Genomic DNA, 72089 nt, shown 5'->3' with positions numbered 1-72089 from the left:
AGGGACATTCTTAGAGTTATATATATGTTTTTGTAAGTTTATACTTATTTGGAGTATTTCTTGCATATTTGGGCCATGGTTTTGGGTTGATAGACCCTAATGATATTAAGAGTGGATTTTCTCTACTTTTCCCAAAGCTTTTGAGAGTATAAGCTATGTTTTAAAGTGTGGGTGTTGTTTTGGAAAAATCTTTTCAAAAATGGAACAAAAACCTAGTTTTGGTGAAGACCCTAGAATTTGAAGATTTTGGAAAAAAGTTAAGATATTGTGAAGTTCATGCTTGATAAATTGTCATGTGAATAAATGATGGAGAAATTTTTATAGTTGTATCAAATGAGGAGTTTCATGGAGGAATGATGTAGCACTCACATCCTTTAATCCATTGGAGAGTGTATTTAATTCCCTTATTTTAATTTTTGGGAGTCTTTGTAGTTGTTGAATGTTGGTTTTGGAGGAGTATGATCCGATTTAAACTCGTTGGGTTTGTTTGTTTGCGCTTGTTATTGTCAAAAAGTTCCTTGGGAACTTAGAAATTCTATTCTGGAGTCGACACCAGCCTTCCTAAGGGTCGACCCTTACCTGTTGGTGAAGTTTCTGAGAGTGTTGCTGGAATTTAGGGTCGAGACCAGCCTTGGTGGTGTCGACACATGCCTCTTATTGTTGTCCATAAGGGTCGACACCTGTCTGGGAAGGATCGACCCTTGTATATTGCAGAATCTGGGTATTAGTTGTTGGAATTTAGGGTTGGCCCTTCCTGTCCAAGGGTCAACACCTTACTGGCTGCCAACATTGTCTTTTCTTGCTAAAGGGTTGACACCACCACACCAGGGGTCGACCCTTGCATGTTTATTTTCAGATTTGTGGGTCCGAATAGGACCTACCTTTAGGGGGGAGGGTTTGGTCCTATTATTTTATTGACCTTAGGGCTATTTTTCTACTACTATAAATAGACCCTAACCACTTCTCTCTCATTATTTTTCCTCTCCTTTCTCCTCAAGGCCGTGAGTTCTTTTCTCTCTCTCTAAAACTCAAACTTTTTCACCTAGAGTGATCTTTTCATCTTGGTCCTTTGAGAAAGATTGTAGATCTCGTCAAGGGCTTCCTTTTAGTCAGATTAGTTTGTGGTTTCATCGCCATTGTTTTTTGGGTCGTCATCTCTTGGCTTCAAGAGGTAGGGGTTTCTAGTTCTCTTTCAATACTCTCATTTATAGATAGATTTGTGGTATTTTCTTTATATAAATACAAAAGTTTATATTTTTATGCATATTGTGATTCTTCATCAGATTGGGGGTTAGGGTTTGAAGAGTTGGGGTTTACTTGTTGGGTTATGGTTTGGGTCATGAGTTTGGGTGTAAAAGTAATAGAAGGGTTGGAATAAAATCTGTTTTTGTGAAAAGCTTTAACTTCTCTTAAAAACCCTAGTTTGGCTGATGAAGATGGTTAATGGTTTTGCTTCAATTGATAGTAGAATCATGAAATTAAGGAGTTAAATTACACATGTACAAGTTTAATTGAAATTTTAAAGAGTTTGCAAATTTATGTAAAAGCTGTGATTGAACCCTCAATGTTGATGTTTTAATTTATGTTATAATATGAAACCAAACTTGGGGGAAGAGAAATTACTAATGGTATGAATGATATGAGCTTTGTGCTGAAACGGTTGTGTTGAATTTTATTGTGTGTTATGTGAATTGTATTGGGTTATGTTGTGTTGAGTTGGTTGAGTTGTGTTGTGTGGAGTTGTGTTGGGTTGAGTTGAGTTGTGTTGGGTTGTGTTGTGGTTGGTACCCGTGTGGGGATGGTTTTAAAAATTGAAAAATGATTTTTCGGTGCCCATGACAGTCCGTATAATAGCCGGTAAATGTGGGGGTGGTTTGAATTCAAGGTGCCCAATTGCCATGTCTAGGCTTATCACTGGACGAATGTGGAAAAAATGTTTTTGGGTGTCCACACAGTTCTGCCGTATAATAGCCGGCAAAAGTGGAAAAACGGATGGTTTTCAAAAATGTTTTGGGCGCCCACGTCCTGCCGTATAATAGCCAACAAATGTGGGGATGGTTTTAAAAAGTTGAACAATGGTTTTTGGAAAAATGTGATTTTTGAAAGAAAATGGCTTTTTTGAGAAAATGGTTTTTGGGTGTTCACTTCCTGCCATATTATAGCTGGCAAAAGGTGGAAAGTGTTATGGATTGGGTGACAACTGTCCCACCATATCAAGTCGGTAAAATGTAGAATGTGTTGAGAAATGTGTTGAGTCGATGATAATAAGTGTGAATTGAGATGAACTTATGAAATTACAATTGATATGTAATTTGGCATGGAAAGGGAATGCATACAGAAATTATTTGAAGAAATTGAATTAAAAAGGGTTTATTATCCTTGTGATATATTGAATTATGATTGATAACGTACATGTGGATATGATGTAGCTGTGATATATTGAATTATAGTTGCTAATGCAAATGTGGATGTGATGTAGTTGTTAGATGTGTAGTAGTTGAGTGTAGGATAACAATAATTGAATATAAAAGATATTTGGATTTCTACATTGAGGAGTTACAGCAAATATGAATAGATTGGTGGGAATAGCATGTATGTGGGATGTTTTGGAGTATTAAGGGAACTTGAATTTGAGGTTATGAAGTTATAATAAATGTAACTAGTAAAATGGGAGAATGGGAATAAAAAGAGGAATGCTAATGGGAATTTAATAAGGAATATTTTGGAATAGGTTAATAAATATAAAATGATGTGGTTCCTTAAACATATTTTTTTTCCAAAAAAGATTTATGGCTTTCTGATAAAAAGGATAGTCTTGATGGTCGAAAGTTTTTCCAAATGTTCAAATAAATTTCGAAAAAAAGATACTCTACGTATGATATTTTGAAATTACAAAACGTCACCTACTATATGGTATCACCCTGCATGCATGATCATTTCTATTTGTAGGATGGTTATTGTTTTAGAACTATGAGATTCCTACTGGGCAATTGTGCTCACCCCTTGTTTTTCACTTTTTTTTACAAGAAGAGAATACGGATTGATTGGTTGAAGGGTTAGGAAGTTCATGTATCTCTTGTGTGTAATCTCATTGTACTTTGATGTTTGTAATTATTTAATTGTAACTCCGTAGCGGGAGCTTGGCATGTATTATTAATATTGTTGTATTCATCACGAGACAGACATGTACTATTATGTTTCTATTACTCAAGGGTAATAGATAATTGTTAAAAAAGAAAGAAAAAAAAGAAAAAAAAAAGGACCTAAATTTCAGGCTCTTGGTAATGTTTCCGAGTAATTAAAATTCGGAGCGTGACAAATGAGAATTGTTAATTTTGAAATTTTGTGGATAGCTTATTGTTGGTTTGTCTTGCAAAGACCAAGTTTAGAAAATGATGATTAATATGTGGAAAATACATGTATGTTAATTTTGTTATATTATCTCTTGGAAATATATTATGATGTTATATTGATAAGAGATGTGGGAATTCGATCACAATGGAGGATTGTGTGGTAGGATTGAAAATGAAACTATATTAATGCATTGTTACATTTTGCATTACCATTCCATTTAATCATTGTTACAATTAATTTTGAATCTTGCATTAAAAATTATTGCTTTGAGTAAGGAATTATTTTTTGAAACAAGATTGTTTGAATTATTTTGGGGTAAATACGTTGGTAAGTCCAGATAGAGGGTGTAGTTGGTATTGGTTAAGTTGGCCTGAGTGTTTATGGTGAAAGATCGAAGACACGCGCGAAGGAGGTACCACATGTGACGACCGGGTTCCTTCCCTTTCTCTTTCTTTCTTCTCTATTTGCCTTCGTTGGGTTTGAAGCGTCCGGAAATGGTTCCTCAGGTTAAAATTCTAGTTCTTGTTTTTGTCGGTGTTGAATTTCGCTTGTTCCGGAGGATGCGTGGGTGAGTCGGGAGTGCCGGGAGCGAAGCGGAATTTTTAGGTGGCTGGGCTTGGGCCGTACATGCGGGGCCCTAGGCCGCACGTACGGGGATGGGCTACACGAGCGGTGGAGGCTTATACCCAAAAAATCTGATTCTACCTAGAGCGCACGAGCGGAGAAAATGGGCCGCACGAGCGGTCAAGGTGGCCGTACGAGCGGCCAACTGGGTAGTCCGTGCCCTGTTTTGTTAAAACGTATTGGTCCAAATATATATCATCTCTAACTTATTTTTCTCTCATTCTAAACCTAATTTCTCTCCTCCTTCTCTCTAGAAAACACCTCAATCACCCAAGACTCTTTGATTTTTGTGATCCTTGGGTCAAGATCTTCATCTTCTCCCTCTAAATCTTGAAGATCCATGGTTAGGGCTCACTTGGTGTGTTAGAATCAAAGCTCTCTCATCCATCTAAGCTAGGGTTTCTCTTTCTCCATCTTCTCAAAGGCTTTGAGGTAGGGATTTCTTGAGTCATATATACAAGTTTTGCTACATTGTTGTTGATTGAAAAATGCTCTAGATGTTTTGTGTTGATTTTATTGGTTTTGATTCAAAATGTAGAGAGAGTTTGAATGGGGGTTTATATCTCAATCTTCTATCATTTCTTGAGGGTTTCCCTCTACTAAACTCAAAGAAAATTTCTAGATGGAGTTTCTTTTTGAAAAATGATGAAAGTTTATTTCCTATGAAAACCCTAGAAATTGGGGCTTTTGAAAAATAATGAATGTGCCTTTGAAATTACATATTTTCTTGTATCAAGAGCACGTATGAGACTAAGTCTCACCAAATGTTTGACAAGATAGCAACTTCAAGTTATATATATATATGTGTTGGAGACTAAGTCATCTTTTAAAATCCATTGATAATTGTATGTTTGTGTAAAGTGGTAAGATGGCAAGTTGTTGAGTGCCATAAGTGATGTGAAAATGCTTAATCGTAGTGTAATGGAAAAGTGAAATGAATGATGGTATGTTAGCCATATTGAAAATTTGGTCATGATGAATTAATGTTGAGGAATTGTTGTGGTGTGTCGAAGACACATGGTTATTGTGTGAAATGAGAAAGTGTAATTATGCGTTAGAGACGTATGGGTATCTTACGGAAGAACATGTAAGGAGGAAATGAAAATGTGATGTTGAATATGGTTGTAGACATGTTTCTTTTGTTGAATATAAAAGAATGCTATGAGTTAGTAGTTGTTGCATCATATTCTCAATTGTTTTAAAGTAATTATTGCATATCATGACATGAGTTGGAAAAGCATACATTTTGAGAAAGATCATTGTAATGAGAACTAATGGAAATGTTTATGGGGTAAATACGGTGGTAAGTCCAGATAGGGGGTGTAGTTGAACTTGTTAAGTTGGCCTGTGTCCTTGGTGAAAGACCAGAAAGCCGCGTGGGTAGGTGTCAAGCCTTCCGGTTAATACCGGTAAAAATGACAGTTTGGTAGTGCTCGTAGAAACTACTTGCAGACACCAGCCTAGGGATTACCAGTGTCGTATTTACCGCCCCTGTTGATTTAAATATTGGAAGTTGTAATTGATGAGATTGCTAAATATTATCGAGAATATGGTGAATTTAAAATTGTGCATTGAATATTATTGAGAACATGATGATTTTGAAATAGTGCATCAAAATAAGATTTTCCTTCATTATTGACACATGCATGGCATTACATATGCATTTTTAACGTTGATGGAATTGGCATAACTGTATATACTTTGTGAGGAATCTCTACTGGGCTTTATGCTCACCCCTATGGAATTGGTGCAGGTAAAGATGTGGTGACCCCACCAAGCTAAGGGCGTGGAAATGTTTGAAGAGTAGTAGCTTAACTCTTATTTTGTTGTGATATTTTGTGTAAGCCAATGGCTAATGTGTTTGGGTCCGAGAGACCAATACGTGTAACTGGGCTATTGCCTTGGAACTTGTAAGCCCCTTGAGGGCCTTATTCGTTGTGATTTAATGATTTCTTTTACATGCGATAGATTCATGTACTAGTGAGTAAATAAATGTATATTGGCATGTGAGAATACTTCGGTAAACATTGGAACCATGCAAATGAATTTGATCAATATCTCATTTTGGGAGTAGGTTGATGTAATAGTTATGTGAGTTTATTTTCGAGGCGTGACACCACATGCCTTCCGGTTAGCAACCGGTAAAGTGGCGATTGGTAGTGCTTGATATGCCTACTTGCAGACATCAATCTAGGGATTACCTGAGTCGTATTTACCACCTCTTGAACTACATTGAAGTTATTGAATTGTTGTGTTTTCAAATTGCATCGTGCACAAAATTTTCAAAAGATAGAGATATGTTTTTGAGCATGACATGGCATGTGCATTCATCTCAGGAAATTATGTAAAATGTATATACTTTGTTAAGATCTTCCTACTGGGCTTTGTACTCACCCTATGAGATTTTGTGCAGGAAAAGATGTGGTGATTCCGCCAAGTTAAAGGCGTGGAATGTATATTTTGAGGGCACAAGGCTATTTTCTTTTGCTGTAATTATTGTTGACAAGCCAAGAGCTTTACATGTATGGGTTTTGATGACCATTTTTGTGTAACCGGACATAAGCCATGGAATTTGTAACCCTTCAGGGATTAAATTGTACTTGACTATTGTGTCACATGTTATAGATTCATATTCTAGGAATTTTGAATGTATAATCGCATGTGTAATACTTTTGTAAATCTTAAAGAGTTTAATGAATACAAATGTTAGAGATTTGTTGATGATGTCAATGATGAGGCTTTATATTCTTTATATATTATGCAATGGAAGCTATTAATTGGGAAACAAGATCATGTTGTTAGAAGATGATGAGTTTATTTTTTGTTAATTTCGTTGGGGCGTTACAGAATTTGAAAATTACTTTTTGACCAAAGGCTTGGGTTGTAATACCATGATTATTAGTAGTGAATGCATATAATAAATAAATAAATGGGACACCTAAAATGACTTTATCAGTCACATTTTGTACTAGAACAAATGATGTTTTAAAACAAACATTGTTTTGACAAATATGAACTTTAGGTAATTTATATTTAATACGCATTTGATTGGCATTAGTTGAGCTTAATTGTTAATTTGTTTTATAATAGTATTTAGTGGGGATTAAACCTTCTTGAATATAATTAAGATCAACGCCTGTATCAATTAAGGCTATGACTTCCATTTCATAATCATTTATTACTAGTTTTATTTTTGAATGCCATTTTTGAATATTTATTTTATTAATTATGTTTAATCGGTTATTTTCTTGATTATTTTCTTCACTGTTAGATTTATTGGAACGATTATAAAAAAATTACATGATTTGGAGTATTACTAGATTCATCGGAAGATGTATCAGTTTTACTTTCACAATCATTCAGATTTTTATTGATTTTTAATATAGCAATTTTGTCTTCTAAAGATTTATCTTTAATTTTTAATTCTTTAATAGTCATTTTAATTTGATTAATTTCATTTTGTACATCGTGTATAGTTACTTCTTTATGTTTATCTTTTCTAAATATTTCTAAAGTAATCGTTATAGTGGTTTATTTGTAGAAGGTTTGGTATTCTCTCAATCAATTAATATATTAAACCAAAAAACTAAACAATTACTATTTCTCAAAGAAGAAGTCAAATATAAAAGAATTGAATCTCAATCAACTAATTCCATTCTTATTAAAAAAATTAAAAATTAAAAAAACATTTAGAGAAAATTGTTTGTTCTACTCTTTCTAGTACTTTTTGGCATGAGAAAAAACATGTAGTCACTGTTTCTTATGTCGAAGACTTTAATGAAAAACATATTCCTACTAAATCCAGACCAATTCAAATGAACGCTGAATTAATGTTAAAAAGAAATTTATGATTTACTCAAAAATAAAATCATTAGTAAAAGTAAATGCCCCTGGTCATGACCAGCTTTCTATGTCAGTAAAAATGCTGAACTTAAACGTGGCGTTCCACGATTAGTAATTAATTATAAACCATTAAATAAAGTTCTAGAACGAATTAGGTATCTAATCCCTAATAAAAAAAGATTTGATTAAAAGATTTAATCAAGCAGTCATCTTTAGTAAATTTGATCTCAAAAGTGGATTCTGGCAAATCTAACTTAACCCTAGTGATCGTTACAAAATTGCTTTCACTACACCCTTTGGTCATTATGAATGGAATGCGATGCCCTTTGGATACTTTATTTTATTTTTGGCTTTATTAATTTTGTGGATACATGAGAATTTAATGTGATATTTAATTATATATATTTAATTTGAATATTTTTATATTTTTATATTATATATATATAAAAGGTGTTATATATATATTGATCTTATATTTATATATGTTATATTTATATAATATATCTATTAGGTTATAAGTATTAGAGCCTCACTAAGATTAAAAAAAAAAAAAAAAAAGTTGAGAGCAATAGCAAGCTGAGAGAGAGAGAGAGAGAGATTAATCAAAATAGAGAGAGGGACGGTGGGGAGAGAAAGAGGAGAGGAAAGGAAGAAAGGGTTAGGGTTTTGTTTCAGTGGGTCTATTAATTTTCTAAACATTTCTTTGATCTTCAAAAAATAATTGTGAGTGCAAAACCCACTTTTCTTGATTTATATTTATTTTGTTGTTATTATTTATTTATTTGATGTTGGTTTGATATTGTATTTACATGAAGATGATAGATTGATTTTAATTATTTTGATTAGTTGTGTATGCAAGGTTTAGGGTTTTTATATGTATTTATTTTATCGTTGTAATCACACTCATGGATATATAAAATTAAAATAAACTTAGAATCTATAAATAAATTCTGAATGCTCCACAATGACTCCATGGATTGTTGTTTTATTTGAGTGTTGGTGAGAAAGAATGTATAAAAAAAGGGTGAGGATTATGAGATTTATTTGAATGCCTTAGGCTTGGCATTGTTATGTTTGTTCTCATGAGTAGATGAGGGATTGTGTATATATATATTGTTTCCTCGTTCTTAGGAGTAAACAGGTGCTTTGATTTATGCGTGTACGTATATGCTAACCATCAGGGGAGTGTGGATCAAACTCAGGACGATATCTCCATGCAAGTTTGTTTTCAGAGTAGTGTTAGGTATACGGGAGGCAAATGGGATATATGTGCAGGCTGGAAGTGAAGGGCCGAAGTGGTGGAGTTAAGGTACAAAGAATTAAATATGAACTTATTAGTGTAGTTTGAATTGTATTGATTTGTATATTTTTGAAAATAGTAAACGACCTCAATAAATTATTAAATTTGGGCAGAGGTATGTATATGTAATTCTAGACAACTTTTGTGTTTTAATCGGATGATTTTGGTTACAATAGTTTTTATTCATTTTAGTAATGTAGATTTTAGATGCTGTTTTAACCTACGAAACGAGTTCATTTTTATTAATTTCTCATAAACTGAAGTAAAACATTATTCTGAACATTTTTCGTGTTTTGAACTTTTACGAAAAAAATCATCTTAGGGCAGTTTCTTTTTGTTTTCAGTTTCAGATTTTTTGGTTAAATTCTGTCTAGGTTCTTCTATTAAGTTTTTCTCTCAACCTGTTCAGTTTCTACTAAATTTGTTCGCACTATCTTTTAGGAATTTGATTCTGTACAACTTTTGTTCTTTGAGTTTTAGTTAATTCGAATTATTTAAGCATAAATCGATACATTTTTATACTTCTTCAGCAAGTTACTTATGACAAATTATACTAATTTTATTTTTGCACAATAGTGGGTCTTACTAACTTTTTATGCATGGTTGACCCACCATATTTTTATTTTTATTTTGATTATTTTATACTCAAGTTATATTTAGTTGTGTAGGAGCAAGAAACTAAATGCCACCGTATCTCGGAAAACTATCACTTCATCTCGGTGTGAGTGGAACTACTTGTCTTGTCCCGTAACAAGAATTAAATATACTTTTGTTTGTGTTTGGTGGACACGTGGGTGTCAAATCTTGTACTCATACCAGTATACTTGTATACTGTCCCGTTGTCTCTTAGCATCTCGAGTGCGTTCTGTTTGAGCGTAGCCAAGCTATTTTTGCAGGATTAGTTGGGATAACGGTGGTGACAAGAAATAACTACGATTGTAGAACATGTCTTTCGAACTTCTTTTGTTTCCTGGAGTTTAGGGTTGATATTAGTTTTTTCTTTTGTTATGACTTTAGTATTTTGATAGTTTGGTCTTGTGGGTTATTTTCTAACTTTACATTATTTAAGTTGTCTTGACTATTTGTTGCTACTTTAATGTTAGAGGTATTGGATAGTCATGAATTTATGATGGATGGTTTGGTTGACGTTTGTTTATTTATTTATTTTTTTATCCCTTGTATTTTTTTTGAGCATTGAAATTTACTTAAATCTTATGGAGACGAGAACATTTAAATTTTGTTTCACCCTTAGGATTTGGATGATGGAATATTAATTGGGGTTTAGTCCTAATTTAATATTTAATTGTTCAAATTTTGGGGCATGACAATCCATTTAGTCATTTTTCCATCATATACATCAATGATGTTCTCATCTTCTCTAAGTCAATTAAAGAACATTGGAAACATGTCTAGTCATTCCTCCAAACTATTAAACATAATGGTTTAGTCATCTCCGTTCCAAAAATCAAAATTTCCAAACTAAAGTCAGATTTTTAGGATATCAAATTCATCAAAGTACAATCATTCTAATTAGTCGATTTATTGAATTCGCTGCTAAATTTCCTGATGAAATTTTGGATAAATACTAGTTACAAAGGTTTCTAAAATCTTTTAATTACATTGCGGAATTCTATAAAGACCTTAGGAAAACTTGTCAGCCTCTCTTTGATCAATTAAAAGGCAATCATTCTCCTTGGTCTTCTATTCATACTTCTATTATTAAACAAATCAAACAATATGTCAAGACTTTGCCTTATCTTGGTATTCCCACTGAAGATTCATTTAAAATTATTCAAACTGGTGTCTCTGACATTAGTTATGGTGGCATTCTTCTTCAAAAAGTCCATCTCAAGTCATCTAAACAAATTGTTCGTTATCATTTTGGTATTTGGAACAAAGCATGGAAAGATTATAATACTATTAAAAAAGAAATTTTATCTATTATATTATGTATTAGTAAATTTCAAGATGATATTTTAAACCAACACTTTTTAGTCCGTGTTGATTGTAAAAGTGCTAAATATGTTTTAGAAAATGTTCAAAATATTGCTAGTAAGCCAATTTTTGCCCGCTGGCAATCTATTCTTAGTATTTTTTATTTCGCTATTGAATATATTCAAGATAGTCAAAATTCTATCCTTGATTTTCATACCCATGAATTTTTACAGGGTGGATAATCAACTATACATTTTTGAACTTTTCGTAAAATGCCTACTCCTTATTGCTCTACTCATCAATTACAAATCAACCATTATCGCCGTATGATTAACAACCTTGAGTTTGAAATTGCTTACCTAAAATCCATTGAACAAGATGCTAATATTAATAATCGTAACATTCAATGGAGACTTAGTTTAATTGGTCACTACAGATGTTTTCTTAACATCCATCTTGCCAGATTAGATATCCTCAGTGGATGCTAGCCTCCCTTTTCTTCCTTTCAGATGCCAAGTTAGAAGCCTCCTACTAAACCACTTGCTATAATACCAACCAGTCAACCAATTGCAACACCACCAATTGACCTAGTAAATAGATACCAAATTCTTGGTACTATTCCTAAACCTAGTTACACTTTTACTCTTGCAACTAGCTCACTTGCTTCTTAGTCAATGCAAATCATGTCTCCAAATTATCCATACAGATCAACACCAAGAACATATTATGTTCTTAAACCTTGCTCATCAAACCTCTTCTACAAAGAACCAATCCACAAAAATATCTATAACTTTATTGATTTAGTCAAATCATATTTCTCTTCTGGATGGCATTTTACTCATTTCCATCTAGACAAGTCAATTTCTTTTTACAAAGATATTCTCTACCATCACCAGTCCATTGTCATTAAACTCATTTACCATTATTTGTATATTCAAAGTATTGTATCTTTTGATGAGTGGGATCTTCCCTTTCTACCACTACAATAAATAGCACTTTTCGCAATGTTTTGGCTGGCGAAGGTTTTTAACAACTAAAAGTTTTGGTCACTAGGTTAGTTGGGGGACAATTGTTGGGAAAGGTCATTAAGTATTCAATTGCTGACCATTTTTTTAGTCGCCAAATGCATTATAGTAAAATTAAATATAACATTTTCAGCGACTAAAACTTGGTATTGCCAAAACTTTCAATTATTTTTAATGACTAAAATTTTAGTCGCCAAATAAATTTTTTATTTTATCTTATTGTTTTTTAGCTACTAAATATTTTAGTCGCCTAAAATTTGATTTTTTTTTTCGCTACTAAACTTTTAGTCGCCTAAAGTCTTATTTGGTCTTGCCTACTAAACTTTTAATCGCCTAAAATATTTTGTTATTCAACTTATTTTTTTTTAGCCACTAAATATTTTAATCACGTAATGTTTGATTTTTTTTGGGCTACTAAACTTTTAATAGCCTAGAGTCTGACCTGTTTTTACCTACTACACCCTTAGTTGCCAAAATATTTTTGTCGTTTGTTTGCAATTTTGTACCTACTAAACATTTTAGTCGCCTAAAGTGATAGTTTTTTTGCCACTAAATTTTTAGTCGCCAAAAAAAAAAAATTCAATTTGTTTTGTAGCTACTAATTGTTCAATCGCTAACATATATACTTCCTTTTTGCCTACGAATTGTTTAGTCACCAAAAATATGATTTTAATTTTTTCTCTTCAAATTCTAATTTGTCCACAACCTGTATGTATTTCGTGCAAACTGTACTATGTATATGAACAAAACAATACATATGTTATCAATCATTTCACAATAGATCTGCATCCATTTCACTCCAAACCATCCAAAAATGTATAACTTTAAATGTAAAATTCCTTACAAACCATCGTCCAACCTGTAGTATATAGTCCAAACTAAAATAATAATTCCATACGAAACATAACAATTAAGTTGCAAAAATCAAGCTCTCTGTGTACAAAAAATATATGTACTACCATGCGAAATGGCCATTTGTCATGGTACAAATTACCATCGTAATCTGTACCATGACAAAAGGTAATCTATATACCACGCTAGTAATTATCAGGTCGATGTCAAAAATTATCTGTACGAGTAATACTAATCCTATAGCGATCCCGGGTTTACCCTTGTTGAACAGTGATCCGGACATGTGTCCGTGGATGTTGGTAGTTGATTATTATCTTGTTTATATCCTTTTTACTTCGTATTTGAGTTATAGGATGTGTTGGGCAGGTTTGTTATGGGTTGGTTGAGTTTAGAAACCAAAACTAGTTGCCCAGATTTTGGCCTATCTGCTCGAGCGGGTCTTCTTGCGCTCGAGCGGGGATTACACACTTCCAGTATTTCGTGTCTCTGCAAAACTTCTGCAGATGTGATTTTTGCGCTCGAGCGGGTTTGTTCACGCTCGAGCGGTGGCGCTCGAGCGGGTCGTTGGGCGCTCGAGCGGGTAGTACTTCCAGAGTATAAGTTCTGGGAGGGGGAAATCCACGCTCGAGCGGACTGGTTTTCGCGCTCGAGTGGAAGTGCTTTATTCTTGTGTCTTGGCGCTCGAGCGGGCCTTATTACGCTCGAGCGTGTCCAGATTTTTGTTCTTGGCGCTCGAGCGTCGTGTTCTCCGCTCGAGCGGGTCATGCGTATATGAGTTCCTCACCTTCGGCCTTTGTAAAAGTCGTGTTGATCGTCGAGGGCGTCGTTTTCATCCAAGAATCTTGGTCTTTGGGGCATTTTGATTTTGGTCTTCATCTCCCTTGGAGCTCCGAATTTGAGGTAGGGATATCCTACTCCTCTCTATGGATTTTGTCTTTAAATTTTGGTATTTTGAGATGTTGGGGTTGGTTTGGTAATCTTGTGAAGATTTGGGGCTTTTGTGCTATTTTACAAAGGTTGGGTTTTATTTATAATAAACCAAGATGCATGTTTGGTATAGAGAAATGAAATAAATGTTGAATCATTGATGAAGATGGGACCTAAGGGTTGAAATGGTAATTATGGAAAATGACCTAATTACATTGTTGATTAATTGAGATAATTAATTGTGAGAAATGAGGAAATGAAATGGAATTGTTGAGATTGGGAGTGCAAGGGGTTAAAGGGTATAGTTGAATTGTTTATCACACACCAAATTGAAATGTTGATTGAATATCCATTTGTGCATTTATTTTCTGTTTAGAAATAATTGCTTTGGACTATCGGTGGAGGATAGTCGTGATTGTTGTAGACAATGCATGATGATTAGGCAAACGGAAACTAATCAATGGAATGTGTCATGGGATTTGACGGTTGATAGAATACATTAACTGTATGTATTGAGTGATTGTATATAGAACCAATGTGTTTGTATAAGTTATCTGTAGAGGAGGAGATGGGGGATGTACTCCGCGGTTTAGGGGAAGATGGGGGATGTACCTCTAAACCGGATAGTGTTGGGAGAAGATAGGGGATGAACTCCGTAGATACAGCTCATATGCTTGTCTAGAGAAGTGAAGATAGAGCTTATATGCTTATCTTTGTGAAGTGTGGATATAGCTTATATGCTTATCTGTGAATGTGGGATATTGTTGTTATACATATCTGTTGAGATGATGATAGAGCTAATATGCTTATCTGTTGAAAAAGGGAAAATGAAAAGTAACTTGGACTCATAAGTCGTATGACATAAATATGTGATTTATGTGAATGTATCAGTGTTGGCCATCTATCAATTGCTAATCTTTTAGTCATTGTTCATGGTTGGTTTAGTGTATTTCTACTGGGCTGTGGCTCACCCTATATGGGAATATCATTTTCAGGTGCAGGTAGCATGCCACCTCCAAGGACATAGCTTGGGAGGCTAGAGGCGGACATACTTTTGTCGTTTTATTTTTGATGTATTACATGTAAATTCAAGCCAAGGGCTAAATATGTAAATGAGTTAGTACTCTTTTGTTGTAACCAAGTGTTAACTTGGAAAGCTGTGAGCCCGTAGGGCATTTTGCTTTTATTGTTAACATGTAATACTTTTGTAATGAAACTCTGATGAATGTAAGGTTGTGGGACTTTTATATATCAATGCATATTTATTTGATGGGTTTAATGTAGTTATTTTGAGGGCGTTACAACTTGGTATCAGAGCGTACCGGGTTCGAATACTTTGGGTAGGTGGGAAGTGATTAGGATCACAATGGGTTTGTCTCGCTTGATAGAGACTTAGATGTAGTGTCATATGCTATGTGCTTAATTGATAACATGCTTATGTGGCTATGTGGGTATGGGATTTAATTTCTAGGATGTTGATTAGATCCTTGGGTTTCTGGGAGTCTTGTTGGAAAAGCACTTGATCAATGCTGTTTCTAACCGGAACTCTAGTAACGCTTCGGGACTATCATTATTCGGAAATGAACTCTAGTACTGGTATTGGTACGATATGAGTACATCGACATGGTAAAATCTTTAAAAAAATAGGGTACGAGTATGGGTATAGTTTAATACGTTTGTAAAAAAATATTTATTTTTAATTTAAAATAATACAAAAATTGATTAAATTGTTTAACTTGTTAAATCCAACATACAATTGATATTTAATGCCAAAAGCATAGGTATAAGATAAAATTAAATATCATTATATTAAATAACTTATAAACCATAACTTAATTTTAAAACCATAGTAAGCACAAAACTAAAAATGAAAAAGAAGTTTAGTAAAATGAATTTTATTTTTGTAGTAGAAGAAAAATATTATTTTCGATTGAGGTACGACATGGTTTCGATATATATTAGATATGTCTGGGTAGGCCAAAAATTAAAAAATAAAATAAAATTTGAGTACATATTTTGTGTACCCGATACGTATGCAGAAATATCATATGTTGGTAAGTACCCGGTACGGGTACGACATGTTTGTTGAATTATTCATGTTTCATAGTCTCAAAATAATTCAAAATGAGAATTTTTTTTTATTTTTTTTTGCAAAGTATATGTTATTAAAAATTTAATTTTTTTTTTATATTTGGGGGGAAAATTGATTTTTAAGGTATAATTTAGAGAGTAAAATGAAATTCCAAATGAACTTTGGTGCCACATCAGTACATTCTATTAAATTGTAGACGAAATGTGACGATAGGGGTTAAATTGATCAATTTTTTGAAAGTTTAGGTACTAAATTAAAATAAATTGAAATATAAAGGTCAAATTGAAAAACACGTGATAGTTTGAGAGACAATAATATTTTCTCAAAAAAAAATTTACAACTCCGAGAACTAAAGTTCTTTGTTCACAAGCTTAGGCAATCCAATCTAGGATTTGCATAATTTGACTTCAATATACTACCGATTCTTACAATTTTACTAGGATTCATAACTTAAAAAGGTTTGAGTGAACAGAGGTATATGAAGCATGAGTACGGGTACGGGCACAAGTATTGATATTGGTACAATACAGGTACGTCAATACAGTAAAATTCAACAAAAAATAGAGTACGGGTAAGGCCTTGTACGCTTATAAAAAATAGTTATTTTTAATTTAGATTAATGCAAAAATTAATTAAATTGTTCAATTTGTTAAGGTCCAACCTACAATTAACATTTAATGTCAAGAGTAAAAGTATAAATCAAAATTAAATGTCAATATATTAAATAACTTACAAACCATAGTTTAATTTTAAAATCATATCAAGCATAAAGCAAAAAATAAAAAAGAAGTCTAGTGAATGGAGTTTTATCTCTGTAGTTGAAGAAAATATTGTTTCAACTGAGGTACGGTACGACTTAGGTATATATTAGGTACGTCTGGATACGCCAAAAATTAAGAAGAAAAAACTTAGGTATGCGTTTTGTGTACCCGGTACGTATACATAAGTACCATACGAGGTACCATACGTCGAAAAATATCTGGTACGAGTACGACATATTTTTTCGAAGTACGTATACTTCATAAACAAAGGTCAAGCTATTAGTGCACAGGTAAGCTTGTTTGCAGTTCCAAACTTCCAATCGACCTATATGGTGATTCCAAAAAGTTGCCTATCCATTTATTTTATTTTGGTTCAACTACTTTAGAACACTAGATTGTCATGTTCCAAACAAAAGAATTCCAATGCCAGTTGCCATGTGTCCTTAACAAGATTGCTGAACTACGTAAACTATTCTACGAAAAGGAAAACAAAGAATAAGAAAACAATAAAAAAACAAGAACAAAACTTAACATAATAGAACAACAAAAAAGTAGAGTAAATTTGTTCTTCTCTTCTCTCAAAGGTTTGGTCCACCAAAATTTCTGTGCAAGAAGATATCCTCCTCAAGTTAACCTCTCTACCGTGAAGTCTAACTAGTTTGTGGTATATATGTCTGGCCCCAATCTTTGTTACATCACTTTAAAATAATCACCAGCAAGAACACATCAAAGTTTTGAGTTATGTGAATTGTGTCCAATTTGTCTAATGCATTTGTGCACCAAACTTCTCTAGTTTCATTATCAAAGAGCCTTCAATTGAAAGAATCAACTAGTTGTCATCAAAAGAAGCTTGGCACATCAAGGTAGGGATTGTGTTCCCATCAACATTGCCAAAAGAGTGTACTCCATCACCAAACTCCTCCATTTTGGTAAATGATAAACATCCATTCAAATCACATGTGGTCTGCATACTTGTCAATGACAAGAAGTGAAGTCTAGTGACTATCAGTTTTTATATTACTAAAATACCAAGTGCCCAGGCCTCTTCTACTGAAATCATATGCACTTTGGACAAAGCTAGATCCTCGTCAGTTAAAACACACTGAAAATCCTAAGTGATTCATGATTAGATCAAGATTAAAATATTCCAAATCCCAAGTATCCAAAACACACAATCTAAACCAACAAGCACTTACGAAAGTGATTTAGATTGTTTGTTTTTCGGAATAAACAATAAATCGACACAAATGATTTTTACGTGGAAAAAACCACAATTGAAGAACCTTCAATTGTAATAAAAAACCACGGGCGAAACGCCACTAATCAATCCACTACTAAAGTAAGAAAGATTACAAAGATAACACACAAATTACCCGACTCAGTCAATTTGTCTTTGAATCTTCTGTAACTCTTTCACCACGCCTTCGTCTCGGAACTGATCATTCCTGAAGTTGAATCCACAACTTCACTTGTCGAATGAACGACTACGTACAGAATCAAACTCCTTTTGATACTCTACGCTTGAATCTTCGGAATCCACTGAAGAGATCTCTCTTTTGAATTCAAAGTAACCAACTCCTTGATGTATGTATCTTAGATCATGATTGAAGAACTCTTCTCAAAACATCAAGGAAAACTCACAAAAAACCTCAGAAGAACCCTCCCAACAAAACCCTAGGACTCTTGATATCCACCGAAGAGATCTCTCTTTTGAATTCAAAGTAACCAACTCCTTGATGTATGTATCTTAGATCATGATTGAAGAACTCTTCTCAAAACATCAAGGAAAACTCACAAAAAACCTCAGAAGAACCCTCCCAACAAAACCCTAGGACTCTTGAATAAGATCTAAGAAAAGTAGTCCTAAAAACAATCTAAACATATATAAATAGGATTCCTGAGTCCGCGATCTCCGCTCGAGCGTCCAACATCCCGCTCGAGCGTCTTTAGCAAAATCTGCGTGCGACAAAACAGAGTTATGCTCGAGCGCTTGATAACCCGCTCGAGCGCGAAATCATGCCTTCCAGTATTTTTACAGACCTGTCAAAATACTGATAGACTACAATATCCGCTCGAGCGCCAATGGTCCCGCTCAAGCGGGAAGAACAAAAACACAGGAAAATTACAACTTGTTCAACACAAATTTTTGTACTCGGATTTGACAATCAAGGGACCTAACAATCTCCCCCTTTGTCAATTCCCGGACAAAACCTTTCTAAACAAATATCCTAAAACACACGCACTAGACAGGATTAATAAAAAAAAAAAAACGACTCGAAAAAACTCTATTATCCAACAATCTTGCCCTGTGATCAATCAATCCATCCATCCAACTTCATTCAAAATTCACCTGTGAAATACCGAGCAACAAACCAGAAAAACAAAACTTGTGGAACTGTATAAGAAGATACCAAAACATACATAAAAAGAGAACCATGATACAGTATCCACCAACAACAATAACCAACCTATCCGAATATCAACAAAGTATCCAACATATCCAAACATGAACAAAATATCCATAGGAACAAAATATCTATCTAAGACCAAAATATATCAAAAAAAAAAAAAAAAAAAATATACCACCAAGATCACCATCACCAATATATCAAAAACAAATATACCACCAAGATACCACCAAGATCACCATCACCGATGATGTATCTCCCCCTTTTTGACCGGGAATCAAGAACGCAATGAATCATGCACCAGGGGGAGGCGGTGGCTGCTGAAGCTGAAGTAATGAAATGAGGTGGGCCAGCTGAGAAGTAGTGTGGACGGCAGTCTGCTCCAACTGACCAAGGCGACCATCAAACGCATCGAAGCGTGCATCCAGAAGGTCCAATCGCCGGGTCATAGCCTCCTCAAAATGCTGAAGCTGATCATGAAAAGCGCGAGGTGGAACAGGGGGAATAACATTCTCCTCACCCCCGGCTGCTGCAGCGTCAAACTCAGCCTCCTCAGCTAGGCCAGCAGTGGTACCTGCAGAAGCATCAGCCCGAGAAGACTCCCCCTTAACATGAGCCCGACTTTGAGAAACAGTTTTCTTTGTGAAAGGTCGTGAGGGAAAGGCAAACTCATCATCTTCTAACACTCGAACCCTAAGTTCAGTCAAAAGACGGTTGATCAAACACCCATAAGGAAGGCCTAACTGTTTATTCCCAGAAACTCCTATCATTTTCCTAATAATCAGGGTAGCTAGATCAATAGACATGTGACGGGCGATACAAAACAAAACAAAACCTTGGTCTTGATTAATTTCGGAGGAGTGAGTGGTCACAAGGATGTTTGCACAAACAATCAGATTAAGCAGTCTAAACTCTGGAAGAAGTTCAAACTGTTTAATCAAAGCGCCCGTAGGCCAAGGACGGGAAGAACCACATAACACCTCAGTCACATTATTGAAATCATAGGTAGGACGGCCTGGAACAGGAAAAGGATAGTGTTGAGGGTACACTTGATCAGTTTTAAGAAGATGGCGAATGAGAGCAGGTATGACAGAAATGGATTTGGACCGAACCCAAGTAGTGAATGAAGGCTCAAAGTCACTAATTTGCTCAATATTGCAGTAAAATTCTCGGACCCAGTCGAGATTTTGACGCCCAGAAAACGACAATACCAAATCACCACCTAGAGGATCAAACAATGGACGGATAGGGATTGACTCGAAAGTGTTAGGCTGGACAGTCCGTTCTAGGTGAACAGTGCGAGCCTTAAAAGATTTATGGAGCAACTTGTCTTGCTTAGCAGTCTGAAATCTCTCAGAATTAAAGGTAGGGCGAGACACTGTCGCCTTTCGGCGTTTAGGGGCGGACATGATGAGATGAGAGATGACTAAAACCCGAAATCCCAACAAAGCCAAAAAGAAACCAAACCCGAAAAACAAAACAGGCACAAGACAGAGAGCATTAGTAACATTAAACGCATAATGCATAATCATGAAGGACAAATATCAATGATATCATTTCAGAAACATGGAGGACAAATATCAATGAAATGCAGAATGCAAAAATGTGCATAATGGCAATGGCAGAATATCAATGACCTAGGGACACAAACAAGAAATGCCTCAAGCATGTGGAATACAGAACAATGCAAAAAGGTGGACGCATCTTGAGGTCAAAACAGTTGCTCAAACTTGCAGCACAACCACAAATACCTCAAGCATGTGGAATACAGAACCCTATGATGAATGGACAACACAGACTCCATACACACAAGCAAGAAATGCAGCATGAGAAAGACAGGACGATGTAGTGAAAGTGTGTGAGAGAAAGGGGAAAAAAATGAAATACAAAAAACCCAAAAACCCGAAATACAACCCTCAAATGTGCCGAAATATCAAACAAAACAGAGGAGAGGAGAGGGGAAAACCTACCAAAGGTGAAATCGGCAAGGAAGAGGAAGAAGGAAGGTGAGATCGACCACGCAAAGCCCACGAGCCAAACCCTAGGTCGGAGAAACTGAAGAGGAGGGAAAAAAATGACCTGAAGAGTCGAGGGAGGGAGTTTTATACAAAATAGGTCCGCTCGAGCGTAGGAAGGAACGCTCGAGCATTAGTCAAGGCAAGCTGATACCCACTCGAGCTCGAAGAAAGACGCTCGAGCGCAAAAATATCTCTCTCAGAACTGTAAAGCAAAGAGCAAAGTACTGCAAGGCGAAAAAACATGCTCGAGCGTGGAAATATCCGCTCGAGTGGGGAAAAACATTTTTTTTTTAAATAAAACAAGAAACTCAATATCTAGAAGAAACCTGGGGCAAAAGTAGATGATCACATTTAGCCAAAATTGACGACGAAGATGAAATAATCCGCAATTCATGAATTCCGTAAACTTGCAAATTTTTTAAAAAAATGACACTGGAAATCATGAGCAAGGCAGATAAAATATAATCAATGATCATAAGCTACATGAGAATGTACAACTCAAAATCCAACATGAGAGCTCACAAAAGAAAGTGTGTGTGTGCAATCCATGAGCGGTCACTGAGCTACAGTTAGTCCTAGTAGTGATCGGATGGCTGGACCTCCATCAAGAGTAACTCAACAGTACAGAGAAAAGTCAAACCACTAGGAATCACGGGGTATTTGTTGAGTAAATGCGGAGGCTCCCCCTCAATCAATGAGTCCTTTTTTTTTTTTTTTTTTTTTTTAACATTTTCTTTCTTGTGGGCACTCACTGGTGGCATTCACTCTCAAGAGTATGGAAACCAAACCAGAGAAGAATGAAATCATAAAGGATGGCCTGGTTGGTGCCTCTGAGGTAGCCTTTTCCTAATGCCCGGACTTCAAAGAACTGAGGGAGAAACCGTGGAAGTGAAAAACAGATGGTAGATGGTTAAGAGACTCAACATCACCCATGATATGCTAGTATCGGTCAATTCCACTGTAAAAGTATAAGAAACACTGTTAGTGGTTCATAGAGAACTTTGATCACATGTGCGGAAACCCCTGCAACAATTAATCTCAAGGATGTGTACAGAATGAGATCATGAGGTTAATGAGTATGGGCATTCAAAATGAGCTATGACCAATGAACAATGAGATCTTGTAAGCAGCATGAGTAGTGTACATAAAAAGTTGGATGCAAGTAAAACAGATATCAATGACAATGAGATTATCACATCCAAGCATACATAAGGCAAAACACTTACATCTACTCAAGAAACAAGTAACACTCTAGTGATCGAGCATGACACCCAAGGTCTTTCTAAGGAACTCAAACCGAAGAAGATCAAGGGGTTTTTGTAAAAATATCAGCTTTTTGATGCTCAGTGGGAATATGCTCAAGAACAACAAGGCCCTCTTCCACTAACTCTCGAATAAAATGATGACGTATGTCAATATAGCGACCCCGGTCTTTTCCCATTTGATTATTGTATCCGGACTTTGGTTCCATAGACTCTGTCATTGTATAATTGTTGTTGTTGTCCTTTATTTTCTCATTTGGAGTTATAGGATGTGTTGGGCAGGTTTGTTTCAGGTTGGTTGGGTTTAGAAATCCAGTGTTGCTGCCCAGAATTTTGACTCTTCGCTCGAGCGAGAAGTTCTTCGCTCGAGCGATCTCCTTGTTTTGGTCCTTTGCTCGAGCCAGGATAGCTTCGATCGAGCGAGGGTTGCGTTTTGAGTTAGACCTGAGAGCTGAGGTTTTTGGCTCGAGCGAGCTTTTCTTCGCTCGAGCGAGTTAGTTCGTTCTTCGCTCGAGCGATAGTTCCTTAGCTCGAGCGTGTGTCTGATTGCAGACCTGTGGGTTTGAGTTCTTCGCTCGATCGAGTTTTCTTTCGCTCGAGCGAGCTTTTGTGTTGTTGGCTCGAGCAAGGCTCCCTTGGCTCGAGCGTATATTTTCTGTGTCTGGTCGCTCGAGCGACCAAGTCTTCGCTCGAGCGAGCCTGTCAGGTTTAAATAGGCAGCAGCGTGTTTCAGATCTGTTTTTCTTGCACTTTCATATTCCAAAACCCTTGTTACGAGTTCTCTCTCCCTCTACACACCTTCTCTCTTAGGATTGATCTACTTAGGGTGTGTTTCTACCCTAGATCCTTCATTAAAAAGATAGAGTGAGTCGAGGGCTTCCATTTAATCTGAATAGTTGGCGATTTGGAGCACTTTGGTATTTGGATATCATCTCTGTCTTCTCCATTTGGGTTGTTGTCTTCGAGGTAGGGATTTCCTACTCCATCTTATAAGTTTTGTTCTAAGTTTTAGTATTTTGATATGTTGGGGGCACTTTGGTAACTTTGGGGAAAACCCTAGTTGTATTAATTAATTAATTTGTATAATTAATTTAAGGGATTTGGGGAATTTGGTTAAATTCATGAAATTGGGGAATTTATTGATTAAATGGTGTAGTTGGATAATTTAAATCACTCGCCTATAGAATTGTTGATATATTTATTTCCAAGTTTAGAAATAACTGTTTTGGGCTATCGGTGGAGGATAGTCGTGATTGTTGTTGACAATGCATGTGGATTAGGTATAACTGAAACTAATCACATTAGTTGAGTCATTAATTTTGACTGTTGAATTAATACAGACATTATGTGTATTGATTGTGTGATGTTTATGTTATGTATTTACATACTTTGTTTTGTGTGGGAGGAGATAGGGGATGTACTCCACGGTTTAGGGGAAGATAGGGGATGGACCTCTAAACCGGATTTTGTTTGGGAGGAGATAGGGGATGGACTCCATTAGCATCACTGTTATGTCTGCTTTTCTATATTGAAGTGTTTTAATGATACAGCACTAAAATGTGTATCAAACTGGAAGTATGAAGTGTTTTGATTTGAGCTTGAGTCTCATTTATTTGTTGATATTGGAGGAATGTGAATATGATATATATATAATTCACTGTGGTAAGTTTGGTCAGGTTCTGAGCCATGATGATAAAGTTGGAAAGTAAAACGTGTCTTAGACAATAGTGTTATGAGACTGTAAAATGGAGTAATTGATAATCTTGGTTAACCATCTGTTGAATGCTATTGCTTTATTCATTGCTTATATGTGGTTTAGTATTTTTCTACTGGGCTGTGGCTCACCCTATATGGGAACATCATTTTCAGGTTCAGGTGATAAGCTACCTCCAAGGACTTAGCTTGGAAGGGACTTGGATTTCGAAGACTATCTTTAGTTCATTGTCTTTATTTGTTAGTACATGTAAATATCCAAGCCTAGGGCTTTTCTTGTATTGAGTTAGAACTCATCTTTTTGTATCCAAGTGTTGGCTTGGAAAGATGTAAGCCTGTAGGGCATTTTAATCGATGTTACATGTAATGTTTTTATTTAGTAATACTCTGATGAATGAATTAATGAATTGTTTTCTTTAAATAGTGCATGTCAATGACATATATATAATGGGTTTATTTTGAGGGCGTGACAGTCAATGTGTTTGGTGTGAGAGTGTTGGACAGGATTTTTTGAAATGTTTATGGCATTTGTGTTATCACAGAAAAGAGTGAGAGTGTTCTGTTCTATCCCATAATCATGAAGCATTTGCTTCATCCACAACATTTGTGCACAACAACTCCCTGCAGCAATGTACTCAGCCTCAGCAGTCGAGAGAGAGATGGCATTTTGCTTTTTACTATGCCAGGAAACCAGATTATTCCCAAGGTAAAAACACCCCCCGGATGTACTTTTCCTATCATCAACACATCCAGCCTAGTCGGCATCAGAAAAACCAGTAATCTCAGCTGTAGTATCAGTAGAAAACCAAACCCCATACCCCAATGTCCCATTAACATATTTAATGATGCGTTTGACAACAAGAAGATGAGACTCTTTAGGACTAGCTTGGTAACGGGCACAAACACCTACACTGAAAGCAATATCAGGACGATTGGCTATGAGGTACAAAAGACTCCCTATCATACTCCTATAGAGGGTAGGATCAACATCAATACCAGAGGAATCTTTGGAGAGGTGAAGACTGGTGCTCATGGGAGTGCGTGCATGTTTGGCAGACTCAAGACCAAACTTAGACACAAGATTTTTCGCATACTTAGACTGAGACACAAATGTACCTGAAGGAGACTGTTTAATTTGAAGACCCAAAAAATAAGACAACTCTCCTATCATGCTCATCTCAAACTCATGTGTCATGCAATCCGAAAAATATTTCACAAGATGTTGAGCAGTGGATCCAAACACAATATCATCAACATAAATTTGAGCAACAAGAATATGAGACTTAGTATGTTTCACAAATAAAGTCTTATCCACACTACCCCTTTGAAAATCATTATCAAGAAGAAATGTAGTAAGTCTATCATACCAAGCTCGAGAGGCTTGTTTTAATCCATACAAAGCCTTGTCTAACTTGTAGACATGATTAGGACATTTAGGGTCCTCAAACCCTTTTGTTTGCTCAACATATGCCTCTTCTCTCAAGTACCCATTCAGAAAGGCACTTTTCACATCCATTTGAAACAATTTAAAGCCAAGAAAACATGCAACACTAAATAAAATACGAATAGATTCGAGACGTGCAACTGGGGCAAACGTCTCATCATAGTCAACACCCTCTACTTGTGTGTAGCCTTGAGCAACCAACCTAGCTTTATTCCTAACAACTGTACCATTCTCATCAGATTTATTTTTAAAGATCCACTTGGTACCTATCACATTCATGTCTCTAGGTCTGGGAACTAGAGTCCAAACTTTGTTACGTTCAAATTGACCTAATTCTTCATGCATAGCATTGACCCAACTACCATCTAGCAAGGCCTCTTTAAAATTCTTAGGTTCAATTAATGAAACATAACACATATGTGATACCTCATCCCGAATATGTCTTCGGGTTTTCATTCGATCTGAAGCACTTCCAATGACCTGTTGAGCTGGATGATTCAGTTTCACCCTAGCTGATGGTTTTAGCTCAGGACTTGAGGTGACGGGTGCAACAGGAGTGATGTCCTTTGGAGCACTCTTTGGATTTGAACTTACCTGTGAGGACGAAGCTGTAACAATTTCTTGTGATTGGTCCGCAGCTTCTCCTTGATTTTGTGGTTCAGTATCCAAGATTGGAGACTCATCATTGTCATCCTCATATGTTGCTGGAGTAGGTGCACCTGTGTCATCTATAACCACATTGATAGATTCCATTAAAGATGAAGTTCGCAGGTTATAGACTCGAAAAGCCCTACTAGTGGTTGAATACCCTAGAAAAATACCTTCATCACTTCGGGAGTCAAATTTGCCCAAAGGCTCTCTATCTTTGAAAATGTAGCACTTACTCCCAAAAGTTTTGAAGTATTTTACATTAGCTTTCAATCCCTTCCACAATTCATATGGAGTTTGTAAAGTGCCAGGCCTTAAATATACGCGATTTATGACATAAACAGCAGTATTTAGGGCTTCAGCCCAAAACTTTGAAGGAAGTTTCTTACTAAGGAGCATGACCCTAGCCATTTCTTGAACAACCCTGTTCTTCCTCTCAACAACTCCATTTTGTTGTGGAGTAATGGGTGCAGAAAATTCATGCTTAATTCCATGTGTATCACAAAAATCCGAAAACGAACTATTTTCAAACTCACGACCATGATCGGTTCGGATTCTTATGATACGACCAATGGAAACACCTTGTTCATTTTGGATTTTAAAGACTAAGGCCTGGAAAGCATCAAACGTATCAGATTTTTCCTTTAAAAAATTTACCCATGAAAATCGAGTAAAATCATCAACAGTTAAAAAAATGTATCTTTTACCTCCGATGCTTTCAGTGCGAGTAGGACCCATTAAATCCATGTGAACCAATTCAAGAGGACGTTTGGTTGTAAAGCTGTTCACCTTTTTACGAGGGGCACGAGTTTGCTTTCCAAGTTGACATGGTCCACACACATAGCTCAAATTCTTACCCAATTTAGGTACTCCTCTCACAAGCTCTTTGTTGGCTATCTTAGTTAGGTCTTTGAAATTCATGTGACCTAATCTTTGATGCCACAGGTCAATGTTACTAATGATGGCAGAGTGACACGTGAGATCATTAGTAGTAACAATCCCATAGCAGTTATCAGATGTGCGAACCCCATGTAAGACAGTATTTCCCTTTTTATCCAAAATTTCACATTTATTTTTTGAAAACAATACTTCATGATGGGAATCACACATTTGACTAATGCTCAAAAGATTTGCTTTAAGACCATCAACAAGAAGAACATTTTCGAGCTTAGGAAGACCAGCAACACTTATAGAGCCCTTACCAATGACTCTAGAAGTGCCGCCATCTCCAAAAGTAACAATTCCTCATTCATATTTTTCAAGGGAGGTGAAGTAAGATTTGTTACCGGACATATGACGAGAGCACCCACTGTCAAGATACCACATGTGGGAATCACGTGCTTTTAGAGCAGTGTGAACAACTAAACAAGTCAAATCATCTTTTTTCACCCAAATCTTTTTAGTCTTGGTATTTCGCCTAGACATATAAGGTTGTCTCCTAACCCAAAAAGTTTTTGAATTTCTACCCTTTTGAGACACCTTACCAAACAATTCAAAACAATAAGGGCGAATGTGGCCATACCTACCACAGTGATGACAAATAAAAACAGGTTTTACCTCCCTTTTGTTGATCTTACCAACTTTAGGTGGATGAAGAGAGAGATCAGCCTGATCTACCTTCAACTTTCCCTTTGCTTGAGTCTTCATGTCATATGAAGTGGAGGCCTGTCCCTTGTGAGCTGTTGCACCATAACCTAGCCCGCTTTTGTCACAACCCATTTGTTGAGACCCGAGGATGTCCTCTAAAGATTTGGAACCTTTGTTCCACATGGAAATAGTGGCTCTAGCAACACGGAGTTCTTCATCTTTTTGACAGACTCTCTCTTCCAATGTAGCTTGTGATATCTCAAGACTTTCAAGCTTTTCTTCATATGTGGAATATACCTTTAGGAGTTCATTCCTTTCAGTTTCACAGGATAGAAGTTTTCCACATAATTCTTGCTTATCACTAGAGATCTTGATGATATTCTGTTTTGCTGTTGCAAGTTCTCCTTTCAGCCTGACATTCTCACTCTCACATGTTTTGAGCTTGAGAGAGAGTTTGTCGTTGATTTTGGACAAATTCAGAGATTCCTTGTACAGCTTTTCGTAGGCTTGTTGTAGTTCATCGCCATTGATCTTATCATTATCTTCAGATGTTTCATCATCCTTTTTTTGCTCTTCATTCTCCTTGACCTCATCTAGTCTAGCAACTAAGACAGGAAGGTTGCTGGATGGTAGTGAAGGTGAATTTCCTCTTTCATGGAATTGGCTCAAAATTTTCCATGCCTCTTTAGCCTTTGTGCAATGAACAACCCGTTGCTGTTCTTCAGTAGAAATTGCTCCACAAATAGTGATCAGGGCTCTCTGACTGCTCAGATTGTCAGCCCTGTCTGTATCTTCTTCAATGGCCTGCCAGCCTTCTGGATCAAAAGCTCTCAGAAAAGCCCTCATTCTGATTTTCCAAAACAGGTAGTTACTCCCATCAAAGGTAGGAGCATGATGCAGGTTCTGACCACGAGCTAACTTTGCAGGCTTTGGAAGAGTTTGAGTGAAAGTGGACCAAAATGCCATGAAAGCACTATCCCCATCTTCTCCAGATTCAGGTTCTTTGGGTTCTTGCTCCGACCCGCTTTCATCATCCCAAGTTACAGTGTAGACTTTCTTTCGATTCTTTTTCGAAGGGCATTCAAGGGCAATGTGACCAAACCCTTGACATTCATAGCACTTGACCCCTTGCCCCTTTACAATCTTCTTTTCAGTTTTTGGAGCAAGTTTTGGTGGAAAAGTTTTGGGTTTTTCATTACTCTTGTCTTTAGAAATAGGGTCTCTGAAATTAGGCTTCTTTTTCTTCAATTTTTTTTTAAATTGTTTAGTAAACATAGCCGTCATCTCAGACTCTAAATCAAATTCAGCCTTCGGAGTTTTTACAGACTCATGAGCACTAGTGAAAGCCACACTTTCTTTTTGTTTTTTCTTTGAAATCTGGTGGGCTTCATAAGTCTGCAAGTTTCCAACCAATTGATCAAGCTTGAGGGTATCAACATTCTGAGCCTCCTCAATGACTGTCACTTTTGGTTGGAACCTCTCAGGTAAAGACCTCAAAATTTTTCCAACAATTTTAGCTTCCGGGATTTTTTCCCCGAGTGTGAAACAGGAATTCACGATATCACTAAGTTTTGCATAGAAATCATCAAATGTCTCCTCATCACGCATAAAAAGGGTTTCAAAGGATGAGGTGAGACGTTGAAGTTTTGACCTTTTGACAGAAGTAGTACCTTCGTGAATTGTTTCAAGAATGTCCCAAGCCTCTTTTGCTACCTCACACGTGCAGATACGACGAAATTCTTTAAGTGTGACGGAGCAAAACAGGGAATTGAGAGCCTTACTGTTCCAACTCGAGTTTTGGTAATCAGTAGTGTCCCATTTATCAAGGGGTTTAGGAATATCAACACCATCAATGGTGATAGTAGGTTCACTCCACCCATAGATTACACTGTGCCAAACTTTCTCATCGATGGATTTTAAAAATGCTCTCATACGAGCTTTCCAATAAGAATAGTTTGTACCATCGAGTAAAGGAGGTCTATGGGTCGAGTTACCTTCACGAATAGAATCCATATCACTAGTCACACAAAATCACACTCCTATATTTTTTAAAAAAAGAGTGACCTGCTCTGATACCAATTGAAAATCCTAAGTGATTCGAGATTAGATCAGGATTAAAATATTCCAAATCCCAAGTATCCAAAACACATAATCTAAACCAACAAGCACTTACGAAAGTGATTTAGATTGTTTGTTCTTCGAAATAAACAATAAATCGACACAAATGATTTTTACGTGGAAAAAACCACAATTGAAGAACCTTCAATTGTAATAAAAAACCACGGGCGAAACGCCACTAATCAATCCACTACTGAAGTAAGAAAGATTACAAAGATAACACACAAATTACCCCACTCAGTTAATTTGTCTTTGAATCTTCTGTAACTCTTTCACCACGCCTTCGTCTCGGAACTGATCAATCCTGAAGTTGAATCCACAACTTCACTTGTCGAATGAACGACTACGTACATAATCAAACTCCTTTTGATACTCTACGCTTGAATCTTCGGAATCCACCGAAGAGATCTCTCTTTTGAATTCAAAGTAACCAACTCCTTGATGTATGTATCTTAGATCATGATTGAAGAACTCTTCTCAAAACATCAAGGAAAACTCAAAAAAAACCTCAGAAGAACCCTCCCAACAAAACCCTAGGACTCTTGAATAAGATCTAAGAAAAGTAGTCCTAAAAACAACCTAAACATATATAAATAGGATTCCTGAGTCCGCGATCTCCGCTCGAGCGTCCAACATCCCGCTCGAGTGTCTTTAGCAAAATCTGCGTGCGACAAAACAGAGTTACGCTCGAGTGCTTGATAACCCGCTCGAGCGCGAAATCATGCCTTCCAGTATTTTTACAGACCTGTCAAAATACTGAGAGACTACAATATCCGCTCGAGCGCCAATGGTCCCGCTCGAGCGGGAAGAACAAAAACACAGGAAAATTACAACTTGTTCAACACAAATTTTTGTACCCGGATTTGACAATCAAGGGACCTAACACACACTATCCTAGAATTGGCAAAATCTTATTCCGCATCAGTTTTTAATCATGGATAATAACATGGCAATAATAACAAAAATAAAGCTTGGAGCAATTGGAAATGATCAAACTGCCAACCATGATAATGTACGTTCAAGTGTTCAATGTAACCACTTTGCTTCAGTTTGGGCTTATGTGACTTCCCTTTCAAAGAAATTCCTCTGTTTTTAATCTCTAAGGATTGGACAGCTGTTTGCCAACCTTAGTGATAGATTGGTTTCTTTTTCGTTTTTCTCACCTTTACTGTTTGGATCACTGCTTTGATCTTTAGTCATTGTATGAGGACTGCTTGTCCTCTTATCATTTTCACTTTTGGTTATCAATAAAATTCTGTCGTTGCTTGTTCAAAAAAAAATATAACCACTTTGCACAAATCAATGTCAAAAGCTAGGGTTGTCTACAGCACCCTCAAAGAAAGCCGCTCAAAACAGATGTAAAAATGTTGACTGAAACTAAGAAATTATGATTACATTTGACATCTTTTTGTTCCTATGAGCCTCAATCAATTCGGTATAGTTTTTCTGAAGAGAACTGGTTGAACAATCAAAGGCTGTTGTGCAATTATCAGGCGATCTATTACGGGTTCTACTCATCTAAAGCTGGTCAAGAATGTTGCCTCCCTTTATAGGGGAAAACCTAATTAGTTGGACTCTGACTGTGAAGCTTTGAATTAAACTGTGACTAGAAATAAATTCTCCTACAGCATGGCCAGCCTCTCCACATAATAGAGTCTCAGAGGAAATGGTTCCTACCTAAGTGATAGATAGTACTGACAGAAGTAGTGTTTAGTAATGCCGTGTTTGGTTCATGGATTTGGAAAGAAAAATGGAACAAGTGTGAAATATAGGTGAAATGTAGTTATAGCTCATTCACATTTCACGTACTTTTTTCCTTTCTCTTTCCAAATCCCTCCTCAAATCCATGATTTAAACACAACATAAAGCTTTCATGTTAAACTCAGTCTGCAAACAAACCAAGCTGAACCAAGTATTGGATTGTTTGAGCTTGGATCAGCATATGTTGGAAAAGTTCAAGATTAGAGATGAAATGAAAAATATGTCTTTGAGCTCCGCACAGTCATAACTCACAAAGCTCACAAGCCTTCCAGTTTGGCTTGATTAAATGAAATCTGCCACAAGGTCTTCAACCATTTCACACTTCTCATTTCCCAGTTAAAGCTCAAAGAAATGGCTAAAAAAAATGACATGCATAATCTAAAACACAGAATATAATATAGATTATATATATATATATATATATATCTTTTGACAAATAAAACAAGCTTGACATGGAACATAAAAGAAATTAATGCTCTCATCATGTTCACATGACAGGCAAGCTAGGCACTGCTCAGGCTTGTCTCCTTTATTAAACAAGCATAAATTAAGAACAAAAACATTCAAAGTGAAATGCAAACCTCAGAATGCAGACATGGAACGGACACAGTTGTAAAAACAAGTCCTGCAACGATGTAACATGAGGGTGGTCTGCCCTTCTTGTGTGTTGGAACCAGCCTTCTGTGACTCGTAAGTTTGATATTTCAGAGTTTCAGAATTGCGAAGAACATTAATTGTTGCAATATCTCCGGTATATTTTTGGGATATAAGGTAACTAAAACCTATGCGCTCACCATGCCTGAAAGGAACTGAAAAATCAAAAGAAAGAAAGTTAATCCCAGAGCTTGGCAGCATATTGCAATGGAGAGAAGTAAAAAAATAGAGAAGTAGCGGTTCTTCAGTTGTCCAAATTCCCCAGAAAAGTAAAAAAATTAAAATTTTACAGATAAAAATTAAAAAAATATAGAACAAAATGAGAAAACTGAGAGTGAATGTAACATAGTAGCAAAATGAAGTAGCTATTATATTAGGGGAGAGAGAGAGAGAGAGAGAGAGAGAGATCTTGGTCCATCAATGATTTTAACTGATCAATTGCTTCTTGACTTACAGCTCCCATTGCTCTTCTCTCTCATCAAATGTACACAATGATCAAATTTACCACTTGAAGCAACAAAAGTGTGGAATTAAACACAACTTGAAGCTCATATATGCCTCAAATTTAGAAAAAAGAGTATTTGCCCCCCAAAATAGTTGACTATGTGTGCTACATCTTCCAACGAGACCAACATTTATTTTTTAAAGCTGATTACAAAACATAATTAGTAAGTAAAAATATTCTCCAATGAAAAAATATATTACAAATTTTAATTACAAATTTTTTATTTTGAAAAATAAGAAAAATTATTATTTACGTTAATATTTAAATTTTAAAAGGCATCTGTTCGAAATTTTGCTTGAGGCCCGAAAAGCAATTGGGCCACCCCTGAAAGTATCCCATCAAGATTTTGTATTAGGTCTTGGAGATTTTATTTGTATCTAAAAAATCATTTAATACCTTTAATCTTTCAAAATTTACAATTTCTTTTTTCTTACAATTTCCACAAATGAGATGACAAGACATAACGCAAATTCTATATCAATTAGAGTATAGGTCAACTTTTAAAATTTTATTTGCCACCTCATTTGTAGAGATTATGGAGGAAGAAATTAAGTTGATGTAGCATTGTTGTTAATTATGTAGAGTTATAATTTACTCTCAAAACACCTTTTTTTTTTTTTCAAATTACCTTTCATGATATACCCAAATAATAAACAAATCAAATTCTAAATTATACCACTTTAAAAAAACCTTTTCAAAATACCTAAAACATATTTCTTGATGTGCTCATTGATGCTTTGAAAGTAATGTCAGGGAGCCATTTGTGCATTAACACTGTGTTTAATTAGGGGATTTGGGAAGAGATTTGGAAAAATGAAAGGAAAAGGAAAAAAGTGTATGAAACTAGGTAAAATGTAGGTATATTTTATTCACATTTCACTTACATTTTTTATTTGTTTTTCTAAATTCCTTACTAAATTCCCTAATCAAACACAACATTAGGGGAGTGCAGCCAATGAGATTTATCAATTGGTAATGAAGCTTGCCATTATTTTGTCTATTTGGTTGAATCTGAATCTGGGCCTGCCCTTTTACTAGCTTTTTCATTATGCTGGTTCAGCTATTGCTTATGCTCAAAATCTCTCAAGACCGTCAATCCACTCTCAATAATTTTTTGTCTTTTCTTGATGATCAAGGTAGTTTGTAATTGGAAAATACAAAAAATAAAAATTATATTTTGATATTTATGTGAATATTTATCTTCTTTTTGATGGATTGCTTTAAAAAACTACTTTTGATTATTATTCTCATCCATTATTTGATTTTTTTCAAACTTTATTTTATTTGTAAGTAATAACACAATAAGAAACGATGATATTGATAATAATGGTGAGTTTTTGTTGGTGGATTGAAATTTTAGAGTGAAGAAGAAAATAAAGAAAAAATATTTGAAACTTGAAGAAGAAGATGAAAACAATTTAATATGAAGAATATGTGTAAGTAGTTTGGATATACCATAAGAAGGAAAAAAAATTATTTAAAGGTTTAATGTGTATTATCTTTATTAATAAATTTACATTATCATATAATAAGAATCAAAATTTCAAAATTTTAAATAAATGTACAGAATTATTATTTGGGTCCAAGTTATAGCGATCCCGGTTTCCCCTTTTCTTTAACTGTTATATCCGGACTTAGGTTCCGCGGAATTGGTTGTCGTATATATCTTGTTTACATCCTTTACTCCTTGCATTTGAGTCTTGGGTTATGTTGGGAGAGTTTGTTACAGGTTGGTTGGACTTAGAAACCAGAGTAGTTGCCCAGATTTTGGCCTTCACGCTCGAGCGGGGATTTTGACGCTCGAGCGGGTCCTTCGTTGTCGTCTGTCCGCTCGAGCGGGGTTTTCGACGCTCGAGCGTATTTTTCCATCTTCTAGTATCTCCTCTGCCGTGTTGTGTGCTCGAGCGGGAGTTTTGACGCTCGAGCGGGGAGTGTTGACGCTTGAGCGGAGACCTGGTTCTGTAAAAGTTCTGGGAGTGTGTATCCGCCGCTCGAGCGGGATTGTTGACGCTCGAGCGGGAGTCTGTGAGTGACGCTCGAGCGGGGGTTTGGACGCTCGAGCGGGGTGACTTTTATATAAAGCCGAGATCCGACCTTTTTGTTCACTTTTCAACATCCTTTCTCTCTCCTACTTTTCCAAAAAGGTATTTTGAGAGCTCCTCTCACTAAAACCCTAACTTCTCTCTTAGGATTGATCTAGTAGGAGTTGTTTTCTCACCTTGGGCCTTTACAAAAGTTGTGTTGATCGTCGAGGGCTATCTTTTAATCTGAAAATTTTGGGATTTGGAGCATTTCCGTTTCTTTATCTTCTTCGTTGAGCCCCATCATTCGAGGTAGGGATAACCTACTCCATCTTATGAGCTTTGTCTTTGAATTTTAGCATTTTGATATGTTGGAGGTTGTTGGGTAATCTTGAGAAAGTTTGGCCTTTGTGTAATTTTACAAAAGTTGGGGTTTTATTTATAATAAACCTAGAAGCATGTTTGGTATAGAGAAATGGAATAAATGTTGAATCATTGATGAAAATGGGACCTAAGGGTTGGGATGGTAATTATGGAAAATGACCTAATTACATTGTTTGATTAATTGAGATAATTAATTGTGAGAAATGAGGAAATGAAATGAAATTGTTGAGATTGGGAATGTATGGGGAAAAAGGGGTGTAGTTGAATTATTTATCACTCACCGAATTGAAATGTTGATTGAATATCCATTTGTGCATTTATTTCCTACTTAGAAATAATTACTTTGGGCTACCGGTGGAGGGTAGTGTTGATTGTTGTAGACAATGCATGATGATTAGGCAAACTAAAACTAATCAATCGGATGTGTCATAGAGTATGACGGTTGATAGAATACATTAACTTTATGTATTGAGTGATTGTGTATATGACCAATGTGTTTATATGCATTATGTGTAGACGGTTGGTAGAATACATTAACTTTATGTATTGATTGATTGCGTATGTGATTCTGTGTTTACATGCGTTATATTGTGTATAGAACCTTTGTGTTTATATGCATTGTGTAGAGGAGGAGATGGGGGATGTACTCCGCGATTTAGGGGAAGATGGGGGATGTACCTCTAAACCGGATAGGATTGGGAGGAGATGGGGGATGAACTCCGTAGATACAACTCATATGCTTGTCTAGTGAAGTGCAGATATAGCTCTTATGCTTGTCTAGTGAAGTGTGGATACAGCTAATATGCTTGTCTGTTGATGTGTGATATGCTTATCTATTGGAATGTTGATATAGCTCACATGCTTATCTGTTGTAGTAGTGATATAGCTCATATGCTTATCTATTGAAAAGTCTGTTTGATTTGATATAGCACTAAAATGTATATCATCATCGTTTGTGAAGTATGGAAGTAGTTTGTGTGTTATTGATACAACACCAAAATGTGTATCCACCGTGAATTTTGAAAATGTTCTAGTGATGAACTATAATCTCATCAAAATGTTTTGGCCAGAGTACTGAACCTCGTTTTCAAACTCAAAGTTGAATAAGAAATGAAAGGTGAATTGTAACATAGGTTTGGTTGTCATGGAATTGAAATAAGATGTAAATGGAAGTGTAAGTATCGACCACCTATCAGTGCTGATCTTTTAATCATTGTTCATAGTTGGTTTAGTATATCTCTGCTGGGTTGTGGCTCACCCTATATGGGAACATCATTTTCAGGTACAGGTAGCATGCCGCCTCTACGAACATAGCTTGGGAGGCTAGGGGCAAGACATACTTTTGTTGCCTTATTTTCCTTTGATGTACTACATGTAAATTCAAGCCAAGGGCTTAATGTGTAACCGAGTTAATACTCTCTTTTGTAACCAAGTAATAACTTGGAAAGCTGTAAGCCCGCAGGGCATTTACTTTTGTTGTTAACATGTAATACTTTTGTAATGAAGTACTCTGGTTATTTGAGGGAATGTGGATCTTTTGTATATAAATGTATGTTTATATTGATGGGTTTAATATTATTATTTTGGGGACGTGACACAAGTAGAATCGTCCTAATTCTTGTGAAAGGTTAAGCTAGCCCTAAACATGGAGACTTGGAGCCATTTTATATTAGGCTAACTTACAATTTGCCCATATTATATTTAACTATTTTCTTATTTTGGTCTTAAAGGTTTTTTTTTTTTTTTTTTTTTTTTTTTTGAGTGCTACTATTAACATTCCATCAATAATTTTGGACACTCATTTTTTAATTTTTTTTTTTCTTACAAAAACAACCTCAAATGAAATTATTAAAAAGGATATCAATAATTTTGAGATATCCCATCTCACAATTAAGCTCACACACCTACTACATCATAAGTTAGGGTTTATGAGAGCACCCACCTCCATCGTCATCTATTCATCCTTCCCAAATCCCACCTTCAAAACCTACCTACCCTCAAAACTTTGAAAACCCTTAGGCGGCAATATTACGGTAGTAATGATGACAACCATCTGATTACTTACACTTCTCTGGCAATGACAATGAGTGGAAGTTTTTTCGACAATCACAACTCCATGAGACAAGAGGAGTACAACAATAAAAGCTCAGAGGAGATTCATAACTTTGATGGTGTTCTTAGCTCAGACGAGATTGGCTTTGTAAGGATAAGTTTGTTGAAAAAAATGACAAAAATAATATAAATTGTTCGTCATTTTTTTAGGACTGAACTCCTGAACATATGACCAAAATTCAAAAACACAGACTCGAACATTGTTCAATTGTTCGGGAATAGGTAATCGAACATTTCTTATTTGTTTAGGAATAGATAACCAAAACTCGTAGAGATCGCAGAACCCACAAAATGGGAATTTTGAATCAACAGCAAAAGAAACTCTACATTTATTTTCTCAAGTCATGAACAAGTATGTGGAGATGAAGTAGAAATCATTTTTGTGGGTTTTGCTATGGTTTTGGGGAGATAGGCATTTAGGGTGTGAGGGTGTGCATTCAATTGAATGGATGAAATATTTTCACAAATATAATTTTTGTATTATTTGAAGGGAGAAAAGAAATTTTAAGGGTTTTAGAATCTATAAGTTGGGATCCAAAGAAATGGGGTGTCCAAAATAATTAATGGGATACTAATAGCAGCACTCTTTTTTTTTTTTTTTTTCTTTTCTTCTCACTTTGACTTTTTATGTTTCAAGTGTTTTTTAATTTACTCCTAATACTAATTTATGTTTAAAATTAGACAAAAAATATCACATGAACTGTCACATGACATAATATTTTCAGTGAGTTATACATTAGAATTTAGGTTTGTGTCAAATGTGTGAGTTATACATAATAAAGTTTTTATGTCATGTGGCTATAAATGTGTCATTTTCTATCTAATTTTGGACATAAGTTAGCTTTATGAATAAATTGAGAAAAATTTGAAACATAAAGGAACGAAGTGGAAAAAAAATTGATTAGGCTTCTCTCATGTTCACATCTTAACATGAGAGCGGTCCCGTTTTAATTAATCGTTCATTTTGTAAGGCCCTCAATGTATATTATCTATAAAAAAAATTACGTCATTCCGATAACTGTAACCTTTTCCATTTATTGCGTTTGTCACCAAAAAAATATATGATTTATTATTAAAAACACAATTATCGTTCATTTTTTTTAGTGACAAATGTGGTAATTTAAATATGTTACGATTATCAGATCGACTTAATTTTTTGTGCGAATAAAATACACGAAGTGCTCGACAAAAATGAATAATTTGAATAATCGAATTTAGGCTCGTAGTACAGACCCAAACAATACTCTCCACAGATTTTGGATTGAAAGGGATATGCCTAAATTCTTGAAAGATCTAGAGAATTTCAAATAATCTAAAATTCTATATACACATATTGTTCAGTGGTGGTAATGACTTTGTGGATTGTTAGATCTATTTGACTACTGAAAAAAATTACAGAAAAATATTTAGAAAATATATTTAATGGTTGAAATTAATTTTATATGTAGATTTTATTATGCAAAAAATAAATCTCAATCATGTACTATTTTTCTAATTCAATTCATAATCCATAATTCTGAATCCATATACCTTCCCATTTGAGTATGAGACTTACATCTGCATAGATTTAGCTCATGTTTGTGGTCCATGATCTAGTCTACTGAAAAATTACTTGACAAATATAAATAGAAGCACACCACACATACTTAAAGAAAAAGGGAAATTCTAATATACACATTTTAAAAAAAGGTGTACCACATGCATTTTTAGTTATGCCATTTTCTTTTTTAATTATAACTAATTTTCTTTTTTAGTTATGATATTATTTTAGTTATGACTCATGAGTTCTTTAGTTATACCTTATGCTGTGTTTAGTTATAACATTTTTTTTCTATTTTTTAGTTATGACTCAAAAAATTAAAATTATGTCATTTTTCTTTTTAGTTATAAGATACATATCTGCATCATAGTGTTTTCCAAGGAAAAGTACACCAAAAATTTATATATAATTCAGCATAAAATAAACTACATCCAATATAAATAAAATAAAAAAAAAAATCGACACCAAAACTCTAAACACGGTCCTTGTTATTTGCCATTCGAATTTTTCTGTCTCCCCTATATCTTCATAAACTCTCTCAATCTCACACAATCCTTGTTACTTACTATGGGGCATATATTTTTAGGGTCATCCACGTGGCTGAGGTTGTTATCCGAGGTGCCACATGGACGGGCCATGTTGCCAAGGTTGTTGAGATATTGTCGAGGTGTCATGCGATATTATTAAGGTTCGAGATAAACGGATACAGAACAAGAGTCCTAGATGAATTGGGGCACTCTATTTGGATAGAGATGAGTCTCTTGATAGAGATCATCCTTATCTAGCTGAGAGTCCAGGATAAGTGTTATTCTTGAGTCTTATAAAGTATGACTTCTAGGGACGAGGTCACTGCATAGCTATAAAAGTAAGGTACCCCCATGGGTCGAAGGTATGTGATTTATTGTGAGCCTTTGACTTAGGTTAATATCTTGTAGGATAAGATTACTGACTTGATCATCGGAGTGTCCCCGGGTGGACGAGCTACCGTGGTATCTCTTGTCTTTTTGTGCACAGGTGCTGGCTTAATCTATTCTTCAGTGTGCTGAAGAGCTAAGTTCCCTAGATCTCGACAGAGAGATCTGATTGGTTGTGAGGTCGAAAATCAACACCCACAATTTGACGCTATTTGTGGGAACTTAGCAAGGATAGATGGCCAACGTTGGACAAGAAATAAGAGGCAGTGATGACATGTACAACGAGAACGAAGAGCACGTTGATCCAACCATTGGAGGAGATGACAATGATAATGAGCAAGAAATTGATCCAGAAACAAACAATGTCGCCAAGGGTCACAAAGGCCCGGAGAAGTGAAACCAAGAAGAGTATTACAATGAGCGCAATTACTAGGTTTGAAAGGATCGATGTATGCGAAGGAATGATGAGGTAAAAGACCTAGCGAATAAGTTGGCAGACCCACAAACTATGATAAACTTCATGATGCAAAGCAAGGTGATACAACCGGCGTTACCATTATTGACAAAGCCACCAGCTGCTGTAAACACCGGCAACAATGCGACTTACATTGTTCCAATAACTCGAGTGCTAATGTGGCTTTTTTTCAACTTCATTAAGCCTAGCCAATCCGAAGTCAGAAATTTTAGGGTTTAGGTTTTCATCAAGCAACACATTAGTAGCTTTAATGTCTCTGTGAACAATCTTGAGTCATGATTTCTCATGTAGGACTAAACCTCTAACAATCCCAATACAGATCTTAAGCCTTGTTGGCCAATCAAGTATCACTTGGCTGTCATCTGGATTTGAACATTACACAACACTCCAAACATTGCTACAAAACTATATAATTCAGGCTAATAAAAACATCGTCAGCAATTCTCATTTTAAGTGTTTGGCAATTAAGAAAACAATAGAACTTACCGAATAAACTACGGGCGAGGCTATTGTTTTCCATGCATTCATACACCAAGAACAATTGGTCCACTTCAATACAACATCCATGATGCTTAACAAGATTTGGGTGTTGTAAGCAGGAAATCATGCCTATTTCATTCAAAAATTCACGATTTCCTTGATTTGATTAAAGGAGAGTTGCTTCAATGCAATTACAGTACCATCAGACAATCGACCTTGCATCTAACATTTTCTCAAAATCTACAAAGACATTGCATTCAAACATAAACCAACATGAAAGTTAGGGTCAGACTTACCATCACACACTTGAAACCTCAACATAGAAAACCTATTTGGCGCTTCAAATGCATCTTCCTCCATCGAGAATGGTGACTTCGTCTGCACGATTGATGTAACCTCGGCACTATTCCTCTTTCTCTAGAGATAATCTTGCAAGTCCTTCTTTGACCATCTAGGTGCTCGGATATCGATAGACTTTAGCCTTTTCGATGAACTGTTTTCCTTATTGGGATGCGCTCTCTTGGACTTCTCAAAATCCACCGTCTTTTCAAGACAGTGACCTTGTTCGTTCTCTTGCCAAGATCCCCTGATTTATGTCCCTCCTATTCTCTAAGAATCTACTCTTTGTGTTTCTACTCATCCAGTGTGCTGAGATCGCCAGGGCGAGTTTGCAAGTCTTCTTCCATGCCAAGAGACGGTTGGCACCGATGTTTGCCCTGGTGATTCCTGGAGAGAGCTTGACGTCTCAACATAGGATTTTGGTACTAGATTTATGCTTTAAAAGGTAATACCAAAATCGAAAAGACAGTAGGCGTTGCAGAACTAGATGGTGGAACCTAAAAGGGGATGAACTATACACATTTAAAAATAGAATGGATAAAGAAGGTACTTGGGACTTGAACGATAATGTTAACACTATGTGGAACTCGATAGCCAATCGTATGAGGAGAATCTCAAAGGAAGTTCTTGGAGAGTCGAAAGGAAAGGGACCCAACTTTAGGGAAACTTAGTGGTCCAAGCGGTAATAAAGATGAAAAAAGAGAGCTTTAAAAAGTGACAGAATGACAGAACTGAGAGAAATCTTAAGTGTTACAGATTGGCCAACAAGAAGGTCAAAAGAGTAGTAGGGGAGACTAAGTTGAAAGCCTATGATGACTTTTACACTAGACTAGATAGTAAGGAGAGATAGAAGAGGATATACAAACTTGCTAAAGAGAGGAAAACAAGAGATTTTAATCAGGTTAAGTGCATCAAGTGTAAGGACTCTAACGTGTTGGTGAAGGATGAAGAGATTAAGGAGAGGTTGAAAAACCATTTTGAGAAATTGTTAAATGAGGAATATGGAGGTAGGTCAAAAGGGGACGAGGTAGGCAGTAATAAGGAAAACCAGGACTATAGGTTATATCGTAGGATTAGGGACTTTGAAGTAGAGTGTGCACTTAAGCAGATGAAATTGAATAAGGCTTTAGGACCTGATGATATACTTATTGAAGCATAGAAATGTTTTGGTAAGAAGGGGGTTGTTTGGTTGACTAGGTTATTTAGCAAGATTTTATTAACTACAAAGATGCCAAAGGAGTGGAGGAAGAGTATTTTAGTACCAATATATAAGAATAAAGGAGATGTTCAAAATTGTAACAACTATAGAGGAATCAAGTTAATGTGTCACACAATGAAAGTGTGGGAGAGAGTGATGGAACGTCGATTGCGAAATATAACAGAGGTATCAGAGAATCAATTTGGGTTTATGCTTGGTAGGTCAACAATGGAAGCAATTTATCTTTTAAGGAGAGTAATAGAAAAGTATAAAGAAAAGAAAAGAGACATTTTATATGGTTTTTATAGATCTTGAGAAAGCATATGACAGAATGCTTTAGGGTATAATCTAGTGGGTGTTAGAGAAGAAAGAGGTGACAAATGGTTACATTGATGTGATTAGAGATATGTCACTACTAAAAAAAAGGACATATTGCAATGTTTGTTTTGTGGCATTTATGGAAACGCCAATATAGATTCATTAAACACAGTGTTTTGAAAACGTTGTCTTTGATTTCCGTTAAACGACGTCGTATTAGGTTGATTTATTAACACCATCTTAGACTCTATCTCCCACTTTCTCTGCCTCTTCCACAACCCCGAGTTGAACCTTAAACACACGGGCTCTCTCTCTCTCTCTCTCTCTTCCAAAACCCTCGATTTGAAGCTCAAACACAGACTCTCTCTCTCGCTCGTTCAATTGCAGATTTTGTGTTGTATGTTCTTCATCAATAATGATCAAAGCTCAAACAACCCTCGATTTGAAGCTCAAACACACAGAACTCAACTGCAGCAGTTTGCTCTAGCTGTTCTTCATCAATCACAACAATCTTTGTTCTTCATCGATCTCGAGGCTAATCGAGTGAGGACGCGGCACTAGATGGGCCAGACTCCAATCTCTTCGTTTATTACTGCAAGCACTGCGGATCTCATGTCCTCATCACTGGTTCGCTTATCTCTCTCATTGTCTGATTCATCTCAATTCACCTTCACCTACTTCTCTATTTGAATCTATCTATGTTATCTACTTGCCTATATATACACACATTTATATGCACTAACTTCATTTCGACACACTCACAAAAACTAGAAAATATTGGATTATCATCTTTGATTTTGTTGTTTAGAGTGTTTGTGTTTGTGTTTTTTTTTTAAAATTTGTTTTGGTTTTTAACTTGTTAAGACTGCTAGTGTTTGTGTTTCTGTTCTTCATCAAAATCGATATGTTCTTCATCAAATCGCAGATCCAAAATCCAAAATCGATCTGTTCTAGCTGATCTCTCTTGCTCTTATCTTAGGTACATTTTTCATTCTTTACTTTCTCATTGTCAAATGGTAGTGGTTGGAAACTAGATTTTAGGATAAATCTTTTTCAGTGGGAACAAGGGTGTAAGATACAAATATGAATGCAAACCTGAATTCAGTTGTGTTCTTTTTGCCTAGAAGTTGAGAAGAAAATGTATGAAACACATCCATGTGGCATTAACTAGGATTGATAACCAAATCATTTTATTTATTTATTCATAGGGTCTATGGTATGGCACATAAAATTGAAATTGCACATAAATGTAATAGGAAATTTCTCACAAATTTTTAGGTTGTAATTATTTCTTGTAAGATATATAATTCATATTTTCCTTCACGTCCCTTAGAATTATGTGTGACAATGATATGGTATTGAAATGGCATTGTGTGGTTGTATGATTGCTTATATGTTTTTACACCTTGTGATAGGTTAGGGGTGAGAAGATGTACGAAAAAGCAAGAAGAGGAGAAAGCATTGAACTTTCACTGAGGCAGATTTCAATTTTCAAGTTTGATATCGAGCGAAGTTTAGATGACAGGTTGTCTGAAGCTCATCTTGTTGCTTCTGTATAACCTATTTATCACATTAATGTTGTCATGTACTGATTGTGGGTTTTTTATATGGTGGTTCTGCTATCCTGAGATGGATCTTATTTTGAATCCTTGCAATTCTTTCTTTCAATGATAAAAACAAATAAATGTCATGCTAATTGTGCTCAAACAATTTCACATTGGTGATTACCCTTTGAAAATTAGATCAAACGCAGTTTGAAAATGAAAATAAATTAATATTCAGGAACTTTTGAGAACCTTTCCCTTATTAGTGGGAAAGAGAGATATAATTTGTGTATGGTTTATGCATATTAGGAAAGTGTCTATATGAACTAACAAAGGACATTGACTGGTGTATTCATCCAAATAATTGTACTCTAATGTTATGCAAGATTATCCATGCTTCATAGGTTAACAATTATAGAGAATGTGAAGAAAGAAGAGAGAGACACTAATTTTGCTGAGGTGTGTGTGTAGTGAGAGTGAGAGATGGGGAAAGGGAAGACCAAAGGAGAAAGGAAGAGAGAGAAAGGATTTGGAAGTGGTATTCATGCCCCATAAAAATCTGACTCCATGAGATTAAAATTATTTTTTGGTTTTCCATTTGTGCTGATATTTGGGATAACGTTTCCACTAAATTGATATATCTTTCCCCAAATGCCATTTAACTGCAATTTCCCATATATATATATATATATATATATTTGATTTAGTATTTTTTTTTTTAAATCATGTTCATCCTCAAAGCTTAAGTGATTCGGTACTTTTTTTTCTAGATACCAAATTGGTAGGCTTTGGTGGGATTATGTTTCTATCACATTATTTATGGAAACGGTATTGTCACCTTATTTTTTAATCATCCTTTGAAAGGAGTGCGATTGCCATTTTTCTAATTTACTTAGTTTTTGGGTATTCTTTTTGTTGATTATTGTCTATTGTTTGTTGTATGTGCAGTTTGGTATTTGAGACATATCTTTAAATGGTGAATTGACACAATCTGTGGGTGTAAGACAAATATAAGAAGCCACAGAGAACATGGGTTGTGGCGTTAAGAAAGAAACACCACTTTTCATATCTGTTTTTGCTTATGTTGTATGCTTATCAAGGTTAGGATGGGATGACAAAAGGAATTTAATAATATAATTTTTTTGTAGCTATTTCAGTGTTATTTAACCTGGTAGCTTTTAATGTAGAACTTAAACTACAAGGAGTGAAAGCTTATTGGCTGTTATATATATATATATATATATATCCAGAAATATGCAGAAAATTTCACAGTATTTGGTGTGTTGTGGCTGTGGGTCATATGTTGCATCTCATTCACATATTTTAAATTATGGGAACTTTTTTTGTATTGATCTTGTAAAATTTGATTCATTTTCTCATTGAGCAATATCAGATTGAATTTTATTTTTATTTTTTTTAATCAAAGGCAGCTAGCTGGTGATGGGTTATGTTAGATCCTATAGTCTCACTCACATCTTTATTAAATTCAATACTTGTTTTTGAGGTCTTACTTGTGAAAAAGTTTTGGGAATGTATTCATAATAAGGTGAAGCTTTGCTGTGAATTTTGGGAAGTGGTGTATCTTATTTATGTTAAAAAAAAGTTGTTGCTTATGTTCTACTAGTTGTTGCTTGTATGTAAAATGATTCTCCCTGCAATATGCTTCATAGCATACATCAGACCAGAAATTGATGATATGGTGAGAAATTAACTATTCATGCGAATACAGACATTTAATTTCTCTTATTTTTTGTGGGTATTTGCTAAGCTTCAAATTTTAATAAAATTTGTTTCATTTATAGATCCATTCCTACATCCTGATAAAGTATGTTGTTCAAAGAAGTTGCCTTCATTCCAAGAGGTAATAGTCTTTTATTTCCCCTCGATCGAGATTTGTTATTATTTTTATTTAAATTTTAATATTTTTTTGGGTGTCATACATGATAGATGGGTTGTTTGTGTGAAAGAACTCATGTTGATTTCTTTACTAGTGACAATAAATTCTTATAGAGTATATTAGTGGCAATAGTTTTTTTAATGTATCATGTTAAGCTTTTTTATTGTTACTGTACTTTCCTTCTAAGTACTACCTTTTCTGTTTTGGGTTTTGTTCACCACACCTTCATTTTTCCACAATATCAGTTTTCTTTCTCATAAATCATAAGTATTGAGATGCAGTCAAATTATAACTATAGTATCAGCTTGTTATTTTTCTCATCTTATTACGTAACATCAAAATGGAACCAAAGACTCCAAGGATAATTACTTAGTGGTATATTTCTTGTACATTTTGGAAAGCTCTTGATATATTCTGTTTGATATTTCATTTATTCTTTTTTTCTTGCATTTTCTTTAATGTCTTGGCCTTAAAAAGTGCAGCTATTCAAGCGATTTTGAGCAGTGAAAAAGAGATGGTAGCCTCTTTAGCTGGCAGTGGGGGAGTTTTATGCAAAAAATTAAATAAAGTGGTTTTAGCCTATAGTTGTGGTTTACATACCTCAGTCACTGTCCCATGGTAAGGTAGGCCTAAATTTTTTGTCAAGGCATGTTTACTCTTGTGTTGTATCTGAAAATACATCTTTATTTGCAAGCACCTACATGTTACAGACATCCTATTTTCCAAAGAACAGGTACAATTCTAATTTGTGTGGTATATTCAGTCTTAAACTGGTGTTGATTTCTATTTGTTGGATGTGACAAAAAAGCACATGACATGCTCTGGTGTAACATTTCAATTTAATGTCGAGTTTAGGCTGTAACTTTATGGAGAGAGTGCCGGCTGCATATTCTTCAGCTCCATGGTACAAATAGCATTTTTTTTCCAGCTCATGTTCATGCCTGTGATATGTTCTATAATTTTGCTTTTACCTACTCATAGTGCTTCTTGTATTCTGGAGCATTGACTACATATCCTTTTAAATAATTATATTCTCTGTTTTTGTAATCTTGTATCATTTTGCACATTGCAGGGAGAATTATGGCAACAGTAGGTCACATCAATCTTTGTTGCTTTCACATTTCTTGTTGCTAGTTTTGATATGTCATCTCTGTCAAAAGTTTCTGTCATAGGATGTGGAGGTGGTTAGAGTTGCAATATAAATAGAAGGAAAATATGTCAGCCTTCATTTATCAATTTAAGTGTTCTAAATGATACTTTTTGCCCAAATGGATTATGACAATGACAGGCATGATTTGCCTTTTTCTATTCATCTTTCGAATGTGATTTATAGGCTGCGTTGGATTTGTTTCTTTTTGTGGCTTTTGGATTTCTTTTACTTTGCAGCAGTTATATGGGGAAATTTAGTATGAGGTTGTGTATTTTGAACAATTTGACAACGTAATTGTTAAATCTACTGGTTGAATGAAGTATTGCACAAAATATGATCTCAAAATTAGTAATGAAGTTGTGTATTTAATGTTCCTATTTTAATTGGTGGCTGCTGCTGTTAGAGATACTTTTACATGGGATTATTGCCTATTGATTATTGCTTATTGTTTGTTCATGGGATTGTTGAACAATCTTCACTGTAATTAATTAATTCAGTTTGTGTATTTAACAACAAACAGAATATAAAAGAAATAAAGGAAAGAAGAGAATTTGTTTGATTTCAAAAATCAAACTTGAAATAAAAATAAATAAATAAAAACAGATTTTATTTTGTTACAAAAACAAAATTAAAATCTGATTTAAATACATAATAAAACACCGAAAAATAAATTAAATAACTTACTTGATTAATTTCTTTGAATTATAATCTGATCAAGTCCAGTGTTTGACACTGTGTCCTTAAGACAGATTCATCCTCTCCTCGGTGCTTTCAGAATGTGGAGGTCTATCTCCCAGGATGAAATGATCTATCAACGAACAAAAGCAGCACTACAATTTATTTGTTCGTCGAACACACCAAGTGTTTATACTCTCTCTCAATAAAATAAAATGCAGCAAAATTAAGAATAGGATTTGCAGAGGTGAAATACGAAATTTCTAAATGAATGAAACATCAAATAAGGGTTGTCCTATTTATAGATGTAATGGTGGTTGTAGGTTTTGAATTAAACAGGTATGAACCTGTTGGTTTTGAATTCGAACAGATTTGAATCTGTTGGGTTCATAATTCAAACAGATAAAAAAATGGAAGGGCCCTGTTTGGATGTACAATAAAATCGGACTAGTTTATTTCCAGTTTAATTTGAATTCTGGATTTTATTTTACCAAAAATAAAATTAAATTCAAATGTTTTTGGCCCAAAAAGATAGGTGTTGGGCCGGACAAGCCCAACCCAACCTCACACCACGCACCCGCGCCCAAGCCTAAGCCCAGCCCAGGCCGCCTAACCGACCGGACGGACGGCGGGGGAGGCGCGCGCGCGCGCGTGTGTGGTGATTTTTGAGTCCAATGGGTCTAGCCCATTTTGCCCATAACCTCCCTCTTTAAAACACTTGGGTACCTCTTGGGGCACACCTCAAGTACCAAACCCATGCCTTATAAACCCATTCAAAACTTCCCACCAAATCAATGCGGGACAAGCCTTATGCAAACCTTTAAGGATTTTCCACCAAAACTCCATTTCCATGGTGCACACTTTGGCTTCAATTTCCCATTCACTCGGTAATGGTTTTGAGCAACCAAATACACCACGTGAATCACAACGCGGCATAGAACGCGTTACCACTTTGACCCGCGTAAATCGACGCACGGGGACCACCTTAAAAATAGACCAAACTTAGGAAAAAATTCTTGTTTTACCCAGAATTTTATAACCATTTCCAACAATCCCCACATGAATGGAATTTGATGACAACGGAAATGCAACAATATGCAGACTATTTCGAAAGAGTATAAGTCAAAAATATCTTGCATCAGGATAGGTAGCTTTCGGCCTTGAACCTTCCCTAGTGATAACCTATCGGACTTACTGGCAAACCAATGGACGCGATGCCCTGAATTGTTTAGCCGTTTGTGTAAGCCAAGACAATAGATTTCACACAAAATATCTTCTAACAAATCGTGGTTCTCACTGTTGTGTTCATTTTGGCCTTGAACGCGCCTGGTTTTCATAAGTGTTTCTAGAGAATTTAGCCTCTTCATTCTCATAGAACCGGCCCCAGTTCAACACTCATATAGGTGATTCTTATTGTGAGTATCTCCTTATACTCATCTTGATTTTATGCCTCAATCAAGATATAAGTAATCATTAAAAGCAAACCTTATCCTTATGCCCCTGCATACAACATATGTTGCAAATATCACACTCACCATACGAATGGGTAGGGAATTTTAATCCCTTGGTGATTTCTAGCGAGCCATACATAACTTAGTTGTCCGTTTGAACTTAGTTCTTGGGATCTCCAGTCATATAAGTAGGGTTACCATTATGACGACTCTTATGTAATAGGCTTTAATCCCATCCCCTTCGATAAACTATACACTAGCTCTTTTGTCAAACCTTTTGTTAACGGATCCGCAATATTCTCTTTAGATTTTATATAGTCTATTGAGATTATTCCCTTTGACAACAACTGCCTAACGGTATTATGTTGACGACAAATATGTCGTGACTTACCGTTATACATATGATTTTGTGCCCTGCCTATTGCAGATTGACAATCACAATGAATGCAAATAGCTAGCACAGGTTTTGGCCACATTGGAATGTCTTCTAAGAAGTGACGAAGCCATTCTGCTTCTTTTCCTGCTTTGTCCAAAGCAATGAACTCGGATTCCATTGTGGATCGTGCGATGCATGTTTGTTTCGTGGATTTCCAAGAAACCTCCTAGAGTAAAGACATATCTACTTGTGGATTTTGAATCTTTAGTATCCGATATCCAATTTGCATCACAATAACCTTCAAGTACTGCTGGATATCGAGTAAAGTTCAAACCATGATCACGGGAGAATCCTAGATATCTAAGAACCCGAATGATCGCTTTCCAATAGTCTTCTCCGGGGTTACTAGTGTACCTACTCAATTTATTAAAAGCATAAGCTATATCAGGACGAGTACAATTTATTAGGTACATTAGGCTTCCAATAATTTGGGAGTATTTTAACTGAGACACTGCATCACCTTTATTTTTTGATAAATAAAGATTGACGTCTACAGGTGTTCTAGCTAAATTCATATCATCCTTGATAAATTTATCAAGAATTTTCTCAATATAATGTGATTGAGATAATGCATATCCGTCAGTTGTTTTAGTAATTTTCATTCCTAATATAACATCTGCGACCCCCATATCTTTCATATCAAATCTTTTGTTAAGCATTTGCTTAGTTGATTTGATCATGTTTTGATTACTTCCAATGATAAGCACGTCATCCACATAAAGACAAACTATGACATATCCTTGGTCAGTGTTTTTAACATAGACGCATTTGTCACATTCATTTATCTTAAACCCATTAGTAAGCATTGCATGATCAAATTTTTCATGCCATTGCTTAGGTGCTTGTTTTAATCCATAAAGGGATTTTACAAGTCGACAAACTTTCTTTTCTTGCCCCGACACTACAAACCCTTCGGGTTGCTCCATATAGATCTCTTCATTAAGATCACCATTTAAGAAAGCTGTCTTAACATCCATTTGATGTATTTCTAATTTAAACAACGCCACTATAGAAATAAGCATGCGAATGGATGTTATTCTTGTCACAGGGGAATATGTGTCAAAATAGTCCAGACCTTCCTTTTGTCTGTAACCTTTAACTACAAGTCTTGCTTTATACTTGTCAATTGAACCATCTGCTTTCATTTTTCTCATGAATATCCATTTATATCCAAGAGGTTTAGAACCTGGTGGAAGATCCACCAATTCCCAAGTATGATTTTGCATAATGGATTCAATTTCATTATTAACAGCCTCTTTTCACAAAGGTGCTTCAGGACCTGTCATTGCTGCCTTAAAGCTTTGAGGTTCATTTTCTAACAGGTATGTCAGAAAATCTGGACCAAAGGATTTTGAAGTTCTCGCTCTCTTACTTCTTCTTGGTTCATCATCAGTTAAATCCTGTTGGTCGAGACCATTACTAGTCTCTTGTGTTTGATTGTCATTAGTCTCTTGACTTTGTGTACAATCATAAGTTCTTTTCTGTGAACTTAATTCCTGTCCTTTCTTATAAGGAAAGACATGTTCAAAAACACAGCATTTCTTGACTCTACGATAGTGTTCACATTTATATCAGGTATTTCTAATTTATAAGTCAGAAACCGATATGCACTACTATTCTGAGCATAACCAATAAACACACAATCTACTATTTTTGGTCCAATCTTAGTCTTTTTAGGAACGGAAACTTCAACTTTTTCCAAACACCCCCACACTTTTAAGTATTTGTAGAAAGGTGGTCGACCTTTCCACAATTCATAAAGAGTGCTGTTGGTTTTCTTGTGGGGTATTCTATTAAGAACATAATTAGCAAACAATATTGCTTCCCCCCACAAGTTCTGTGGTAAACCTGGACTTAGTAACATGGCATTCATCATTTCTTTTAGGGTTCTATTCTTCCTTTCAGCAATTCCATTTTGCTGTGGAGAATAAGGGGCTGTAATTTGGTGAATAATGCCATGTTGTGCACAAACTTCATTTAATAGTGCATCATATTCACCACCCCTATCACTTCTAACCATTTTAATGGTTTTACCAAGTTGATTTTCAACCTCTGTTTTGTAGAGTTTAAATATTTCTAAGGCTTCATCTTTACTTCTAAGTAAATAACATAACAATATCTTGTGCAATCATCAATAAATGTTATGAAATACTTTTTGCCTCCTCTAGTTTGAATAAATTTTAGATCACATACATCAATATAAATTAATTGTAGAGGTTCGGTTTTTCTTTCAACCGATTTAAATGGAGCCTTAGTTAGTTTCGCTTCTACACAAATTTCACATTTATGATTAGGATTAATTTCAAACTTTGGTATATAATCTAAATCAATTAATTTACACAAAGCATCAAAATTCACATGTCCTAATCTACCATGCCATAAATTTGACTCAAGAATATAAACAAAAGATGTGTTATTCTTATTCATAGCAACTTTCGGTACAACTGTCATTACATTCAACTTAAAGAGACCATCACTCATGTATCCCTTACCAACATACATACAACTCTTTGTTAATACAAATTTATCAGACTCAAAGACAAGCCTAAAACCTTTTTTACTTAACAAAGAACCAGAAACTAAATTCTTCCGGATGTCAGGTACATGCAGTACGTTGTTGAGCGTCAGTTCTTTCCCTGATGTCATCTTCAAGATAACTTTTCCTTGTCCAGCCACAGTAGAAGTAGAAGAATTTCCCATGAAAAGTTGTTCACCATTTGCAGCCTCATTGTAGGTAGTGAACATCTTCTTGTCCGCACAAATGTGATGAGTTGCTCCAGTGTCAACTCACCACTCTTTGGGATTTCCAACCAACTTAGCCTCAGACACCACAGCAGAGAGGTTGATGTCATTCACTCCGTCAGAGATGTAATCCAATTCTATTACATTGGCCTGATTGGTGGTCTTCTTACTTGTACTTTCATGATCCTTCTTAGGGCGGCGGCAGTCAGAAGCTCGATGTCCAATCTTGCCACAGTTATAGCATTTTCCTTTGAACTTCTTGTTGCCATTGTTGTCGCCTTGTTTAGGACCATCTCCAGTAAACTTTCTCTTTTTGTTATGTGGTTTATGAACTTGTTCAACCACATTAGCCTTGGACTCAATGGGATTTTTCTCATTCCTCTTTTCAGCCTTTCGGTTATCTTCCTCAATTCTTAATCTTACAATCAACTCATCCATGGTCATCTCTTTGCGTTTATGTTTTAAATAATTTTTGAAATCTTTCCAAGCCGATGGTAACTTTTCCACTAAAGCAGCGACTTGGAAAGACTCGCTTAGAGACATACCCTCAGAATGAATATCATGTAAAATTAATTAAAAACTTTGAACTTGAGAAATTACCATTTGGGAGTCAACCATAACGAAGTCCATAAATTTACCGACGACAAATTTCTTCGTGCCGGCATCCTCTGTCTAGTATTTCTTCTCCAAAGAATCCCACAATTCTTTTGCTGTTTTTAAAGGACTGTATACATTATACAACATATTGTCAAGGCCATTGAGGATGTAGTTTCTGCACAGAAAATCTGAATGTTTCCAAGCATCTACAGTGGCAACAACTTGCCGATCACTTTCACCCTCTTTAAGTGCTGGAGCCTCTTCATGGAGAAACCGGGCCAAATTTAGGGTTGTAAGATAGAACAACATCTTCTGCTGCCATCTCTTAAACTCAGTACCGTTAAATTTCTCTGGTTTTTCTCCATGATTGATTGGTACATGAACATGGTTCTGGATAGGGACCGGTGTTGGTGTAACAATCGGAGTACCACTACCAGTTGCAGTTTCAGTTGTAGTAGCCATAATCTCTGATTACAAAAATCAAAAAAAATTAAAACTCAAATTAATTTTCTAGTTACTAAAACCAGAAAATAAATTATAATACAAAATAATTTTATTTTCCTTGTTACTAAAACTAGAAAAATAAAATATTACAATAATTTTCTGTAACACAATTAATATTCTACAATTGTTAATGACACCAGTATATTACTACTAGTTGTCAAAGAAAAGAGACAGTATATTACTACTATCTGTCAAATAGCATAAATTACTATTTGTTTTTCCAACCAGAATATGTCTTTATGAAATCAGAAAATTAAATACATTGAAGATACCAAAAAATGATTCGGTCTTAAGATTGTTGGACAATCTTCACTGTAATTAATTAATTTAGTTTGTGTACTTAACAACAAACAGAATATAAAAGAAATAAAGGAAAGAAGAGAATTTGTTTGATTACAAAAATCAAACTTGAAATAAAAATAAATAAATAAAAATAGATTTTATTTTGTTACAAAAACAAAATTAAAATCTGATTTAAATAAATAATAAAACACCGAAAATAAATTAAATAACTTACTTGATTAATTTCTTTGAATTATAATCTGATCAAGTCTAGTGTTGGACATTGTGTCCTTAAGACAGATTCATCCTCTCCTCGGTGCTTTCAGAATGTGGAGGTCTATCTCCCAGGATGAAATGATCTATCAACGAACAAAAGCAACACTACAATTTATTTGTTCGTCGAACACACCATGTGTTTATACTCTCTCTCAATAAAATAAAATGCATTAAAATGAAGAATAGGATTTGCAGAGGTGAAATACGAAATTTCTAAATGAATGAAACATCAAATAAGGGTTGTCCTATTTATAGATGTAATGGTGGCTGTAGGTTTTGAATTAAACAGGTATGAACCTGTTGGTTTTGAATTTGAACAGATTTGAATCTGTTGTGTTCATAATTCAAACAGAAAAAAAAATGGAAGGGCCCTGTTTGGATGTACAATAAAATCGGACCAGTTTATTTCCAGTTTAATTTGAATTCTGGATTTTATTTTACCAAAAATAAAATTAAATTCAAATGTTTTTGGCCCAAAAAGATAGGTGTTGGGCCGGACAAGCCCAACCCAACCTCACACCACGCACCCGCGCCCAAGCCCAGGCCCAGCCCGCCCGACCAGACAAACGGCGGCGCGCGTGTGGTGATTTTTGAGTCCAATGGGTCTAGCCCATTTTGCCCATAACCTCCCTCTCTAAAACACTTGGGTACCCCCTTGGGGCACACCCCAAGTACCAAACCCATGCCTTATAAACCCATTCAAAACTTCCCACCAAATCAATATAGGACAAGCCTTATGCAAACCTTTAAGGATTTTCCACCAAAACTCCATTTCCATGGAGCACACTTTGGCTTCAATTTCTCATTCACTCGGTAATGGTTTTGAGCAACCAAATATACCACGTCAATCACAACGCGGCATAGAACGCGTTACCACTTTGACCCGCGTAAATCAACGCACAGGGCCCACCTAAAAAATAGACCAAACTTAGGAAAAAAATTCTGGCTTTACCCAGAATTTTATAACCATTTCCAACAGGGATTACTGCTTGTCCTTGCTATTAAATTTGGAGATGATTTTTTTTTTTTTTTTGGGTATTGAACATTTGGAATTATGTTGGTTTTAGTTTTAAATTCTAATTTAATGTAAATCACTGGATTGGTGCTTCTAAGGGGCACTTCTTTTTAAAACTCAAATAACTGAAAACTTTTAACATTATTTTGTTGTCAATATGGTACATTGGTGAACCCTTTTCAGGTACAAAAATCTTATAGATGAATGTTACCAAAAAAAAAAAAAAAAAAACTGTTAATATGACTCGTAATGTTAAAAATAAATGTTGAATAATTTCATCTAATTTGGAATTATGTTTTATTCATGTTATTTGTTCTTGTCAAATGCAGGTTCAAATATCAAAGAAAGGAAAGAAGAAGAAGTAGATAGGACAAACTCAATGAAAGAAGGCCTCTTTTTTGTTGTAAGTTTTATTCTTAAAATTGAAGTTGTTGAGATGGAATATTATTGTAATTCATCATCTCTATTGTGGTGATTTCTAATAAGTGTTAATTTTGTTACAGATTTTTGTTCGACAAAGTGCCTAATTTTGAACAGTCCCTGAAATCATGGTAAATGTTTGAGGAAATTCAGGGTATCAGAATACTGAAACATCTGAGTTGATGTCATATTTTGGACAACATATTAAAATAGATGATCTAAAGGTTTATTCTAATTGATAATAGATTATAACAGGCAACAATGGTGGACCTGGATATGTTTATCATATAGGCACTCTGATTATGTTTATCATATATGTTTATCACATACATGTTGATAGGATCTGCAAAAGTGAACTAGCAATCCATGGATGGGCAACGAGACACTGAAATTGCAGTAGGATCTCTTTGTAGTATGAGCATACTGGAGGAAGAGCAGAAGAATTGTTCCAAGAGTCTCATACCTTGTTATTTTTTTGATGTCTTTGTTCTTTTAATTTTTGGTGAGAGCAGCTTCAAGAGGTCTGGGGTTTGAGATTGAATTTTTAGTGATTGTTTTTGCCAAATCACAGAATGTACATACTATTGCTCTTGTATACATGTAGTTAAATTCTCAAGCTTTCTTCTTAGTTAAATTCTTTGGCTGTATGTTATGCTATATTTTAGTTAATTTTTTTTGTCTGTGTTATGATGCTATATTTCAGAATCAGAGGGGAAAAAAATATGAAGGCGTTTTTCAAAAAAACGCCACTAAATGACGTCATCATGATGTCATATGTTATTTTGGGACAGAAATGGCAATGGCGTTAAAGTTTTTTGTGGCATTTTTAAAACGTTGTAAAGTTATTACGGCGGCCGTATTAGCGACGAAAATATTAAATGTCGCTGTAACTTATGACAGCGTTTTTCAGGCTTATAGAGGCGTTTTTGAAACGCCACTAAAAATCAATTTTCCTGCAGTGTGTATGAAGGTGTGATGACCACTATTAGATCACCTATTGCAGAGACGAGTGAATTTTTAATTCCTATAGATTACACCAAGGATCAACCTTAAGTCTTTATCTTTTTGCATTTGTTATGGATAAGTTAACGCGCGATATTTAAGATGGTGTGCCATGGTGTATGTTTTTTGCAGATGATATCATGTTAGTGGATGAGGCTAGAGAAGGAGTTAACACAAAGTTGGAGATTTGGAGAAAAGTACTGGAATCTAAAGGATTCAAAATAAGTAGAACTAAGACAAAGTATATATGAAGTGTAATTTTAGTAACAATCACAATGGAAGCAAAGGAGAAGTGAAGATTGAGAACCAAGAACTACCTTAGAGTGAACATTTTCGTTATTTAGGATTGATTATCACAATGATTGGGGAGATTGGAGCGGATGTGATCCATAGAATTAAGGCGGGGTGGCATCAGTGAAGGAGTGCGTCTGGAGTACTGTGCGATAAACAAGTACCCATTAGACTAAAAAGGAAGTTCTATAAAACGACTATTAGACTAGCGATGTTGTATGGGACAAAATATTGGGCAACTAAGAAACAACATGTGGAGAAGATGATGATGCTACGGTAGATGTGCGGCAAGACTAGAAAAGACAGAGTTATGAATGAGTATATTCAAGAATGGGCTGGAGTACCGACTGTCAGACAACACATCACAAAATCTAGGTAAGGAATAATGAATCTATGGCTACCCAATAGAATATAAAATCACACATGATATATTCAGGCGACTTACAAAATTTCATCTGTATTACCATTAAGATAATATTACATTTAAGGCAGGTCAAACATGAATTCAGAATTTAATAGTTTGCATTCAGAGGATGCTAGGTGAGAGGGGAATCTATAACGCTTTTCACATGGTTTTGAAACCACAACACTTGAAGCAACCACTAGCCCAAATGTCCCCTTCATTCACCCTGAAGAGAAACTCAAAAGATGTGTTTGGATCTTGGATTTGAGTAGAGATTTGTTTTTTTTTTTTTCCCTTTCTCTCCAAATCTCTACTCAAATCCAAGATCAAAACACACCCTAATAAATTTCAGGTCGGACATTGTAGAAAATTTTAAAATATATTCAACAGACAAGACTTCTTTTTCCCAAACATTCAAATGAACAGGCAAAAAAAGTAGAGGGAAAAAATAAAAGAATCAGTAAAGTTTCAGCTGTGGCTAATTAGCAGATGCACCAGCTTCATTTGTGCCTCTTATAATGAACCTATGTTTCAAAATTACATGTTCTATTATGCCTTCTCCAATAAAAATCATAACATTAATGATCAAATGAGTTATATGTAGAAGAGCATTAGCAATAATAGGCTTGAATACATTCAGCTCAAAATGGCCATTTGATCCACCCACTGTAATGGCAACATGGTTTCCATAACCTACTAGACATAAAGAAACAGTTGATTGGTTAAAAAAGCACAAAAATGAATTGATAGTGACAACCAAGAGAAATAAATCAATGACGGAACGTTATTGGACATGCATTATTACATTTCCTAAAACATCTGATTGATGAATTCTCCATTTAACATTTATCATCTAATTAAACCAAAATAAGACATTAAACCTTACCTGAGCGCAAACCATAGTAAGGGCTTCACACTGAATAGGGTTAACTTTCCCCTGAAATAGAGTAAACTCACACAAATAAGATTTGTTAGGACCCTTGTTGTCAAAATCCATGGAAAAACTAAATTTGTAATCAAAATTGTAATTTTCCAATTTTGTTCTTCCCACTCGAGTGGGGAAAGGGCCGCTTGAGCGGAGTTTAAACTTTCACAGTATTTTGCGTGTCTACAAAAATACCGAGTGGTGTGTTTTTACACTCGAGCGTGAACCCTGGGTTGGAACATGCGATATAGAGTCCCCGCTCGAGCATCCATTCCCACGCTCGAGCGGACCACGCGATCTTTGCTTATATAAATTCGCTTGTTAGTCCAACTCTAGGGTTACTTTTCCTAGATCTTCTTTAAGAGTCTTAGGGTTGCTTTTGAGGTTTTCTTCTGAAGTTTTTTGTGAGTTTCCTTGATGATTTGAGTGAGTATTAAACTCATGTATTGGTAAGCACATATCAAGGAGGTTGATTGGTTATATTCAAGAGTGTTCTTCTTCGGGGGAATCCAGAGATTCAAGCGTGGAGTTTCAAAGGAGTTTGATTCTGTACGTAGTCGTTGATTCGGCAAGTGAAGTTGTGGATTCAACTTCAGGTTAATCAATTCTGAGACGAAGGCTGCGGTGAAAGATTTACAAAAGGTTTGAAGACAAATTGGATGCGTTTGGTAATTTGTTTGTTATCTTTGTAATCTTTCTTTCTTCAGTAGTGGATTGATTAGTGGCGTTTCACCCATGGTTTTTTATCACCATTGAAGGTGCTTCAATTGTGGTTTTTCCACGTAAAAATTGTTTGTGTCGATTTATTATTTTTCGAAAACAACAATCTAAATCATTTTCGTAAGTGCTTGATGATTTAGAGTGTGTGTTTTGGATGATTGGGAAATGAAGTAATTAAATCTTGATCTAGTCACGAATCACTTAGGATTTTCAATTGGTATCAGAGTAGGTCACTCTTTGTTTTTATCAAAACTATAGGAGTGTGATTTTGTGTGATTGGTGGTATGGATTCAATTCGTGAAAGTAACTCGACCCATAGACCTCCGTTACTTGATGGTACAAACTATTCTTATTGGAAAGCTCGTATGAGAGCATTTTTAAAATTCATCGATGAGAAAGTTTGGCACTGTGTGATCTATGGGTTGAGTGAACCTACAGTCACCATTGATGGTATTGATATTCCCAAACCCCTTGGTAAATAGGACAACCGATTATCAAAACTCGAGTTGGAATAGTAAGGCTCTCAATTCCCTTTTTTGCTCCGTCACACCTGAAGAGTTTCGTCGTATTTGCATATGTGAGGTAGCAAAAGAGGCTTGGGACATTCTTGAAACAATTCACAAGGGTATTACTTTTGTTAAAAGGTCAAAACTTCAACGTCTCACCTCTGCCTTTGAAACCCTTTTTATGCGTGATGATGAGACGTTTGATGATTTCTATGCTAAACTTAGTGACATCGTGAATTCCTGTTTCACACTCTGTGAAAAAATCCCTAAAGCTAAAGTTGTTGAAAAAATTTTGAGGTCATTACCCGAGAGGTTCCAATCAAAAGTGACAGCTATTGAGGAGGCTCAGGATGTTGATACCCTCAAGCTGGATCAGTTGGTTGCAAACTTGCAGACTTATGAAGCCCACCAGATTTCTAAGAAAAAACAAAAAGATAGTGTGGCTTTCACTAGTGCTCATGAGACTACAAAAACTTCTGAGACTGAGTTTGATTTAGAGTCTGAGATGGCGACTATGTTTACTAAACAGTTCAAAAAAAAAAATTAAAGAAAAATAAGCCTAATTTCAGAGACCCTATTTCAAAAGACAAGAGTAATGATAAACTCAAAACTTTTCCACCAAAACTTGCTTAAAAAACTGAAAAGAAGATTGTAAAGTGGCAAGGGGTCAAGTGTTATGAATGTCAAGGGTTTGGACATATTGCCCTTGAATATCCTTCGAAAAAGAATCGGAAGAAAGTCTACATAGTGACTTGGGATGATGAAAGCAAGTCGGAGCAAAAACCCAAAGAAACTAAATCTGGTGAAGACAGGGCTAGTGCTTTCATGGCATTTTGCTCCACTTTCACACAACCTCTTCCGAAGCCAGTGAAATTTGCTCGTGGTCAGAATCTGCATCATGCTCCCACCTTTGATGGGAGTAATTACTTGTATTGGAAGATCAGAATGAGGGCGTTTCGGAGAGCTTTTGACCCAGAAGGTTGGCAAGCCATTAAAGAGGATGTTGAAAGTGCTGACATTCCGAGCAATCAGAGAGTCCTGATTACTATTCATGGAGCAATTTCTGATGACGAACAGCAACGAGTTGCTCATTGCACAAAGGCTAAAGACGCATGGGACATTCTGAGCCAATATCATGAAAGAGGAGATTCGTCTTCATCACCATCAATCACCTTTCCTACCTTAGTTGCCCGACTGATGAGGTCAAGGAGAATGAGGAGCAAAAAGAAGATGATAAAACATCAGAAGACAATGATGATATTAATGGTGATGATCTACAACAAGCTTACGAAAAGTTTTACGATGAATCTCTAAATTTGTCCAAGATCAATGACAAACTCACTCGCAAGCTCAAGGCATGTGAAAGTGAGAATGTCAAGCTAAAAGGAGAACTTGTAATAGCAAAGCAGAATGTCATCAAGATCTCTAGTGACAGGCAAGACCTATGTAGGAAACTTCTATCCTGTGAAACTGAAAGGAATGAACTCCTGAAAGTGTATTCCACATATGAAAAGAAGCTTGAAAGCCTTGAGATGTCACAACCTACATTGGAAGAGATGGTTTGTCATAAAGATGAAGAACTCCAAATTGCTAGAGCTACAATTGCCATGTGGAACAAAGGTTCCAAATCATTAGAAGACATCTTCGGGTCTCAACAAATGGGTTGTGACAAAAGTGGGCTAGGCTATGGTGCGACAGCTCACAAGGGACAGGCCCCTACATCACATGACCTGAAGACGCAAGCAAAGGGAAAGTTGAAGGTACACCAGCGTGATCCCTCTCTTCATCTACCTAACGGGGGTAAGATCAACAAAAGGGAGGTCAAACCTGTTTTTATTTGTCATCATTGTGGTTAGTATGGCCACATTCGTCCTTATTGTTGTGAATTGTTTGGTAAGATGTCTCAAAGGGGTAAAAATTCGAATACTCTTTGGGTTAGGAGACAACCTTACATGTCTAGGCGGAATACCAAGATTCATGAGGGTGTTCACAACGCCAAGACATTTACCAAGACCGCCAGACCTGACTTTGTTAAGACCAAAAAGATTTGGGTGAGAAAAGATGATTTGAATTGTTTAGTTGTTCACACTGCTCTAAAAGCATGTGACTCACACATGTGGTATCTTAATAGTGGGTGCTCTCGTCACATGTCAGGTAACAAATCCTACTTCACCTCCCTTGAAAAATATGAAGGTGGAATTGTTACCTTTGGAGATGGTGGCACTTCTAGAGTCATTGGTAAGGGCTCTATAAGTGTAGCTGGTCTTCCCAAGCTTGAAAATGCATTACTTATTGATGGTTTTAAAGCAAATCGTTTGAGCATCAGTCAAATGTGTGATTCCCACCATGAAGTATTGTTTTCAAAAAATAAATGTGAAATTTTGGATAAAAAGAGAAATACTATCTTACATGAGGTTCGCACATCTGATAACTGCTATGGGATTGTTACTACTAATGATCTCACTTATCACTCGGCCATCATAAGTAACATTGATTTGTGGCATCAAAGATTAGGTCACTTGAATTTCAAAGAGCTAACTAAGATAGCCAACAAAGAGCTTGTAAGAGGAGTACCTAAACTGGGTAAGAATCTTAATCATGTGTGTGGACCATGTCAACTTGGGAAACAAACCCGTGCCCCTCATAAAAAGGTGAACAGCTTTACAACCAAGCGTCCTCTTGAATTGGTTCACATGGACTTAATGGGACCTACTCACACTGAAAGCATCGGAGGCAAAAGATACATTTTTTTAACTGTTGATGATTTTACTTGATTTTCGTGGGTAAATTTTTTAAGGGAAAAATCTAATACGTTGGATGCTTTCCAGACCTTAGTCCATAAAATCCAAAATGAACAGGGTGTTTCCATTAGGTGTATCATAAGAATCCGAACTGATCATGATCGTGAGTTTGAAAACAGTTCATTTTCCGATTTTTGTGATATGCATGGAATTAAGCATGAATTTTCTGCACTTATTACTCCACAACAAAATGGAGTGGTTGAGAGGAAGAACAGGGTTATTCATGAGATGGCTAGGGTCATGCTCCTTAGTAAGAAACTTCCTCCAAAGTTTTGGGCTGAAGCCCTAAATACTGCTATTTATGTCATAAATCGCGTGTATTTAAGGCCCGACACTTTACAAACTCCATATGAATTGTGGAAGGGATTGAAACCTAATGTAAAATACTTCAAAACTTTGGGGAGTAAGTGTTACATTTTCAAAGATAGAGCAAATTTGACTCTCGAAGTGATGAAAGTATTTTTCTAGGGTATTCAACCACTAGTAGGGCTTTTCGCGTCTATAACCTGCGAACTTCTTCTTTAATGGAATCAATTAATGTGGTTATAGATGATACACGTTCCCCTACTCCAGCAACAAATGAGGATGAATATGGTGAGTCTCCAATCCTGGATACTGAATCACAAAGTCAAAAAGAAGCTGAGGTCCAAGCATAAGAAGTTGAGACAGCACCATCTTCACAGGTAAGTCAGAGTCCAAAGAGTGCACAAAGAGACACCACTCCTGATTCTTCTGCCACCACAAGTCCTGAGTTCAAACCATCAGCAAGGGTGAGACTAAATCATTCAGCTTAACAGGTGATTGGAAGTGTATCGGATCGAATGAAAACCCGAAGATAAATTCGGGATGAGGTATCTCATATGTGTTATGTTTCATTAATTGAACCTAAGAATATTAAAGAGGCCTTACTAAATGATAGTTGAGTCAATGCTATACATGAAGAATTAGGTCAATTTGAACGTAACAATGTTTGGACTCTAGTTCCCAGACCTAGAGACATGAATGTGATAGGTACCAAGTGGATCTTTAAAAATAAATCTGATGAGAATGGTACTGTGGTTAGAAATAAAGCCAAGTTGGTTACTCAAGGCTACACACAAGTAGAGGGTGTTGATTATAATGAGACGTTTGCCCCAGTTGCACGTCTCGAATCTATTTGTAGTTTACTTGGTGTTCCATGTTTTCTTGGTTTCAAATTGTATCAAATGGATGTGAAAAGTGCCTTTCTGAATGGGTACTTGAAAGAAGAGGCTTATGTTGAGCAACAAAAATGGTTTGAGGACCCTAAATGTCCAAACCATGTCTACAAGTTAGACAAGGCTTTGTATGGGTTGAAATAAGCCCCTCAGGCTTGGTATGATAGACTTACTATCTTTCTTCTTGATAATGACTTTCAAAGGGGTAGTGTGGATATGACTTTATTTGTGAAACATACTAAGTCTCATATTCTTGTTGCTCAGATTTATGTTGATGATATTATGTTTGGATCCACTGCTGATCATCTTGTGAAATATTTTTCAGATTGCATGACACATGAGTTTGAGATAAGCAGGATGGGAGAGTTGTCTTATTTCTTGGGTCTTCAAATTAAACAGTCTCCTTCTGGTATGCTTGTTTTTTAGACTAAGTATGCCAAAAACCTTGTGTCAAAGTTTGGCCTTGAGTCTGCCAAATATGTACGCACTCCCATGAGCACCAGTCTTCACCTTTCCAAAGATTCCTCTGGTATCAATGTTGATCCTACCCTTTATAGGAGTATGGTAGGGAGTCTTCTTTACCTCACAGCCAGTCGTCCTGATATTGCTTTTAGTGCAGGTGTTTGTGCCTGTTACCAAGCCAATCCTAAAGAGTTTCATCTTCTTGCGGTCAAACGCATCATTAAATATGTCAATGGGACATTGGGGTATGGGGTTTGGTTTTCTACCGATACTATAGATGAAATTACTGGTTTTTCTGATGCCGACTAGGCAGGGTGTGCTGATGATAGGAAGAGTACATCCAATGGGGGTTTTTACCTTGGGAATAATTTGGTTTCCTAGCATAGTAAAAAGAAAAATGCCATCTCCCTTTCGATTGTTGAGGTTGAGTACATTGCTGGAGGGAGTTGTTGTGCACAAATGCTGTGGATGAAGCAAATGCTTCCTGATTATAGGATAGATCAGAACACTCTCACTCTTTTTTGTGACAACACAAGTGCCATAAACATTTCAAAAAATTCTGTCCAACACTCTCACACCAAACACATTGACATTTATCATCATTTTATTCGAGAGTTAGTAGAAGAGGGCTTTGTTGTTCTTGAACATGTTCCCACTAAGCATCAAAAAGCTGATATTTTTACAAAACCCCTTGATCTTCTTAGGTTTGAGTTCCTTAGAAAGACCTTGGGTGTAGTGCTCAGTTGTTAGGGTGTTATCTGTTCTTGAGGGGGTGTGTATGATTTTTTTTTTTTTTTTTGTAATACTTGGATGTTATAATCTTATTCTCCTGAATTCCTATCATCACTACAGTTAGAAAAATATGAACTCCTTTTATGGTGCAAGCTAGAATTTTTTTTGTTCATTGTTCATAGCTCATTCTGAATGCCCATATTCATTAACTTCATGATCTCATTCTGTACACATCCTTGAGATAAACTATTTGAAGGATTTCCTCACACGTGATCAAAGTTCTCTATGGACCACTAACAGTGTTTCTTGTACTTTTTCAGAGGAATTGACCTATACTAGTATATCATGGGTGATATTGAGTCTCTTAACCATCTATCATCATTTTTCACTTCCACAGCTTCTCCCTCAATTCGTTAAAGTCCGGTCATTAGGAAAAGGCTACCTCGGAGACACCAACCAGGCCATCCTTTTTTATTTCATTCTTCTCTGGCTTGCTCTCCATACTCTTGAGCGTGCATGCCACCAGTGAGTGCCCACAAGAAAGTGAAGTTGAAAAAAAAAATAATATATAAATAAATAAAAAAAGGACTCATTGATTGAGGGGGAACCTCCGCGTTCACTCAACAAATACCCCATGATTCATAGTGGTTTGAATTTTCTCTGTGATGTTTAGTTACTCTTGCCGGAGGTCCAACCATCCGATCACTACGAAGATTAACTCTAGCTCTGTGGCCTCTCAAGGATCACACACACACATTTTATATGTGAGCTCTCATGTTTGTTTTTGAGTTATGTATTCTCATGTTACTTATGATCATTGATTGAATATTATTTGACTTGCTCATGATTTTCTAGTTCATAATTTTTTTTAATAAACTAGTTTATAGGCTTCATGGTGTGTGGTTTATTTCATCCCAGTATTACAGTCTTCCAATTATACTCTCCTTTGTTTTACAGTTCACCCTTCTCTGATTGAGTTGATTTTGTTTTTATTTTCATTTTTAAAAAAAAATGTTTTGATGCTTAATGGTGTTTTGTCCCCACTCAAGCGGAATCTATCATGCTCAAGTGTGAATTTCTGTCATTCAGCATTTTGTGTAGGGTTTTGCAGTTCTGCGAGGGTATTTTTGGCGCTTGAGCGTCCTTTTTCGAGCTCAAGCGTATCTGCGCATGCTTTGGCTCCCACTCGAGTGTTCAACCTCTCACTCAACCGGACTGGTTTGGTTTAAAACTCTCTCCCTCGACTCTTCAGTTCATTTTTCCCCAAATTTCATTCTCTCTCCTAGGGCTCCTTGGCGATTTTGTGCATTGTCTTCCTTGGCTCTTTTCTTGCTAATTCATGTTCCTCTCGCACATCTAAGGTATGTCATTCTTCTATTTCATCTTTGTTTTCCTGTTTATTTACGTAGTTATTTTTGTTTTTTGTCTTTTTCTATTGTTTCATCCTTCCCTCATGTTCGTATAGGTTGGGTCTTATTAGTCATGTGAATCTTGTCCTGTTTTATTGAGTCTTTAGCATACTGAGATGGGTTAAGATTTATTACTGTAGCATGTTTCACTGCTTTTCATTGAGTCTATTTGTTTTTGTTTTGGATATGGTTGCCTTGTTAACCATGACTCATCTCTGGTGCATTTTGTTCTCTTGGGATTACTTTGCATTGACCATATTGCTTTAAAGCATTATCTGCCTGACTCATGTTGATATATTTGACTGTGCTACTAATGTTTTGTTTTTCCTTTTTTGGTTTATTTTTTGTCTTGGTTTGGGGAGGTTGTGTTTTTTCTTTTGTCTATTACTTGGTTTAGTCATGTCTTCTTTCAAGAGAAGGAAGTCCACTGTCTCTCGACCCTCCTTTAACCTGACCGGCTTCCCTTGGCTGAGAAAGCCAAATTGTTTCAAGAGTCCTATCCGTCCCGAACCGTTCATCTCAAATGAAATGTTCAACCTAACACCTTTGAGTCTATCCATATCCATCCTCTTTTTGATCCCTTGGGTGGGGATTATGTCCTCTCTTTCTCAGGTCCTCAAAACCTCAGTTGGGTTTGAGAATTTTACTGTAACATAGAGAGTCTTGATGACATTGGTTCGTCATTCAAGACTTGGGTCCGGTCCAAGTCCATCACAGTCACCACTGATCTCATTAGAGAGCTCTTACGAATTAGTAAAGTCTTCCCTATCTTCTATCATTTTCCTGTGCGACCCATTTACGATTTCAATGAGGTGGCCACTGCTCTATGTGGTACCTCTCGCCCTTGGCTCTCTGGGGCACTGATCTAACAACATGAGCTTCTACTCCATTTTCGGTTACTAAATCTAATCGTGTGTGCCAACATTATAGTGACTACCCACAGCTCAGAAATCAATCAAGAACAAGGGTTTGTTCTGCAGTGTATAGCTCTCAATCGCTCCATTGACCTTGCTACTTTGATTATTCAGAAGATGGTTGCTGCGTTTGAACGTAACAACCTTGGTCTCCCTTATAGATGCCTCATTAACAGGCTTCTCACCAAATTTGAGGTTCCCTTGTATGACGAGGATGAATTTGCTTCACCATCCCAGCCTTTCACTAAGAAAACTGTCTCCCAGAGTCAGTCACATGTTCGAGGGGTTTCTACTGGGGTGGGTCGTTACAGCACAGGTACAGGTGATGCTGCTATGGCAGAGGAGGCTGAGTACGATGTAGCTGCTACAAGTGATGCTGTTGGTGAGGGGAAACAGCCACCTCCAGTCCGTACTGTCCATGGCCAGCTCCAACATTTCGAGCAGTTGGTTGTTTCGCGTTTTGATCTACTCGAGAGGCGGATGGATATTTTCAAGGCCTAGCTCACGGATCTAGAGACTACTGTCGATGCTCGGCTCACTGCGTTATAGGCCTCTTCCAGGCGCATTGAGGAGTCTGTGGCCCAGTCTTCTACTCATTTGTCTCAGACCTTGTCTTTACTCCAGATGCAGTCCTCGCCCCAGTCTCAACTGCCTGCTCAGTGATCTTTGATGTCTAGACATGCTATTTGCTCATTCTTTTCTTGCACAGATCTCTTTTCTTGGACTATTGATTATCTTGTTTTTTGTTCTCTCCCGGACAAAAAGGGGGAGTGGGTTAGGCAGACTTTTTTTTTTTTTTGGCTTTTCTACTTGGTGCATGCATATTGGATATTGCTTTGGGTATATTTTCTTTTTTTTGATGGATAGGTATTATGTTTCTCAAATATTTTATATTTGGTTATTTATACAGTTCCACAGTTTTGGTTCGTTTGTGTGGTTGTTGTTTTTCAGGTGGATTGTTCAAAGACATGGTTCAAGAATTGCATGGTCTTTGGTGTTTTTTTTTTGTTTTTTTTGGTTCCTTTTTGTTGATTTTTTTGTGGTTGTTAGGAAAATTGTTTAGAATGGTTTTGTTAGGAAAATTGTATAGAATGGTTTTGTCTGGGATTTGACAAAGGGGGAGATTGTTAGGACCCTTGTTGTCAAAATCCATGGAAAACTAAGTTTGTAATCAAAATTGTAATTTTCCAGTTTTGTTCTTCTCGCTCGAGCGGAGTTTACACTTTCACAATATTTTGCGTGTCTGCAAAAATACTGAGTGGTGTGTTTTTATGCTCGAGCGTGGGATCTTCCGCTCAAGCGTGAACCCTGGATTGGAACACGCGATATAGAGTCCCTACTCTAGCGTCCATTCCCGCACTCGAGCGGACCACGCGATCTCTGCTTATATAAATTCGCTTGTTGGTCCAACTCTAGGGTTACTTTTCCTAGATCTTCTTTAAGAGTCTTAGGGTTACTTTTGAGGTTTTCTTCTGAAGTTTTTTGTGAGTTTTCCTTGATGATTTGAGTGAGTATTAAACTCATGTATTGGTAAGCACATATCAAGGAGGTTGATTGGTTATATTCAAAAGCGTTCTTCTTCGGTGGAATCCAGAGATTCAAGCGTGGCGTTTCAAAAGAGTTTGATTTTGTACGTAGTCGTTGATTCGGCAAGTGAAGTTGCGGATTCAACTTCAAGTTAATCAATTCCGAGACAAAGGCTGTGGTGAAAGATTTACAGAAGGTTTGAAGACAAATTAAATGGTGACGTGTTGTGGCAATAATTCTGCAGATCTGTGTCTGTTGATATGGCCTGTGTTTCACCTGCCATGTGTCCGAATGTCATTGGTCCTCCATGCCCAGATGGCCTCCAGCTGTCCTGGGCTTTGCCAACCGGGTTATGCTATGGGTCCCAAGCGATGGGTTTGGGGTTGTTTGCTGTGGGTTGTAAGCCTTATGGGCCTATCCATGTCAGTTGTCCCCCATTTCCGAGTGTAGCTTTAGTCCAACGAAGGGAATAGTAATAAGGAAGAGAAGTGCGAATCGAGTGGAGAGGCCGACCGTTAGTCCGCGAGGGTGGCCGAGCGGAAGGGGTCGACCGTTAGGCGTGCCGACCTTAAGGGTGGCCGAGCGGGAGGGGTCGACCGTGAGGCGTGCCGACCGCGAGGGTGGTCGAGCGGGAGGGGTCGACCGTTAGGCGTGCCGACCGCAAGGGTAGCCGAGCGGAGGGAGCTGACCATGAAGGCGTGCCGACCGCAAGGGTGGCCGAGCGGGGGAGCTGACCGTGAAGGTGGCCGAGCGGGAGGGGTCGACCGTTAGGCGTGCCGACCGCAAGGGTGGCCGAGCGGGAGGGGTCGACCGTGAGGCGTGCCGACCAGGACGACGCAGGGCTCAGAAAAGGGGGGCGTGCCATGTGATGATGTGAAATGGAAAGGACAGGATAAGGAGAGGGGACAGTGCATCGTGGCCATACACATGGCAATATCGTGGGGGAAGTGAAGCGTTGTAGCAGAAATGAAACGATAGGTCACGAGGGAGGGTTTTGAAAAGGCGGTTTTGGCAGTTGATTTGAAAGGTTTTTAAACGGGCAAAAATTAATGTGGATCCACGGAATACGGGTAAATCGTGGGTTTTTGGTATAATTCGTTTCACCTTCCTTTTTACAAAAAATCAAAATACCCAAGTGTTAATTCCTTCATTGCGCACGACACACCTGTGCAACATTTTCTCGACTTCCTTGCTCCTACATCAGAAGTGATTCGTAAGTGAACCCTAGAAATGGCACAAGAAGAAGCGGTGAATGTGAGGGTGGACCCTCTGGGAGACGATGATGCAGAGGAGCTAGCGGCGCGATATAGGGCGAAGACACGAGTGGTGGGGTGGGGGAACCGGTGGGACAATCGTAGGCGTCGGCCCTGATATTGGCCCCAAGGCCAATAAGCCAGGTAGAGCCGGATCAGTGGCACACTAAGGTTGACAAATCCACAATTACTGCGGCAGATTTGGAGGCTATCAGGGAAAGATACCAGATTCCGGCTGAGGTGGAGTTATTGCTGCCAACATCAAGGGAAAGGCCGTTTGATGCCAGGCCAGGGGAGTTTTCCCTTTACGAGGAGGCGCTAAAAGGTGGGCTGAGGTTGCCACTGCCCCAAGTGGTGGTTGACGTACTAAACCGTCTGGAGGTAGCGCCGGGGCAATTGATGCCTAATGCATGGAAGATCCTGCTGGCCTGTGCTAGCGCATGGCCCAAGGCGAATGGAGGGGAAGCCATGGCGGTAGACGAGTTCTTTTCCTGTTATAAGGCTTCGGGGCAGCAAGAGACGTGGGTCACCCTGCAGGCAGTGATGGGGAGGGGATTGGTAGCCGGGCTGCCGACATCAATCAAGGAGTGGCGGCCACGGTGGTTCTATGTGTCTGCCAATGGGGGATTGGGAGTGCGCACCATCTGGAAGGTGCCTATTAGGTCGATGGAGTCAAGACTGGGGGCAGCAGCGGAAGAGAGGGTGAAGAGGGTGAAGGAGTGGAGGGAGAGAGAGAAGGCCAGATGGGACGAGCTTGTTCAACCGTCCGCGTTGTTTGAGGTAGGGTTGGGACCGCAGCCGAGGGGTGGCGACCTCGACTGAGCAGAATTGGAGGTGAGAAAAGAAGTTCAGGAAGCAGAGGATCAGGCCATACTTGCCAAAGCCACGAAGTTGAAGGAAACGCGAGGAGACCGATCGCCTCAACCGATCGCGCGGGAGAGGATCCGACCTCGCCCAAGGCCGCTAGGGGGGAAGGACCTAAGTAGTTTTGAGCCACAACCGCCTCCAGTAGATCCTGTAAAAGATCAGGCTAGAAAGGAGGGGGAGGCTCTAAAGAAGAAGAAGAAAAAGAAGAGGAGTGCCCCAGAGGGAGCTGCAGATGAGGCTGGGGCCAAGAGGGCTAAGGTGGCCCCAACTGAGGTGGAGGCCCCTGTGGCTAGGGATACCCCAGAGGTGGTGGAGGTCACCCCAACACTGGAGGTTGTGGAGATTGCCTCAACGGTGCAAGTAGGAGTTGGGTTGACTGAGGCTGAGCCGAGCGGGAGGGAGCAGACCCAAAGGGGCCCTGCATCTCAGGAAGGAGGGGTCCGTCTGGCCACAGCAATCTATCACGCTCGCGCCGTAGCGGGAAGGTTGGAGGGAGAAGAAGGGCCAGCCAGGGCGGGGACAGACTGCTTGGTGAAGATTGTAGAGGAGACAGCCCTGCGCTCGGCCTCCGGATTCAATGAGGCTGACCTGCTGAGGGGGTTATGCTCCGCCCAAATGGAGGTGACCACCTTGGCGGGGCCCTTCTAAGGAAAGCAGGGGCTGCTAAGCTAAGAGCTGAAGAGGCCAAGGCCCAGTTGGCCAAGTTGAAGAAGGTGAGTGCTGACTGGAAGACTGCCCATGCTGAGCTGCAAGCGGTCAAGTTGGAACTGGAGGACACACGCCGTAAGGTCGTGTCGCTCGAGTTCTAACTGACTGGCGAACAGAAAAAGTTTGAGGAGTCTGAAAGAGCCTGCGCTGTTGCGGTCGAGCGGCATGAAGAGGCCATGAGCAGCAATGAAGAGCTGGTCAGGCAAAAAGATAAGGCAGACGCCAAAATTGGAGATCTGTTGAAGGAGTTGGAGGATGAGCGCGCCAAAGCAGAGGAAGAGAAGGGGAGCTTCGTGAGGGAGTTGGAAACAGATAAGGCGAAGGCGATGACGGAGATGGAGAGTTTAAGGAAGGGAATAGAAGAGGAAAGGGCGGCGGCGGCAGCTGAAAGGGGGGCCCTGCAGAGAGAGCTGGACGAAGAGAGGGCGAAAGCAGCTTCTGAGAGGGCAGCCTACCTTGATCTGTGCGTCGCAGCAGTGGAGCAATACAACGGGTCTCCCGAATTTCAGATGGCGGTAGATGCCGCAGTCGCCAGGAATCTGGCTGGGCAAGAATCTGGGGGGGTGGGCCCATCAAGGACGACTGCTGGAGGTAGGACGGAGGCAGAAGTTATTGAGAGCTTCCAGCAGTCAGACTTCTACAAGCACGAAATGGCTGAGTTCTGGGACAGCGGTTGGAAGATGTTCAAACGCAGAGCTGAAGAGCTGTTCCCAGACTTGGACCTGAGTAGTGTAACAATTGGTGAAGATGATGTGGCCCAGACCCCCCTGGA

The sequence above is a fragment of the Camellia sinensis genome, chromosome 12 (assembly GCF_055761805.1).
Source record: "Camellia sinensis isolate YWXY chromosome 12, ASM5576180v1, whole genome shotgun sequence".
Lineage (NCBI taxonomy): Eukaryota > Viridiplantae > Streptophyta > Magnoliopsida > Ericales > Theaceae > Camellia > Camellia sinensis.
The sequence above is the reverse complement of the archived record's forward strand: the minus strand, read 5'-3'. Positions refer to the sequence as shown.